This window comes from Triticum aestivum, chromosome 5B (genome assembly GCF_018294505.1).
Source record: "Triticum aestivum cultivar Chinese Spring chromosome 5B, IWGSC CS RefSeq v2.1, whole genome shotgun sequence".
Taxonomy (NCBI): Eukaryota; Viridiplantae; Streptophyta; class Magnoliopsida; order Poales; family Poaceae; genus Triticum; species Triticum aestivum.
The window spans coordinates 621134892-621206980 of NC_057807.1; the positions used below are offsets into that span (position 1 = coordinate 621134892).

The window sequence follows — 72089 nt, forward strand, 5'->3', positions numbered from 1 at the left end:
AATTAAAAGATAAAAACACATCTAAACAGAAGGTAGATGCAAAATTTATTACTAAACAGGAACAAAAACAAAAACACAAAGAAAATTGGGTTGCCTCCCAACTAGCGCTATCGTTTAACGCCCCTAGCTAGGCATAAAGGCGAAGATAGATCTAAGTAGTGCCATCATTAGCACTTGATTCATACGTAGCTCGCATGATAGATTCATGAGGTAATTTGACTTTCTTTCTTGGAAAGTTCTCCATGCCTTTCTTTAATGGAAATTGGAATCTAATATTCCCTTCCTTCACATCAATAATCGCACCAATCGTTCTAAGGAAAGGTCTACCAAGAATAATAGGGCAAGAAAGATTGCAATCTATATCAAGGACGATAAAATCTACCATCACCAAATTTCTATTTGCAATAATGAGAACATCATTAATCATTCCCATTGTCTTTTCAATGGTGGAATCCGCAAGGTGCAAATTTAAAGAGCAATCATCAAGATCGTGGAAACCTAGAATATCACATAAAGTTTTCGGAATCGTGGAAACACTAGCACCCAAATCACACAAAGCAAAACACTCGTGGTCTTTAATTCTAATCTTTATAGTAGGTTCCCACTCATCATTAAGTTTTCTAGGTATAGAAACTTCCAAATTAAGTTTTTCATCATAAGATTGCATCAAGGCATCAACGATATGTTTGGTAAAAGCTTTATTTTGACTATAAGCATGGGGAGAATTAACAACGAAATGATGTGGCAATCTCCTTAGGGGTCGGTGATGGATTCGAGAGTTAGGGTTGCTAAGCGAGGTTGGTGTGGTGTCAACGTGCCCTCGATGTAGAGTTTTGTTCTTCAGCTCTGTCATCATGGCGACGCATCTGACGCCATTGTGCATCTTAGGGTGTTCTAGAGATGTTGCCATTGGACTGTGTTGGCTTTGAGCTCGAAGACGATGGGATCAGGGATGGGAGCATGTCAATTTGGTGGATGTAGACTCTTCTTCTTGGAGGCTTATCATTCGACAAGAGTTGTGGTCAATCTAGCGTCATGTTCTTCTCCCGGTTCATGGGTCGTTTTGGGCCAATGTTGCCGGCCTTCCCCGTAGACCGTTGACTTCTTTGCCGCTTGAGTGGATTCTCCTGCTTAGCCGGTGGCACGGAACTCTAGTGGTGACAACATTTGTGTGCCATTAGCATGCGAGGAATGAAGGAGTGGGAGTATTCCTCAAGGATTAGTCCATTTTTTTCCAGACAAGGTTTTACGTGCGATGGGGTGTTCCATTCCCACGCGTTGTTGCGAAAATTTAAAAAGTAATTTTAGATGAACTATGTATCGACGAAATGACCTAAATCAAAAGTTATTATTTTCATAAGTAATTGTGTGTGAACAAAGACTATGCATGTATGCTGGGCCACTGGATTTACAATAATTAAATTGAGATGCATGTGCTATAAAATAGTGTTAGTGAATGATGATGTGGAGGGTCGTATGTCATGAGAATTGGAGTTAGTGGGATCAACTATTTAGGTATATACTCCCTCCTTCCATCTATATAGGGCCTAATGCGTTTTTCAAGACCGTCTTTGACTATTGATAAAATTTATACTACATGCCATGCATAATGTGAAAATTATATCATTGAAAGCTCCTTTCACATACGAATTTGATGATGTGCTTTGTGTAAGTTGCATGTCATATATTATTGCTCTAACATTTGGTCAAAGTTTGCCTCGCAAAACGCATTAGGCCCTATATAGATGGAAGGAGGGAGTAGGATATAGGAGCCGCAGCTCAATCAGTAAAAAGAAAATTTACTCCCTCCGATCCATATAAATTTTCGCTTAAATGATGTATCTAGCACTGAAATACGTCTTTTTGCTCAAATGAGTGTATCTAGCATTGAAATACGTCAAGATACATCCGTTTGAACGACAAGTAACATGGACCTGAAGGAGTAGCTAAATAATCATAGATAAAATTAATTAGAATGGTTAGCCTTTGCTTTAATTTGCCGTAAGAATTTTGTTTTCCCTGTGATTGTTAAAATCTTCAGGCTACGAAAAATATAATATGGCCAGACCATTTCCATCTCTCCATTCTTACCTTTTGACAACTAGTGTTTTACCATCCACATCCACAAATGGATAAGATTAACGCAAACCCAACTTTACTTTCACGAAAGTGAATATGATGGTTTCTTAGAGTATGTCCAAATCCGGAAGAAAAATGATGGATGTACATTGCTGCTGCAATTTTGTGTGTGTGTGTGTATTCATATATGCTATTATTTTGCAGTGCCTGTGGTGGTTGTGAGTTTCCGATCCTCGTATTTGCAATCGTTGTGACCATTCCATCACGTCACCTGTGTGTTTGATGTTAATTAATTGTAGTATCCTGTACTATTTCTTAGGCTGCTGAGCAGGAAAATGACAATGAGGAGGAGGAGAAAACGCGAGGATAAGGCTAGCCATAGTGGGAGTAACTTAGGTAATAACTTAACACATCCCAAGACAATTTTACAAGTATTGTGGCAAGTATTTAATAAGGAAAGAGGTATGTAACATAGCGTTTTTCGAGGCAAAATGAGTCTATGAGATAATCAATGAAACAATCTATGATACTACTATTATGTTACTTTGCACTATGGAGGTAGTAACTTACACTAGTGTCATATGCATGACACTAGTCTAAGTTACTCCCCACTATGACCAGCCTAAACTATTGCGGCAGTTGCACCAGAGAAGAGCTGACCAGCTGAGGCTAAGCTAATCCGATGGTGATTACGAACGATTTGTAAACCTAATCACCGGCCGGTCCCTCGCCTCGTGCTCCACGCCCCCGCCGCGTTAAGAAGTCGTCGCCTCTGTTCCGCGTCGGAGGAAGACAAAGTCCGGGGCTAACAGGAATCGGCTGAGAAGACCGGTCGTGGTCGATTTCATCCGTTTCATTTTCAAGCCGGTGGTGAAGTACATCCGTCTCGTGATCTTCATGCAAACATTTGTTTTTTTGGATATCATGCAAACATATTTAACACTTTGCATATTTAACACGTGGAGTACACGCCCCCCCCCCCCCCCCGCAAAAAAACGTGGAGTACACGCGTGGGATAATTGACGCGAAGAGACTGATTATATTATGGAATGTAAAACAAATGCAGGGCATTTTCTAGTTTAAATACAGAGGAAATACTGTAGTGTGAAGAGACATACTCCCTCCAATCCATAATGTCGTGCGTGTGGATTTAAAAAAAAGGCAAACCACACGAATTTTGATCAAGTTTTTGAAAAAAAAAAGCATTTACATCTAGAATGACATATCATTAAATTCATTATAAAAAGTAGTTTCATATTTTATATATTTTATTTGTACATATTGATAGAAATTTATAGAGTTTGACTTTAAAAAAATTATACGCACTATATTATATGAAAGAGAAAGACCTATTATATTAACTTCCTCAATGATGTCATCTTCATGTGAAGATCATTGCAGAGCTGTGCAAAATGAAGCACTCTGGTTCTATATGATCATCAAATTTTTGACCGCAAGGGCCACCTCCAACGCGACCTCTTTTTTACACTTTAGCACAAAATGAAGTGGATCTGAATCCCCCCCCCCCCCCCCCCCCCAATAAAGCGACCCATTTTCATGACGCCCAGGTTGGGGCACCATGTTTGATAGCACAACACTTTAGGTAGAGATAGTCGTCGCGCCATGGTGCCCTAGGCCAGGGCGTCATGCTATCTAGCATGATGTCCCAACCCAATGTGTCATGCCATCTAGCATGCAAATGGATAACTATGTGAGCCTAGTGGCAAGGGAGCGCAGTGGCGTCTCCAGCAACCAGGGTTCGAGCCACGTCGGGGACGAATTTCTGGTTTCTCACAAGGGATGCTTCTCCTATATCAATAAACCATGGGTGCTAGTGCCCATGAGTTTCATCTTTTTTTTTAATTTTTCCAGGTTCATTTTGTGTTGAAGTTTCAGAAATGGTCAAATTTGTCCACAGTCCGGACGTATTTGTCATCCAACGCAGATCCATATTTATCCATGAACACATCCGCATGTCCAAGTTTTTGCAAACCGGACGCAAAACTGGTGGAGGTTTGCGGACATCAAGACCTCTGCCATGTAGGACTCCGACACCCCCGACCCAGTCAAATCCTCCTCCCGGACCATTTTTCTACCACTCTGCCCCTCCCCATTGCTTTGAATCCGCAACCCTCCTCTTTCGCCGTCGCTATACCTCTTTCGGCCGCCGCCCAGTCATTCTAGACGTCTGCAAACCCCATCCATGCCATGCCCGTCTTGGACTACGCCATCGTTCACCATGAATCCGTCCACAACTCGGTACCCTCTGCCACCTGCCAATGTCGTCCATGGTGGATACCACACCCAGCAGGTGTTTGGTCAAATGCAATTGAGATTTTTTTACTTTCTCGTTGTTTCCTAGAGTATGAATTATTGTGCAATGAATTATTGGCGGGGTACTCGGTGATGGAGAATGAATTATTGTGCAATGCGTGGTTGGTCGTATATGTGGACTTTGTAGGCATGATGCACTTTTAGGCATGATGTATGCATAGTAACGAACAATGACCTTGTAGGCATGGCCTCTGAGGCCACCAACACCTCTGTCAGTCATCCATGTCGTTGTCGTCGCCGCCACCGCTGTCATCGCTTCCGTTTTTTCCACTGCCGCTGTCGCCTCAGTGGCAAAAGGCCCACGAGGCATCACGACATCCATGCTGGACCACCACAATGCAGACGCTGAACCGCATCCTTCACTGCCTTGCACCACTTGTTGTTTGTGGCGTGGCTACGGATGGCGCAAGGTGACTAATGGTGGGCACTTCCTGATCAATTGGGCCAAGGTCTGTTGGACGCTGGTGCTAGGTGGGCTGGGCATCCTCGATTTGCAATGCATAGGTCACTCCAAGTGGGCCCGATAGCTTTGGCTGCACAAAACTGACCCCTCACGCCCCTGACAACGCCACCACATCCCTGTGGCGTCAAGGTGCAATCTATCTTCCGTGCATCCATCTCCTGGGTGCTTGGCGACAACAACTACCGTTTTTGGGAGGATGATTGGTACAATGGATCTTCCATCTCTGAGACCGCTCTACTCCTTCACGAGATGGTTCATTGACGTCGGTGGAAAGCGTGAAACGTTCGTGAGGGCCTGTTGGATCACTCTATCCCGCGGCACTGATCCGGTGTGTGTCCTTGTGGCGCCAACTTAGGATCGCTGCCCTCTCCAGTGAGCCTGACCGCATCTCCTCAGCTGGACATCTGATGGCGCGTATTCTGCAAAGTCGTGCTATCTAGCCCTTTTCTTGGGATTGACCCCCGCCCCCGCCTGGCGTCTCACCTAGAAACTTGGGTGCCCCTCTGTATTAACAACTTCCTCTGCCTCGTGATCCAAGGTTGTTTCTGGATGGTCGATCGGCTCATGCGTCGTGGCCTCCATCATGCTCCGCTCTGCCTCCTTTGTGACAAAGAACCGGAGACGATGCAGCATCTCCTCGCTGATACCATCAAGGATGATGCTCGCACTGGAGTTGAGGGACTGGGGCTCCTTATCAGAGAGACTTAGTGTCTCGCAACCCCCCCCCCCCCCCCCCCTCCCCTATCTTTGTGCATGTTTAGAGCAATCTCACTTACGCCGGCCATCACATTTGTCCTTGTGCGATTCCCTCTGTAATTGCTACTTTCTATTCCTTCTATCAATGCAATGACAAGCAATGTTTGTGTGTATTCGTGAATTTTTTTCTTGAGCTACTGGTTTTCGAAGAAAGTCAATCATCAATAAATTAAATTAAACGACCAAAAGTAAGACGTAGTTTCTGTGCCCGCGTGCGGTTGGGGTTCATGGTGGAGATGGAATCAACCCCACCATTAGTTTACTCGTAGCCGCGTATGTGTATTCCTCTCTGCGAAGCGCCGGCGGCGGCCGCGGTTGCTGCTATATAAACGGACGCGCACCAGCACTTCACTCGTCTCGTCTGGAAAAGTCGAAGTGTTCTCTCTGCTGCTCGTGTGCATCTTAGCCACCTACCTGCCCACACAGCGACGTCGGTTGACTTTCCTGCCTGCCGTCCGTCGCGCTATCTGCATGGCTTTCGCGGTCAAGGCGTCTTCCTCGGCTCTGTCGTTGAGCCACCCCATGCGTCGCGGCACGGTGGCCTCCGTGGCGGTGCCCGCGACGGGGAGGCCCGTGGTCAGAGCAGTCGCCGCGGCGGCGGTGACGTCGCTCGAACAGGCGGTGACCGTGCCCGCGCCCGCGCTTGCTGGGAGGTGCACGTCGCTGTTCGCGGCCGGCAAGCGCGGCCTGTCGGTGGCAGAGGCCATGTCTCGCGTCAGGGCGAATGGCAAAGTAAGTGCGCCGAGTGTACTAAGCTCAGTTCGCAGCATGCATGCACGTCAAATATCGATGCTAATCGACCAATGATTTACTGTTGCGCGCGCGTAGACAGCGTTCATCCCGTACATCACCGCCGGCGACCCCGACCTGGCGACCACGGCGGAGGCGCTCAGGCTCCTCGACTCCCTCGGCGCCGACGTCATCGAGCTTGGCTTGCCCTTTTCGGACCCCTCCGCTGACGGGCCGGTGATCCAGGCCTCCGCGGCGCGGGCGTTGGCCGCTGGCGCAACCACCGACGCCGTGATGTCGATGCTGAAGGAGGTGACGCCGGAGCTGTCCTGCCCCCGTGGTCATCTTCTCTTATCTCAGCCCCATCCTGCGCCGTGGGACGGGGAATTTCGCCGCGGCTGCCAAAGAAGCCGGTGTCAAAGGTAATTAGCAAACTAAATATTTTATCCGACGTTGACAATCAACACAACAGATTTGCTAGTTCGCACTTGTTACATGCATGTACTCCAGGCCTTATCATACCCGATCTTCCATACGACCAGATACATGCTTTCAGGAAAGAAGCCATCAAGAACAATCTAGAGCTGGTACGTGCATCGGTCCATGCACCTGGTATACATCAATGCAATGCTAACAGAACTGAGACTTAAGCCAGTCATTAAACATGATATTTTTCTTCAATAAATGATTGTAGATCCTTCTTACAACACCAGCTACACCATCAGAGAGGATGAAAGAAATCACAAAAGCTTCAGAAGGGTTTGTTTACCTTGTAAGTCACAACACATGCGCAAAATCCTAGCTTCTTATTCCCATTCTGGCTTTGTGGTCAAGATATCATGATTAACATTTCAGTCCCCTAATTAATTGCACTATGCAGGTAAGTGTCGTTGGAGTTACAGGAGCTAGAGCGACCGTAAACCCACGTGTCAAGGATCTTCTTCAGGAGATTAGGCAGGTTTGTAGAAAAGATTTTTAAAACCATAAAATCATCTCTCTTAACCAGGAAAGAAATAGTGTAAATTCCCCCCTTGTTATATTAAAAGTATCATCAGTCACATATATTTTGTAATTGTCCACAGGTCACAGATAAGGCAGTCGCGGTTGGCTTTGGCATATCGACCCCGGAACATGTTAGCCAGGTAGATAACACACCGAAAGATTCACCAAAAAATTTCAATCTTGATTGAAAAATCTCAATAAGATTATTACATTGCTGACCTCCACTTATGAGTGGACACAGATTGCCGAGTGGGGTTCAGATGGAGTGATCATTGGTAGTGCAATGGTGAAACAGTTGGGTGAAGCGAACTCTCCAGGAGAAGGATTAAAGAGGCTAGAAGTATATGCCAAGAGTTTGAAGAATGCACTCCCATGATATGCAATTTAAATGGTTAATTATTTAGGGTGGCAAGCCAGGTGGTCAAAATTTAAATCGGTGAAGGGTAGAAGGTATTTGCAATTTTTGTGTTGCAAAAGGAGATTAGTGTTTACTTTTATAGTTAGTGTTAACTTGGGAGTGTTAGCTTTTGTCCCTTTGTTGTGTTAACTTGGGAGTGTTAATATCAAGTGAATATAATAATTATATTGCCGACCTCCACTCAAGGGTGGACATAGATTGCCGAGTGGGATGTGGATGGAGTGATCATTAGCAGTGTAATGGTGAAACAGTTGGGTGAAGCATCTTCTCCAAGAGAAGAGTTGAAGAGGCTAGAAGACTTTGTGAGTAGCCTGAGGGATGCACTATAATGATTTGTAAGAGCATAGTTCATCCCAAATGGCCAATGGAGTCCGAGCTCCATGGAGCTGTTTCAGAATATGTTATTCTACACGGCAAAAAAATATCGAATTCTTTTATGAACATACATACAAATGTATACTATGTATGCGCAAAATTTCATAACATTATACTCTCACACGTGGTGTACAAAAAAAAGACAAATATGTATTTTCCAAAATGGGGGGACATTTTTTTGGGCCAAAAAATTTCTTTTGTACAGCATACAAATCACAATACTTTCAGACATTTTTTTACACGTTTGTGCGGAAAACATATAGTTTTCGATGGATTTTTCAACCTTTTTTTGGGGGGGGGGGGGGGGGCTCCATGGAGGCCGTCCTCCAAAGATTCACACTCCATATTTCATTCCCGAGATCACCATGATATGTGGAATTAAAGGCAGTGAATTGTTCTTAGTTTGTGGTCAAGCATGAAAGGGTAGAAGCAACATAGTTGCCAGGTACTTCTGTATTGCAAGAACACCAATGGCTAACATGCTGATGACTCGATCACGGCCTGCAACACCACCTACAACCTGCGCTACTACCCCCATGCCACTTTCTCATCGTACGACTACTAACCGGCCGGGCAACCCACCCTATATATATATATGAAGAATATGAGCAAGATAATGTTGTCAGGGATAATGGAGTATTCCTCAACTTGAGAATGCTCATGTGGTATCATTATCTCCATCGGAGCGCAGCTCAGAAGGGACTATTTTGGTTGATATAGGTGATCAACAGTGAGTTTTGGGAAGAGATGCATCCAGACTCCCTGCAAGGTGAAGTGCATCCCCACAATCCTCCTGAAGATATTGCCACACATGTGGCGAATACTCCAAACTTGTTGTTTGACACCAGTACAGTGGAGGTGAAAGACAATGAACAACATTGTTCGCCGTTCAAAAGGCTTCGCAAAGTCCTCGGGCCTCCACACCCTCCCATGGCAAGCATTCTTAAAGAAAATGCCTCTGCCACGGTTCATGAAGAGAACGAGATTGGGCTGCATCAGCCGATGGAGAAGGTCCACGTGCCCCTGAAGCAAATGAGCAGCCACTACACCAGTCAATGCCTCTGTTACTAAAGAATACAGATAGGGATGATGAATAAACTATCAATCCAGCTCAAAGGTCGTGTCCCAGACTCAAGATGGCTGAACCAGACGGACCAGACTCTGAACTGATTTTCTTCATTAGGCCAATTGTTCTGAACCTTGTGTTGTGTCTACCTCGCCTTTGTTATCCTGGCTGAAAAGGGCTGGTTCAACGAGCAATGAGTTGCTCATGCTCTATGGTTCTTCAACTCCGATTAAAATCCATACGATGCCCGCAAATCACTTCAGATGGCTATTGGAAAGACCATCAGCGTCTATACTATTCATGTGTGTTATACAATCAGTACACAGTTTTTTATCATCCATCTCTCCATTGATGCTCGTTGCCTGAATCCATTGAGGCCTCCATGCTATCTGTCACATGTAGCTTCATCCTACTTATAATGCATCTAAGTTCCTATAATGTACTATTTGTGCAATGACTCGGTCTATGTTTCTCGACTCTGCTGACATTCATGATTTCACGTATCTCACCTACCATTAAATTGCAGACATCGATCTCACATGCTAACACAAACCGAAGTTCATATACATGAGACAAAACAAGTAACAAACACACCAGCCAAATGTAGAGAGCCAACAACATAACAACAAAACAAGCCATCCTAATGTACAAAGCCAACATGGCCAACACATAGGAACGCTATCAAGAGGCCCGTGATGGCGGATCCTAACCACTAGTACATATAGAGGATGGAGATTAATATATAGATTCCCATGTATATACCAAACTGTGGCACAACCAAAGTTTCGGGACGAGACGATACCAGGCGCTTGCCGTGCTGCCACCGGTTCCAAACATGACCTCGTCGGATGATGGCACAGCCCAGTCTTGCCCACAACGTTGACTGCCTCCCACTTCCCGCCACCATCTACTTCCTTCGCTGGAGCCAAGCTCTGCGCTGAGCACGAGGTGGCACTTGTAGTTGTTGTCGGCCCAGTCGAGCTCCGCAGCAACAGTGGGTTAGTAGAAAGAGGATTAAAAAATCTGCCCGCTTGACTAGGTCGGCTGCCGTTCCTTCGTTCCATCTCCTTGGGCCTCTGTAAATCTGGATTAGTCGCTCCTTCATGTTTCCTTTCCTCGAGGATCCATCCGCTTGTTGATTTTGAGGCGGCTTGTTTTCAGGCAACTCGCGTACGTATATGAATTGGTGGGCTTAGGTACAAAGAAGCAAGATGGGACTATTTATTTATTTGGAGAACGAACCTCAAGCGCCAAGAGACGGGGAATTCCCTATACGACGCATTCTGCGGCAAGTAGTCGCGGCTTCGCACAGAGCGCGGCTCGCCCTGGGCCGGCCTATTTGAAGTAGTTTCGTTTTGCGAGATAAAAAATCATAAAAACAGTTCACACTAGGGATTGAACCGACCACCTCATGTAGACATACAGGCCGCGCTAGCCACCCCGCCTGGCCCGTGCAAGTGAAAGAATGACAAAGCGAAACCTAAGGCCTTGTACAATGGGAGGTGCTTAGAGAGATGCTTAAAAAAATAAACCGGGTTTTTCTGAAGTACCGGTGCCTATTTCTACAAGAGAGACGCTTAGTTAAGCGTCTATCCTATACAAATAAGCACCGATGCTTAAAAAAACCTGATTTATTTCTCTAAGCACCTTCCTTAAGCACCTCTCATTGTACAAGGCCTAATGAAGAAACAACGGCGACAAAACTTAAAACCAGTTCGCGCAATTTTAAAAAAAGAACCTTTTGTTCCTTCTACTGTTTTTTTGGCTTTCTTCACTGTCCTTTTTTGTTCTTTGTTTTTTTTCGTTTTCTTTATTTTTATTTTTATTTTTAAGCTTTTCGAACAGTTCAAATATTGTTCAGAATTTTGAAAAATGTTCTTCTTGTCAAAATTTGTTCATTTTTTGAAATAATGTTCACATTTTCAAAATTTTGTTCACAATTTCAAAAAATGTTCCTGTTTTCACATTTTTTGTTACAATTCAAAAAGTTGTTCAAAAATTCGAATATGTATTCACATTTTCAAAAACTTGTTCACAATTTCCAAAAATGTTCGGAACTTCAAAAGAATTTCATATCATCAAAAAATGTTCTGGAGTTTTGTTCATGTTCTAAAAAATGTTCGAAATTGTACAATTTTGTTCACATTTTCCAAAATTCTTCGCAATGTGAAAAAATATTCAGAATGTCCAAAGAAAATCATGTTGAAAAATGTTCAGAGTTTAAAAATTTTGTTCACATTTTCATAAAATATGTTCTGAATTTTAATTTTTTTTTTGTGTTTTGCAAAAAAGTTTAGAATTTCATATTTTGTTCATTTTCAAAAGAATTTTCGGAATTTATAAAAAATTTCGTGTTTGCAAAAAAAATTGGAGGTTCAAATTTCGTATGTTTTCCTGAAATTTGTTCAGATTTTCAAATTTTGTTCAGAATTTCAATTTTCTGTTCTCATTTTTCAAATTTTGTTCCATTTTTTTCAAAGATTGTTTCGTGGTTTCAAAAATTTACTCGCATTTTCAAAAGAAATTGGAATTTAATAAATTGTATGTGTTTCTTAATCTCTTTGAGTAATGTTGAGTTAAGCTGCTTGTCTTTTTTATTCATATTTTGGCGCTATCCATGTTTCGCAATCAGTTAGTTAGCTCGGCTGGCAGGGCTGCTCCGTACTCTGCAGCAACTCTGCGGATTGAGTCCTGACTTGCACACATTTTCTTTTCGGAGTTTTTGCGCCGGACCATGCGCTAAGGGTTTGAACCCAATGGTTGGCCCAATCGGGCGAGGTCTGTGCGAACTGGCGACTATTTGCCGCAGAATGCGGCCAATAGGACATCCCAAGAGACTGGACGGAAGTTGTTATTTCGATTTTCCCTGGTTCTAGGCCTTATGTGGCCATGGCCGAAAAAAATTAGATGTTGGAAGGGGGTCAGGCGACGTACGAAAAACTTTGAAAGGCAACGTATGAAAAACTTGTGGATGAACGAAAAACAAACGAAATTACGGTGGTAAAAAACACTTTTTACTTTATTAGTAGGTATATATGAACGCATGTTTTCCTACCTAGCATTCGGAGAAGTATGCATACATGTGTTGTGATCCAAATATTCTTTAAAAAAAACTTCCAATCTATTAATAAGATGTAACGGTTGTATACACATCCACAAAAGTTGTAACGGTTGTATACACATCCACAAAAGTAAAAAAGAAATTCATAACCAGATCCATGGACCATCTAGCAAGCACTGGAGCAAGTTGAAAACATGTCGTCGTCGTTACCCTCCCTAGCCCAAGCTAACAAATCTTATTGTAGTTGGTAGCTTTGAAGTTGTCGTGCCAAGACCCAAAGGCCCGGCCTGCACACCAAAGGAGTAATCATCCGGGAAAAAATAGATTAAAAGGGACGTAACTACAAACACACTAACACACTAACAGTCAAATCCAAAATTAAGATGATGTGCATGACAATCACGACTTCACGAGGATTCTAGAAGCTGAAGTGATCGCGACCTGGTCGGGGGCTGGCTGGTTGCAAGTCGGAGAACACGTGCTCCTTATACAAGGTAGAAGCACAACATACATGTGCCGTGATGTGATGCCATGGACTGATCAGTCAGTCAGTCCTCTGGCTGACGCCACCACTAGGTGTGACGTCAGCAGCACGTGACGCTCGCTCACCGGTGAACGGGAGCCCGACGGTGGACGCTGGACGCATCACATGTAGGAGTATGTGCTGATGTGCACCTTCTCTGCCAAGCGCCAGACACGTTCTCCACGGTGAAACGCGTCGTCCTGCCCTGCCCTGCCAGTGAGTGAGACGCCGTCGGCTATATAAACGCGCGCACACGCATATCAAACCCATCCGCAGTTCAAGCGTGACCCAGCTCCCCACTCCAAGTGCTAGATACAGTGAAGAGTGAACAACTTTTTGAAGAGTGAACAACTATAGTCAAGTGCGTAGCATCCATCCGTTGGGCGACATGGCTTTCGCGCTCAAGGCGTCCCCCTCCATGTCCTCCACGGCTACGTCGCTGAGCCACCCGATGCGCCAACGGCATGCGGCAGCCGTGCCGGTGGCCACGCGGCGGGGCAGGCTTGTGGTCCGGGCGGTCGCGGCGGTGACCGCGCCCGCGCCTGCTGCGAGGCGCGCGTCGCAGTCCGCGGCCGGCGAGCGCGGCCTTTCGGTGGCGGAGGCCATGTCTCGGGTCAAGGCGAATGGCAAGGTACGTGCCCCGAGCCTAGCCATGAAGCTGACTTTGCAGCAGGTACGTACAAGGTCGATGCTGATTGACCAAGGTTAATTAATTTCACTGTTGCGCGTGCGCAGACGGCGTTTATCCCGTACATCACCGCCGCCGACCCCGACCTGGCAACCACGGCGGAGGCGCTCAGGCTCCTCGACTCGCTCGGCCCCGACGTCATCGAGCTCGGCATGCCCTTCTCAGACCCCTCCTTCGACGGGCCGGTGATCCAGGCCTCCGCGGCGCGGGCGTTGGCCGCCGGCGCGACCACGGACGCCGTGATGTCGATGCTCAAGGAGGTGACGCCGGAGCTGTCCTGCCCCGTGGTCATCTTCTCTTATTTCAACCCCATTGTGCGCCGTGGGACGGGGAACTTTGCTGCCGCTGCCAAAGAAGCCGGTGTCAAAGGTAACCAGATCAATTACGAGTAGCTTATTCGGTTTGAACGAAACCAAAACGTTTGAATTAATAAGAATGTGCAGTTGCCATCATGAGTTTTGATCGGATCTGTAGTTTTCTCCAGAAGGAATTTGTATGCTCATTCACATAGAATTTCCCAAAGGAAATCCTCCAAACTAAATGAGCCCTTAGCAAACTAATTATTTCATCCAATGTTTATAATACAAATGGATTTACTAATTCACACTCTTTACATGACTCCAGGTCTTATCATACCTGACCTTCCATACGACGAGATACACGGTTTTAGGAAAGAAACCGCCGAGAACAAACTAGAACTGGTATGTGCATGCCCCCTCAACATTAATGCAATGCTAGCACAACTCAGGTTTAAGTCATTAACCAAGTTATATGTTTTAAACCAATGAATCTAGATTCTCCTTACAACACCAGCTACACCATTAGAGAGGATGAAAGAAATCACAAAAGCTTCAGAAGGGTTTGTTTACCTTGTATGTGCAGAACACATGCGTAAAATCCTAACTTCTTATTCCAATTCTGGATTTGTGATCAATCTCAGAATTAACATTTTATCCCCCTAATTAAATAATTTGTATCATGCAGGTAAGTGTCGTTGGAGTTACAGGAGCCCGGGCAACGGTAAACCCACGTGTCAAGGATCTTCTTCAGGAGATTAGACAGGTTTGTACAAAAGATTTTTAGAACCATCAAATCAAATTAATTAAAGTTAACCAGAAAACAAATAGTGTCAATTTCCCCCTCATTTTGTTGAAAGTATCACCGGTCACATACCTTTTGCAATGGTCCGTAGGTCACTGACAAGGCAGTGGCGGTCGGCTTTGGCATATCAACCCTGGAACATGTTAGCCAGGTAAACAACACATCGGAAGATTCACAAAAAGTTGATAATCTTGAATACAAAATCTCAGCAAGGTAATTTAACATTCCTAACCTCCACTTATAAATGTACACAGATTGCTGGTTGGAGTGCAGATGGAGTGATCATTGGCAGTGCAATGGTGAAACAGTTGGGTGAAGCAAATTCTCCAAAAGAAGGATTAAATAGGCTAGAAGTATATGCCAGAAGTTTGAAGAATGCACTCCCATGATATGCAATTAACATAGTTAATTATTTAGCGTGGCGAGCCATGATGGTGGTCAATGTTTCAATGGGCACACAGAAGCATAGAAGCTATTTGCAATTTTTGTGTCACAAAAAGACAACGGTGTTTACTTTGTAGTTAGTATTTGCATTTGCTTTTGTTACTTCATTGTGCTACCTCGGGAGTGTTAATATCGAGTGAGTCGCACAAACTCTCGATTAAAGTGGAACTTGTAACAATTTACCCCAATTTTTTGATGCATGTCTGGTAGGTATTGCTCACAGGTCACGCGTCATTCTGTAATATATCTGCTCCTATTTCTTACTTGTTCGATGGAATAATCATCAATGGTTTGCAAATTGCCTCTTGTGACATTGATAATAGTACCTTTCATAGTTTCCTATGGACGCTACCATGGTAAACTATGTGCATGTCCCGAACAGCGGATATTTTCTTTTCAATAAATGTCAATTTCATCAATTCAAAATGTAGCATCAAGCGAATAGAAAGCATGATAAGGAGGAACATTTTCTGAAATCACGATATAATTTTGAATTGCCAACATTTATTAATTTGGGAACAAATTCGAAAAAGAGATTTTTTAAACATTTTTGGAGAATGTGAACAATTTATGAATACCACGAACAATTTTTTAATAGTTGAATACATTTTGGAAGCAAGGACATTTTAAAATTTTTAAACACATTTTGAAATCCAAACTCTGAACATTTCTTTGAATTTTTTGAACATATTTTTGAATATGTGAACAAATTTTAAAAAAGGGGACATTTTAAAATTCCAAACATTTTTACATAAAGGCGAACACTTTTTAAATTTGTGTATTGTTTTAGACGGGAGTATTTGTAAAATTTCAAACAAATTTGAAAGGCATACATCTTTTGTAATTTTCTGAATATGTGCACAAATTTTGTAAACGGGGACATTTTCTGAAATTCAGAACAAATTTTAATGCCAAACATTTGCGGTTTGGGCGCTATGGAAACACTCCAATGATGTTTTTTTCAATGGTGGCATCGCCTTCCGCAGGCATAGTGCTCAAGCAGGTGACTGAGGAAGGCTGGGGCTGGAAGACGATAAATCTGTTGCAGAGTTACGTGGGTTTGTACCTTTTTGGGTGGATAGTTTGGCGGGTCGTGAGTAGTAGGCATGAGGAGTGTTGGCGTGTGTGGCCATGGCGTTGATTGCAAAATGACAATGTATCCATCTTGGTGTTACTCTTCTACGAAATTGATACGTCTATCCATGAAAAACTCTAGGACTATTTAGTAACAAATTACACAAATTTTATCAAATCAGACACCTGAACACCAATCCTACAACCAGGTCCCACTACTCATAGACAAAAAGTAGGTGGAGCTCATTTTTAGCGAGAGCTCAACTCTCCGTCTCTCCCAAGCTCACTCTCAGCCCTGGAATCTCACGATGGGCTCGCATCCAGATTTTGTCGTCATGACCAGAGCCGCGTGTGGAAGAGGAACACTCGATAGAGGGGTTGGTGGGTTTGGTGGGGAGAAGGGAGTAGGGGACGGTCGGTGGCCAACGCTAGTGGTTAGAGGAAGGGTTGAGGGAGGAAGGTGGTTTGGTGCCACTGCTGTTGCTGCTAGATCTCGAGGGCGATGGAGGAATGACGCTTCTCATTGCTATTGTTGTTATCGTTTTGTATTGCTAGTTGATTGTTGTTTGTCAGTTTTGTATAGTTGGAGTTGCATAATAGTTTTTATGACGTTAAAAGTTGGATCTGATGGCCAATCTTTAGAAAGATGGTCTAGATTTTAAGCCTATTTTTATTTTTGAATATGTCAAGCCGAGCCGTCCCTCTAGTCACTTAAAGAGAGTGATTATGTGTTTTGTTGTTACTACCTAGTCCTAGAGTTGTGTTTATTAGTTGAAATCCCTTATTTTATAGCTGTTGTTTTGTGTTACCTCAGTTGCAATTTTCTCTTCTTAATATTTGTACTTTACTTAGTTGCCAAAAACATTCAGAACAAATCTTTTGAACAACAGAGGTAATTTTCCCTTCCTAATTTTATACATTACTCAATTGACAAATCTTTTATATAATCATAATGATCAATAGGTTGCTTGCTTTAATCATCTCCGCCATCAGATTTAGGTAGTGCAATACCTTGCACTTATCTTACAAAGTAGTACAATATTGTTACCTTAGATCGAAATGTGAAAATTATACAACCTTATTCCTGGACGTGTCATCCTTTCAATCACCATATACATAATTACATTGATCACAGGTAGATAGCATAATTAAATTCTAAGTACATTGCACAATACGTGTTAGAAGGGAGAGAGAGGATTGGTGAAATAGTTGTTGTATTGCTTGAGCCTCGTGGGCATATATATAGGAGTACAATGATTTACTTGGAGTACAAGACAAGCCAGAACAAATCCTAGTCTATCTCGTCTTCCCTAATAAACATTATACTCAACATCCCCCCCGCAGTCACAATAGTAGTGACGCAGACGGTGAGACTGGAGAAGAATTTGAAGGCAAGCCGACGGACACCCCCCGCACGGTCGTAACGGTCGATGCATCGCGAAGTCGTAGCTGGAGTGAAAACCGACGAGGTTGCCCAAGCATGCGGTAGCTCTTTGTGCTGTTTGTCGATGTAGACGAGAGCGTGGGTGGTGGAACCGTGGTCGAGGTAGCCATGCGAAGAATGCCGTGGTCGATGTCGAGTCGGGGTAGCCGGTGTCGAGGAAGTCGCCGTGGAGCTGCGGGCGTAAGGAGGCGCCGAGTTAGTCGTGGGCGCAGTGGTGTCGAAGTAGTGGTGCGCCAGGAAGGAGATGATGTTGACGACACGTCGCGCCGGGGTTGCCAACCCCGGGGACACATCGTAGACGAAGGCATGCGTCAGTGTCGCCAGCACCGAGCATGCGTAGACGGACGAAGACGAAGTTGACGAAGCGCCGCAACAGGCTTGCCAGGCCCAGGGACACGTCGTGGACGAAGGCATGCGGCGTGTTGCAAGCACCGGGCATGCGTAGACTGGGAACTTCACGAGCTGTACGCCATGTCAAAGAAGTCGGAGAGGCCAGCAGAGAAGGACTCGACGACAGTTGCGACGCCAATCGGCGCGAGGCCAATGTCGCCCGCGGTTATTAGAGTAGATGAAGCGGTTGGGATAGATGACGACGACGCTGGCGACGGGCTGGTGCTGGATGAAGATGAACGGGGTGGACGGGCGGCTGCGGCGGCTAACGGGGTAGCGGAGGCGGCGGCCGAAGAAGAGCGGCGGCGGCGGCCTGACGGCGGCGGCGGCGGCTAGGTTAGGAGTGTGGCGGCGGTGCTCGATGTAGGCGAGGAGCCCTGACAGCGTGACAAAGAACGATGCGGATGATGGTGTTCCCGCGCCAAGGAAGGCGGCGCGACGCATACTACGAGAAGTCAACGCGCAAGCGACGGCGGTGGACCGTGGCCCGCGGCGCTATGGCTCGAAGGGGCGACACAGTGGCGGCGGGCAGGTCAGGGCGACGGCGGAAGACCTCAGGGCGGTCGTAGGGACTGTGGGCCGCGGCGTTACAGCCCGAAGGGGCGGCGCAGCGCCGGAGCGCGGGTCGGTGCAACAGCGGGGACGGCCTCGGGACAGCGGCGTGGACTGCGTGCCACGCTCGCTACGGCCCGACGGGGCGATGCAGCGGCAGCGCGAGGATCGGTGCAGCCATGGGGACGGCCTGGAGCCGACGGCCCCAGGGCGGCGGTGGACCGTGGGCCGTGGCACTACGGCTCGAAGGGGCGACGCAGCGTGACGCGGGTCCGTGCAGCCGGGAGAAGAACCACGGGGGCGGCGGCCCTGCAGCCTAAACGGGCGACACAACGGCAGCCATTTGCTCGATCGGTGGAGGGGCGCGCTGAACTCGGGGATGCTCTTCACGGGGCATGCGGAGTTATGCGCAACCGACGGGCCAGGTCGGTCACACGACGTAGATGAGGGGGGTCGCAGCGGCGGGCGGGTGATGAATACGATCGCGCGCAAGGTCGGGGACGCCGCTCGGTGAAGACGGGGTGATGGCGGAGTCCGAGATGAAGCCAGCGACGACGGGCGGAAGGGCGGCTATGAGTGGCCGCCGCATGGCGAGAGGCCGCCGGGTCGGGTGATGCAGGAGTCCCGGTCGGAGCAGGGTGGTGACGGCCGGCGTAGATCAACGGGCGGGCCGGAGCGCGAACGGCCGCGGTGAAGGGCCGCCGCATGACGCGAGGCCGCCAGGTCGGGGCGACCGGCGCGCAGACGCGCGAGGCCGCCGGGTCGGTGAAGAAGCCGGCCGAACGCGCCGGGGTTGGAGTAGAGGCGCGCGGGGTCGACGGCGACGGTGGAAGACGCAAACCGATCAAGATTAGAACGGAAAACCAAAAAGAAACCGCCGATCAAGATGACCGGCGGGAGAGAGAAAACCCGGAGCAAGGGCTCGGGGAAAAGACTCTCTAGGGCAGCCGATCAACACAACCGGCGGACGAACCCTAGGTATGGGCGGCGCGGCCCCTGGCGGCGGTCATGGAGGCCGACCGCCCTAGGGGCGGCGCGCGGGTGCGGAAACGGCGTCGGCTAAGGTTTAGATCCCGGTAAATGGTACTATGTTAGAAGGAAGAGAGAGGATTTGTGGGAGAGAGAGGATTGGTGAAATAGTTGTTGTATTGCTTGAGCCTCGTGAGCATATATATAGGAGTACAATGATCTATTTGAAGTACAAGACAAGTCAGAACAAATCCTAATCTATCTCGTCTTTCCTAATAGACATTATACTCAACAATACGAATTTAAACTATTCGTATGAAAGCTCGAGCACTTCAGACTCGACCCTGCTCTTGGACGGTCCGTCCTCGTCGTCAAGCCCCTTCTTGTACAGCCCAACATACATCCGTCGGAGGTCGGCCTCGTCCTCGTCCTCATCGGCAAGCCCATTCAAAAGTGCTCAAGCCAAGCCGCCCCCTAGTGACTTAAACATGGGGCCCACACATAATATTTTTCATTAAGTGATTAATCAGAGTAATTATGTGTTTTGTCATCACTACTTGGTCCTAGAGTTGTGGGTATCAGTTGAAATTCTTAATTACTTTAGAAATGTGGTTTTGTGTTATATCTCAACTGCAATTTTTTCTCTTTGTAATATTATTATTACTTTAATCAATTGACAAAAAAATTGAGAACAAATCCTTTGATCACCATAGGCACTCTTTTCTTCAATCATCTCCATGGACATGAGATTTAGGCAGTACAATACCTTACACTTCTCTTACAAAATACAATACCCATTACCTTGGAAATGTGAATAGTATTATACAGCTTATTCCTTCACGTGTCGTCCATGCATGTAATTAGATTGGTAAAAATAGTTTCTTAGTTAGATTAGATTCACCGTCAGGCATCGACCAAATCCAGGACGAGAGGGGTGTTGTCCCCTTTCTCCACGGTGAAGGTCTTGAGCATCTGCTTCCCCGTCGCCGTCGTAACCTCCACGACGTATCTGCCGTGGAAGCCCCTAAACTTGAAGTTCCCATCGCCGTCGACGTTCCCGCGCGTGTCAGTCTTCCACTCCTCCTGGAGATTGAGGAGCGTCTGGCCTGCCTCGTTGACGGTGCCGTCGGCGTCGACAAGCCAGGCGTCCTTGCGCCACATTTTGCCCTGCATGATGCCCCAGAACACGACGCCCTCCACCGCCGGGTGCGCGTACGCCTCCCGGAGCACCACCTCCAGGTCCTGGGCGCGGAGGCCAACGTCGGGCTCGCACACGTCCAGCTCGGTGAACCAGACGGGCACGCCCGTGACGGCGAGCCTGTCGAGGGCGCCGCAGACGACCTCCCCGACGGGGTTGCTGATGTGGCCCTGCAGCCCGATGCCGCGCACCACGGCGCCGCAGCTCTGCAGCCATGTGACCTGCTCGGCGTACTTGTCCGGAGTCGCGTTGGGATCGTTGGCGCACTCCACATTGTAGTCGTTGACGAAGAGCGCGGCCTCCGGGTCCAGGCGAGCGACCTCCTTGAACATGAACGCCGGGACGTCCTCGTCGCCGAGGCGGTCCCGAAAGAAGCGGCCGTGCAGCATCTCGTTGTTGACATCGTAGTGCGGGAACCTGCCGGCGTAGCGGGACACCAGGCTCTGGATGCGGCTTTGGACGGCGGACCTGAGCTGGTCGCGGTCGAGGTTCTTGACCCACTGCTGCACAGCGCCGTCCGCGGACCAGAAGACGCAATGACCACGGGCGCGCTTGCCGAGGCGGTCACAGAAGTCGAGGAGCGCGTCGGCGTCGCGGTAATTGAGCTGCCCTTGCTGCGCCTCCGTGTGGTACCATTTGAGCTCGTTCTCGAAGACGGCCCAGTCCAAGTGGTTGGTGAAGAAGTCGACGAAGGCTGGGTTCTGGATCACCGTCGTGTTGATGCATGTCCCGAATGGGAAGGCGCTATCCATCTGCACGACGCGCACGGACGCCGCTCCCGTCGCCGCGCCCAGCTTGATGACCACGTCCCTCTTGCGCGCCTACATCAAAAGTATGCATGCATTACGTCCGCATCCATTATGCATGCAGTTAATGCCATGCATGCCATGCACCCGGACATGAAAAGATGCATGGTTACGTGGATGCATGCTCACCTTGTCAGTCTTGTCCTTGAGTTGCCTGAAGCGCGCCTTGCGGTCCGTCTGGAAGACACGAAGATCCATGACCTTGACGTCGACGCCGGCGGTGGCACCGTGGACGTAAACCGCGGCGCTGCGCGGCTCCGTCCTGAGCCGGAAGGCGCCCATGATCTCCGTCCACCCGCCCGTCTCAGCGCACACCGCGCCGCACTCCACCATGGTCTCGTTGCCATTGTCGTCCACACCAAGGCTGATGCGCACCGTCCCCCGCGGCGCGCCTGCGCCCAGTCTGATCCACCCGGCCACGCGGTACGTGACCCGAGGCTTCAGGCCGCCCGACGTGATCGGTTGGCGCAGGCCGTCCTTCTCGTCGGCACGCCCCGCCACCAGGATGTACCGGCCGCTGGGCTTGCTGCCACCCACGGTGACGGGGAGCATGGCCGTCTCCTCCTCGTTGTGCATGGACAGTGTCGTCGTGCGTGAGCCGAATGGTGCACAGCCGTCCTCGAGTGTGCTGTTGTGGATCAGGTTCACGTCCTGAATGTGAACCATGCATGCAAATGAATGAGCGAGACCGTGTGATGCAACTGGTGCTACCACTACTAAAGTACGGTACATACCTGAGTGCTTCCCATCTTACGCGAGTGGGAGTGAGAGACGATTGACTTGTCAAGAGGATCAGTGTGCAGAAAATTTGCAGCCGCCTCAAGTGCTCTCTCTGTTGTGGTCTGCAGTGGGAGTGAGGAGATGGATCGCAGTGGCTGCGGTATTTAAAGGGAAAATTTGGCGGCGGCCGTCGATGTCGAGATGGATATGGTTTACTAGTCGTTACTATAGATAGAGTATCACAATACAAAGAGTAACCGCGAAGAAAAGAAAGGGTTCCCAGCCAACTTGCAGCCGCCTCACTTGCATGTTAGCTGCGACGATAATGTAAGTAATTCGTTTAGTTAAGCGTAGAGCGTTGTAATGCATGGCTTCAAGATACAAAAAGGGCCAAAAGCGTTGTAATTAACCCGGGATAGCCACACACACACACACACACACACACACACACACACACACACACACACACACACAGACACACACACAGAGACAGACAGTATCCAGTGGTCACATACGGAGTATCTATCATGAATCCAGGCCTCATTCATTCATGCACGCAGCTTATTGCCTCGGCCGCTTTTTCTAGCTTTACGCCGTTGGCTTGCGGCTTCCTTCCGTTTCCTCCGCGCGCGTGAAACAAACCCACCATGCACGCTTGTAATTGGACGACGGCTGCAAGTTGTAGTTGCAGAGAGCGAAAGATACTACCACGGGAGAGGCAAGTTTTTTTTTCCTTAAGGTTTGAGCCCTCGACCATACCCCATGACCGAGGAAGAGTAAATGGCAGACGCCTTTGACGGCCAGCTGCTTTCTCAACTGGTTGTCGTGCTAATGGAACTGGGATCGGATGATGTGGGATCAGGGTCCATTCTATATATGCGACCAACAAACACTGTCCTCCCGCAAGTTCAAGTCTCATTCCTCAAAAACAAACAAACAAACAAACAAAACGCGCAAGGAGGCGAAACTTTCTCCATCCTGAGCTCCCCACGAGACATGTTTCGGATATGAGAGAGTTTTGTCGTTCGCAAAATAAAAATAAAAATGAGAGAGTTTTGTCATGACAGGCAAGTTTTGGATAGGACTAGGCTAATTAAGCATGAAGACATCGCCAATTGTGTGAGTGAACAGAGATGTTATTGGTGCTTACATTGCAAGCATTGCATGTCGTTAGTACGAAGCTATACTCCTGAATAAAGCACTTTACTTTAGCGTGATCGGTACTTAAGACTAGAGAACAAAAGGACTTTTCCACATTTTGTCAACTACACTTGTTTCATACCTTAGCCCTTTCTATAGATGCCATGGATCCTCTGATAGCAACAATTATAGGACTTCAGTTATCGGGCTGAATTAAGCACTCTTCTTTGACCTATCTTGGAGTTTAAGTGTATAATCTTGAGGGGCCGCTCCTTCCTCACCTGGTTGGCGCGAGATTTGGATCCATTCTATGCAACCTAACTGTGTCTTTCCACAAGTCTAAGTCTCATTCCTCAAAAAGAAGCAAAAACCGCCCAAGATGGTGAAACTTTCTCCAGCAATCCTATGTTTCCCCATTCAAGACATGATTTGAAATAGGAGAGGCCTCACTGACTTGGCTAAGCATAAACACATTGCCCATTTTGTTGGTGAACATGGGTTGAATTTTGTTGCCATCACCAAAGGGGGTAGATATGATTTTCTGGTGCATGTCCTCGACCACATTTCAGCCGGGGGGGGGGGGGGGGACTTCACCCGCCACTGTCTACATCCATGAGGGATGTCTGGTGGGATCTTGCTTGGAGTTCTGACTTTGAAGATGGGTTTGTTATCCCTGTAGGTTGGAGAGTTTCATATGAAATTACATCTTCTAAACATAGCTGACAAAGCTATGTGGAGTTAGGTGACAGTATGGAGCTGCCCAAGACAAGTATAAACCCGCTTTTTTCATGAATTGGTTAATCTTGCAAAGGATAACCCATACCCCATGTATCATTGGGGTGATTTCAATATCCTACGATACTAGCAAGAGAAAAAACACCGACCGGTTTGACATACTTTGGACTTTCTTGTTCAATCATGTTATGATAGTTTGGACCTCAAGAGGCTAAGTTGCCTGGTCATCAATTTACTTGGGACATAAACTGTGTGATGCCAACATATGAGAAACTTGAATGCCTGCTCATGGACATCGAATGGGAAGAAAAGTTCCTTATAGCTACCATGCTTGCCCTCGAGAGTACTGAGATATCGTTGGACCACACCACAATAATTCTTGACTCAAATTCTGCAACCGACTTGTCTGCACACCGCCCATTCAAGTTTAAACTAGGATTGGTACAACGTGATGGCTTTGCGGAAGTTGTCAAGAACGTTTGAGAAAGGCATGTTCTTGGTGAAACTCCCATCCAAAGATGGAACTCTAAGGTTCGCTCTATGTGACAATTCCTAACTGGATGGGCGAAACACACCAGCGGGATTAAAAAACAACACACCTTTCCACTATCACTAGTGACCTAAAAAGATACCTAGGAAACATATTGTTTCCTCTAACGAGATTGAGCTTAAGAGCCAGTCCAATTAGTAGTTAGTGTGTATACTATGAGACCAAGAAGTTAAATGGTAGCAAAGATCCAAGGCTCGGTTCATTCTTGAAGGGGACACTAGTGCAGAAACCCTTATAGGTGTAGGTAATTAGTGGCGCGTGGGTAAAAATAAACGCCACGGGTATTTTGTGAAAATACCAATGGCATGTGGGTTGCGATGCTTCTGATAGCATCTCACTAGTGGTGAATGCAACAGAACACACACCGCTATTAAGATGGAGCCAACATCCGTACTAGGCAAATCTTAGAAGCTGTGATATTTTCTCGGGGACGAGCAAAGCTCTAAGTTTGGGAGAGTTGATGAGTCCAATTTTTTGCATCATAATTTACTTCTTGTTTTGCATTTAGGCGTAGGATTTTAAGGATTTTGTCGCCTTTGTGCACCCTTTTTGTTGATTCTTTTTGGATCAAAATGAAGTAGGCATTAAAGAAAAAACATCATTTATGGTAAAAATCACACTAATTGGCATGATAATAACCTACGATATGACGCAACAACCAAATGGGAGAAGTAGCAGTTGGACACGCGCTTCCAAAAGCAAAAACAATGCCTTGAGCGCAAGCGCTCATACCAAGTAGCACATTCTCCCCCCAGGTCAACTACTTCATCCTCGTGCCTTCGTATCGTTGAGAAGAGATACGGAGAAACAAGAACATGCACCTGACCAATAACCCTATCCTTAGGAAGGGATCCGGAGGGGGAATTGACAGAAGGACTCTATCACACCATCAAGACGATGAAGGAGAATCTGGCATTAACCACTGTCACCATCCTCACTCCAAAATTCGGCCAGTTCTTTTGGTGACTTTTTTGGTCTTCTAGAATAAGCTTCCTCCTACCCAGCTTATTCTAGAAGCACAACCAAAAATATTTATTTAGAAGCCTATTAGTCAAGTCTTAATTAGTAAGCCTATTAGTCAAGTCTTAATTAGTAAGCCTATTTATGGTGGTTGAGCTTCTAAAATAAGCTAAGTAGAGGGCAGCTTATTCCAGCTTATTCTAGAAGCCAACAAAAGAACTGGCCCTTCATCTCTTTGTAATACTCAAACCCTAGGTGGATTCCAATGTGTATTACATTTATCATGCATCTATGATTATCCCTATGATGCGTGTTGTATCTATGTGTGAGTAAACATCCCTAGTTCTCGGGAATATGGAGGAACCCTTGTATGTTTAGGTGTTGAACATCGATAGGATACAATATGTTCTTTTGCACGTTTATGTTAATGTTCTTCACAATGTTGTGTGAAGTCGACCACTCAATATATTGCCTTTCAGATGTGAAGAATATTATTGTCATTGTGATGGTGGCTTGTGGAAGTACTGAGGTGACGATAACTGCTTCCATCCTCCCCTGAGTAGTTGATAGGGGAATAATAGAGACCGCCCATTAGTCGCATCCACAGGGACCCTTAACCATCGTTGTGTGGACCTAGATGTGGGAAGGGATGGTGGTGACGTGTGTGGTATGTATCTATGCATGTATGCTGATACGTCCACTTCGCATCATGTTTTCTTACTGTTATATATAATGTTTTTATCCATAATAATGCTTTTTGGAGTAATTCTAATGCTTTTTCTCTCATAATATGCAAGGTATACACAAAGAGGGAGAATTCAGGCAGTTGGAAATATGGACCTGGAAAAGCTACGCCAGGCTACCTATTCTGCACAACTCCAAACAAGCTAAAACTTCACCGAGATTTTTTATGGAATATTTGAGGAATATTGGAGCAAATAACTACTAAAGGGGGCCCACCAAGTGGGCACAACCCACCTGGGCGCGCCAGGGAGCCAAGGCACGCCCTGGTGGGTTGTGGTCACCCCGGCCCACCTCCGGTTCCCATCTTCTGGTATATAGGTCATTCTGACCTAGAAAAAATAAGGAGAGGACTTTCGGGACGGAGCGCCGCTGTCTCGAGGCGGAACTTGGGCAGGAGCACTTTTGCCCTCCGGCGAAGCGGTTCCGCCGGGGTAACTTCCTTCCCGGAGGGGGAAATCATCACCAACAACTCTCCCGTCTTGGGGAGGGCAATCTCCATCAACATCTTCAACAACACCATCTCATCTCAAACGCTAGTTCATCTCTTGTGTTCAATCTTGTTACCGGAACTATAGATTGGTGCTTGTGGGTGACTAGTAGTGTTGATTACATCTTGTAGTTGATTACTATATGGTTTATTAGGTGGAAGATTATATGTCCAGATCCAATATGCTATTTAATACCCCTCTGATCATGAGAATGATTATTATTTGTGAGTAGTTACTTTTTTTTCTTGAGTTCACGGGAGAAATCATGTTGCAAGTAATCATGAGAACTTGATATGTGCTCGATATTTTGATAGTATGTATGTTGTGATTCCCTTAGTGCTGTCATGTGAACGTCGACTACATGACACTTCACCATATTTGGGCCTAAGGGAATGCATTATGGAGTAGCAATTAGATGATGGGTTGCGATTGTGACAGAAGCTTAAACCCCAGTTTATGCGCTATTCCGTAAGGGACCGATTGGATCCTAAAAGTTTAATGCTATGGTTAGAATTTATTCTTAATACTTTTCTCCTAGTTGTGGATGCTTGCGGGAGGGTTAATCATAAGTAGGAGGTTTGTTCAAGTAAGAACAGAACCTAAGCACCGATCCATCCACATATCAAATTATCAAAGTACCGAACACGAATTAAACCAACATGACGAAAGTGACTAGATGAAACTCCCGTGTACCCTCAAGAACACTTTGCTTATCATAAGAGACTGCTTTGGCCTGTCCTTTGCCTCAAAAGGATTGGGCTACCTTGCTGCACTTTTTTTACTACTATCATTACTTGTTCGTTATAAATTATCTTGCTATCAGACTACTCCGCTACTTACAATTTCAGCACTTGCAGACATTACCTTGCTGAAAACTACTTATCATTTCCTTCTGCTCCTCGTTGGGTTCGGCACTCTTACTTATCGAAAAGAGATACAATTGATCTCCTATAATTGTGGGTCATCAAGGCTATTTTCTAGCACCGTTGCCGGGGAGTGAAGCGCCTTTGGTAAGGAAACATTTATATAGTATGCTAAAATTTGTTGTCACTTGTTACTATGGAAAACAATCCTTTGAGGGGTTTGTTCGGGGAATCTTCACCTCGACCGGAACCACAATTAGCTACCCGTCAACCTACTGCACCTACTGAAAATATTGAATATGAAATTCCTTCGGGTATGATAGAACAACTGCTAGCTAATCCTTATGTAGGAGATGGAACCAAACATCCTAATATGCACTTGATATATGTAGAACAAAATTTTCGATTGTTTAAGCTTGCAGGTTTACCCAGGGATGAAGTTATGAAGAAGGTTTTCTATTTATCTTTTAAGGGAAAAGCATTGGCATGGTATAGGCTATGCGATGATATTGGATCTTGGAATTAGAATCGTTTGTAATTGGAGTTCCATCTAATAATTTATCCTATGCATCTAGTTCATCGTGATCGGAATTATATATATAATTTTTGGCCTCGTGAAGGAGAAAGTATCGCTCTAGCTTGGGGGGGGGGGCTTAAGTCAATGTTATATTCATGCCCCTATCATGAGCTCTCAAGAGAAATTATTATCCAGAACTTTTATGCTCGGCTTTCTCGTAATGATCAAACCATGCTTGATACTTCTTGTGTTGATTCTTTTATGAAGAAGACTATTGAATTCCGATGGGATCTTTTGGAAAGAATTAAACACAACTCTGAAGATTGGGAAATCGACGACGGTAAAGAGTCAGGTATTAAACTTAAGTATGATTGTGTTAAATCTTTTATGGATACCGATGCTTTTCAAAAGTTTAGCACTAAATATGGACTTGACTCTGAGATAGTAGCCTCCTTTTGGGAATCATTTTCTACTCATGTGGAACTCCCTAAAGAAAAGTGGTTTAAATATCACCCACCTATTAAAGAAGAAATTAAAGAACAGGTTCCAGTTAAATAAGAAACTATACTTTATAATGTTGATCCAATTGTTCCTTCTGCTTATATTGAGGAACCACCTTTCCCTGTTAGGATAAAGGAACATGCTAAAGTTTCAACTGTGGTTAACAAAAGCTATATTAGAACACCTAAACCCGATGAACAAATTAAAGTAGAACCTAGTATTGCTATGGTTAAAGATCTCTTAGAAGAAGATATGGATGGGCATGTTATTTACTTCTGTGAAGAAGCTGCTAGAATTGCCAAACCTGATAAAAGGGGCAAACGTAGACCTGTTGTTGGCATGCCTGTCATCTCTGTTAAAATAGGAGATCACTGTTATCATGGTTTATGTGACATAGGTACTAGTGTGAGTGCTATTCCTTACACCTTATATCATGAAATTATGAATGACATCGCACCCACATAGATAGAAAACATATATGTTACTATTAAACTTGCTAATGGAGACACTATATCACCAATTGCGATTGTTAGACATGTTGATGTCTTGTGTGGGAAAATAAAATACCCTACTGATTTTCTTGTTCTTGGTTCTCCACAAGATGACTTTTGTCCCATTATTTTTGGTAGACCTTTCTTGAACACCGTTAATGCTAGAATAGAATGTGAGAAACAAACTATCGGTGTTAGTTTTGGTGATGAGTCTCATGAGTTTAATTTTTCCAAGTTTAGTAGAAAGCATCATGAAAAAGAATTGCCTAGTAAAGATGAATTAATTGGTCTTGCTTCTATTGTTGTGCCTCCTACTGATCCACTAGAACAATACTTGCTAGACCATGAAAATGATTTTCATATGCATGAAAGAAATGGAATAGATAAGATTTTCTTTGAAAAATGTCCTCTGCTTAAACACAGTTTGCCTATTGAAACTCTAGGAGGTCCTCCTCCACCTAAAGGTGATCCTGTGTTTGAATTAAAACAATTTTATACACTTTGAAATATGCTTATCTTGATGAAAAGAAGATATGTCCTGTTATTATCAGTGCTAACCTTTTAGAACATGAAGAAGAAAGATTATTGGAAGTTCTGAGGAAGCACCGAGTTGCTATTGGACATACTCTTGATGATTTAAAGGGCATTAGTCCCACTCTATGTCAGCACAAAATTAATATGGAACCTGATGCTAAACCTGTTGTTGATTACCAACGTCGGTTGAATCTGAAAATGAAAGAAGTGGTAGGAATGGAAATATTAGAACTTCTGGAAGCAGGTATAATCTATCCTATAGCTGATAGTAGATGGGTAAGTCATGTTCATTGTGTCCCTAAGAAAGGAGGTGTAACTGTTGTTCCTAATGATAAAAATGAACTTATTCCACAAAGAATTGGTACAGGCTATAGAATGGTAACTGATTTTAGAAAATTAAACAGAGTAACTATAAAAGATCATTACCCTATGCCTTTTATTAATCAAATGCTCGAAAGACTATCTAAGCACACACACTTTTGCTTCCTTGATGGATATTCTGGCTTTTCACAAATACTTTTTTCTCAACTTGATCAAGAAAAGACCACTTTTACTTGTCCCTTTGGAACCTATGCTTATAGACGTATGCTTTCAGTTTATGTAATGCACCTGCTACCTTTCAAAAATGTATGACTGCTATATTCTCTAACCTTTGTGAAAAGATTGTTGAGGTTTTCATGGACGATTTCTCTGTTTATGGGAAGTCTTTTGATGATTGTTTAAGCAATCTTGATCGAGTTTTGCAGAGATGTGAACAAACAAATCTTGTCTTGAAGTGGTAAAAGTGCCACTTTATGGTTAATGAAGGCATCATCTTGGGTCATAAAATTTCTAAAAGAGGTATTGAAGTGGACAAAGCTAAGGTTGATGCAATTGAGAAAATGCCATGTCCTAAAGATATAAAAGGTATTTGTAGTTTCTTAGGTCATGCTGCTTTCTATAGGAGATTTATCAAAGACTTTCCTAAAATTTCTAGGCCTCTCACGAGTCTTTAAAAAAAGGACATTCCTTTTGTTTTTGATGATGATTGTTTTGAAGCCTTTGAAACACTCAAGAAAGCCTTAATTTCTGCACCTATTGTTCAATCACCTGATTGGAACTTGCATTTTGAAATTATGTGTGATGCTAGTGATTATGCTGTTGGTGCTGTTCTAGGACAAAGAGTTGATAAGAAACTGAATGTTATTCATTATGCTAGTAAGACTCTAGACAATGCTCAATAAAAAATGTTACTATTGAAAAAGAATTCTTAGCAGTGGTGTTTGCTTTTGATAAATTTAGACCTTATATTGTCGATTCCAAAGTAATTGTTCACACCGATCATGCTGCTATTAAATATCTTATGGAAAAGAAAGATGCTAAACCTAGACTTATTCAATGGGTTCTCTTGTTACAAGAATTTGATTTACATATCATTGATAGAAAAGGAGCTGAGAACCCCGTAGCTGATAATTTATCTAGGCTTGAAAATGTGCCTGATGACCCACTACCTATTGATGATAGTTTTCTTGATGACCATTTAGCTGCAAAAATGTTGCTCACAGTACTCCTTGGTATGCTGATTATGCTAATTATATTGTTGCTAAATATTTACCACCTAGCTTTACTTACCAACAAAAGAAAAATATCTTGTATGATTTAAGACATTACTTTTGGGATGACCCACATCTTTATAAAGAAGGATTCACTATAAGAAATATGTCAACTTGTGACCTTGACTATTGGTCACTGAAAGGTCATTGTTTTTCATTTGCAACCTTTTTGTGACCAAAAACAGAAGGTCAAAAGCTGGCAGTCGTAAACTGAAATTAACGACCTTCTCTGTGAGAAGGTCGTAGACGTTTACGACCAAAACAGAAGGTCGTTGAACCCATGACCTTTTGTTTTGGTCACTGGCTGTCTGCCCAGGCCACATCGGATCCGACATGGCAATCTGACGTGGCAAAATTATGACCAATTGAAAAGGTCACTGACAAGATTCAACCCAGTCCGATTAGGTGTTTTAGATGGGCCGAGCCCAACAATTCAGCCTTTATATTTTTTTTTCTGTCAATATTTGATCGGTTTCATGGGCCAGGCCCAACAATCTGGCCTTTTTATATTCAGAGTTCAGCCTTTTTATATTCTGGGTGATGGCCTTTTAGTAGTCAATTTCTTATTATTTTCACCCTTCTCTAACGAGTTTTTTCCATTAAATAAACAGCTCCAAACCAACTTAGTTTGGGCCATGGTCTATTCAGGCCCAGCACTATTTTCTGCCATATTCAACCCATATGTAGTAGCATGTACACAATTTTCATATTCTTCACGTCATTTAAAGCAGCATGTACATAGGGAATACAACATTCAATTACACAGGAATACATCATCTACACAATTTGCCTTAACTTACTACTACATAACATTGTTCAACTCGTATTAGCACATCTGATACTATCCTAATGGTAAGAACCAAGTAGTACAAACTTCATTGCTCCCTACAAAAACATAACATTATGTTAATAGATCAATCAAGGAGGAAAGGGAAAAAACAGGCTGAAATCATCGCGCACAAATAACAACATAATACATTAATGTATAATGTAATAAAATATATGTATAATCAAGGAAATTTCCAGCCAAAATGCGTACATGAATCACAGTAGGACTAGCAAAAGCGGATTAATTATCAGCAACATGCATGCCATGTACAAAACTGAAGAAGATTTTTACCAAAACAGAAGGGATGAAGGACTTGAGCAACCATGTGATGTGCATGCATTTGGTACAAGGAAAGCTCTACTGCTGATTCCACCCTCTTCCCTAGTTATTGGGTATGAAAGAGTTGTGAAGGCTGCTGCTTGTAAGGTCCAGCAGGCAAATTCAATAAAAGGGTGGTGGGTTTACACCAACAATGTCCTTGTTTAAGTTATTTGATGTTCATATTAACCTATCAGTCTTCTGTTAGTCTTTTCCACACAGATTATACGCAGCTGAGTGAGAAATCAGATTATGTGGACACACCATATATAACCTGATGAGAGCAGATGCTACCTCTCACACTGGTTTTTCATTCCATTTGATATTGCTGAATTTTTATAGCTTTCTCAGAGTAGTACAATTTTTCATTCTGTGGCCCTAAATAAAAATCTTGCGAGAAAAATAGAAATATATTGTGATGGTATAAGTTGGTTGTGTTGCCATCATGGAGTGTAAGTAAGAACATGGCACATAGTCGAAAACAGCCAGCAGAGACCTGAACCAGTCAGGAATTCATGGCAGCAGGCAAGCAAATCAATTTGGCAAATAGTGCAATTCCAAGTGAATTTAGTCAAGCATGTAAGTGAATTCAGAGCAGTAGCACTAGGGACTAGGGATTGACATCAATAGCACTAGATTCAGTCAAGCATGAAAGTGAATCTAGAGCAGCAGCAAAATCAGGGAACATGAGAGAGGTAGAGGGAGGCTCAACCATGAATTGCTGCTGCCCCATGGTTGGGTATGTAATTGTCGCCGCTCCTCCTTGTGGATGCCGAGGTCGGAGACGCCGAATCCGTGCGGGCATCCATCTCCCATCCGCACGAGCTGAAGCAAACCGTAGTAGGTAGTCCATCAGAACCTTCTTCCTCTTTGGTCGCACCAGCGGCGTCTGCAGATCCGCCATGGCCGGAGGCTGACTTCTGAAATGAAAAAGAGCACAATGAGATGTTAGCTGAGCCATGATGATATAGTAGTAACAGGGAAGCATACCAGGGATAAACTGTACACAGGAAAGGCGATAAATAACAAAAGCAGCAGTAACATATTCTCATGACAACCAGGACATAACCATCCAATTCCATTTTACCATGTACTATACAGTTTAAAAGTGAAGCATATCAAGAAGAAATTGTACACAAGCAAGGCTGAAAAGAACAGAACATTAGCATAGTCATGGCCCCCAAAGACAAATATTGACCAAGGGGTGTATCAGTAAGACTCGTCCATCCCAATTCCATTCCGAATTTTTAATTGTCATACAATGGTAAGAAATTAAGCGAAAATGGTGCAGCAACATGGATGAGCATATCCTATTACACAAACAGATGCTATCACGGACAATGCAATGCATGTGCCAGGCCATTGGACATCATAACATGAGTAATGTTAGTTGAACCATGGTGGTATAAGGCAACAGGGAAGCATATACTACATAACAAAAGCAGAGTAGCCTTTTTCTTGTGGTTGCCAATACGCATCCATCCCTATTATATTTCTAATCGCCACATGATGTTAGGTGAAAATCTAACATGGAGCATATTCTTTACACAAACTGGGTCAACATGTAGACATTATCATTCACATGCAGAGCAACCTATGTATTTCAATTTCAAATCAAGCTAAACAGTTTAAATATTAAGCCATCAGCAATACAAAAATCGCCAAGAGGTGTGTCACTGATGGTAGAGTCAGTACAAGAAAGTAGGCTGGTAACACAATAAAAAGCCACACATAAAACTGTTATGCCCTCGACAACTACATAGAAGAAAGCAAAAGTAACCAGAACAATGTCAGTGTGGTGATCAAGTATATAAACACTACTACTAGCTAATTATATAAGGGCACTGCTCACAATGAAGAGCAAATTATTTTTATGGGGAGGAAAGGCTTCCAGCTTCACCACCCCCAGGATATGCATTCAAACAAGAATTTATTAGTGATGAAGAAAAAAAAGAGTGGCTCCCCTACTTTTTGCTGGAACTGCAGTAGCCTAGCTTAGCTTCAAATAAGAATAACTTTGTAAGACATGTATGTCTGCCATAAGAAAGCAAGCAGATCCAGTAGCTACTTAAACAACTAACTTTGTAAATTTCTAATGCTTAATAACAGTAAGTGATACTCTAGTAAGAAAGTCAGGCCTCGTAAAAATCAAGGACAAAACTGGCAGATGCAGAGGTTGTTGCATAGTATTTTCCATAAATGATGCTCACGCGGCCATCTTAATTACTCATACTAGTGCATTGCCATCTGAAACACTTATTAAGAACACCAGAATGAAGTGTTCACTAAGCTACCTCTGAAGCTCGCATTAAACCAAGGACCAAACATGTTTGCTCTGGTTGAAGTGAAATGAACTAAACTAAACACGGCAGAAAAATTGAAAAACAAATGATAACACGAGGGGGCCAGGTTCTTGTTCTCGCTCACCATTGACGGTAGCACTTGATGCACATGTCGTGGTTGCAGTTGCGTAGCATGACCCTGTTTGGGAACGTAGCAAAAATTCAAAATTTTCAATGCATCACTAAGATCAATCTATGGAGAGACTAGCAATGAGAGAGAGAGAGGGAGTGCATCTTCATACCCTTGAAGATCGCTAAGCGGAAGCATTACAAGAACACGGTCGGTGGAGTCGTTCACAAAGCGATTCAGATCGCGGCCGAATCCGATCTAAGCACCGAACAACGGTGCCTCCGCATTCAACACACGTACAGCCCGGGGACGTCTCCTCCTTCTTGATCCATCAAGGGGAGAGGAGAAGTTGAGGGAGAACTCCGACAGCCCGACAACATGGTGGTGATGGAGCTCGTGGTTCTCCGTCAGGGCTTCGCCAAGCACGAGGGGGAGGAGGTGTTGGAGGAGGGAGAGGGCTACGCCAGGGGAAGGGTGCGGCTGCCCTCTCTCTCCCTCACTATATATAGGGGGAAGGGAGGAGGGGGAGGCGCCCTAGGGTTCCCTAGGGGAGGGGCGGCGGCCACAGGGGAAACCCTAGATGGGCTTGGGCGCCCCCACCCCCTAGGAAAGTTGCCCCCCAAGCCGGGAGGGGCGGCTGCCCTAGGGGTGGTGCCCCCACATCTCCTGGTTACGTGAGATGTGGTGGGAGGGGCTCTCAACCCCTTAGTGGGCTGATGTGCCCTCTCCCCTTGGCCCATAAGGCCCCCAAACGCTTGCCGGGGCCTCCGAAACCCCTTTCGGACATGCTAGTCATCACCTGGTACCCCCAGAACAATTCCGGACTCCAATACCCTTCGTCCAATATACCGATATTCACCTCCAGACCATTCCTAAGCTCCTTGTCATGTCCGGGATCTCATCCGGGACTCTGAACAACCTTCGGTAACCACATACTATTTCCCATAACAACTCTAGCGTCACCGAACCTTAAGTGTGTAGACCATACGGGTTCGGGAACCATGCAGACATGACCGAGACGTTCTCCGATCAATAACCAACAGCGGGATCTGGATACCCATGTTGGATCCCACATGTTACACGATGATCTCATCGGATGAACCACGATATCAAGGATTCGAGGAATCCCGTATGCAATTCCCTTTGTAAATTGGTATGTTACTTGCCCAAGATTTGATCGTCGGTATCCCAATACCTCGTTCAATCTCGTTACCAGCAAGTCACTTTACTCGTTCCATAATGCATGATCCCGTGACTAACTACTTAGTCACATTGAGCTCATTATGATGATGCATTACCGAGTGGGCCCAGAGATACCTCTCCGTCTCACGGAGTGACAAATCCCAGTCTGGATTCGTGCCAACCCAATAGACACTTTCGGAGATACCCGTAGTGCACCTTTATAGCCACCCAGTTACGCTGTGACATTTGGTACACCCAAAGCACTCCTACGGTATCAGGGAGTTACACAATCTCATGGTCTAAGGAAATGATACTTGACATTAGAAAAGCTTTAGCAAACGAATTACACGATCTTGTGCTATGCTTAGGATTGGATATCGTCCATCACATCATTCTCCTAATGATGTAATCCCGTTATCAATGACATCCAATGTCCATGGTCAGGAAACCATGACCATCTGTTGATCAACGAGCTAGTCAACTAGAGGCTTACTAGGGACATGTTGTGGTCTATGTATTCACACATCTATTACGGTTTCTAGTTAATACAATTATAGCATGAACAATAGACAATTATCATGAACAAGGAAATACAATAATAACCATTTTATTATTGCCTCTAGGGCATATTTCCAATAGTCTCCCACTTGCACTAGAGTCAATAATCTAGTTCACATCACTATGTGATTGTAATGAATTCAACACCCATGGGCTTTGATCATATCTCGCTTGTGAGAGAGGTTATTAGTCAACGGGTCTGAATCTTTCAGATCCGTGTGTGCTTTACAAATCTCTATGTCATCTCCTAGATGCAGCTACCACGCTCTATTTGGAGCTATTCCAAATAACTGTTCTACTATACGATTCCGGTTTACTACTCAGAATAATCCGGATTAGTGTCAAAGTTCGCATTGGCGTAACCCTTTACGACGAGCTCTTTTACCACCTCCATAATCGAGAAAATTCCTTAGTCAACTAGTTACTAAGGATATGTTTAACCGCTATCTTGTTATCCATTCCTGGATCATTCTTGTACCCCTTTACTGACTCATGGCAAGGCACACTTCAGGTGCGGTACACAACATAGCATACTGTAGAGCCTATGTCTAAAGCATAGGGGACGACCTTCGTCCATTCTCTCTCTTCTGCCGAGGTCATGTCTCTATTTTGAACTTCTTCAAAATCTTGTCACGGCATGTATTCATTTGAAAGTATTATTAAGCGTTTTTGATCTATCCTTATAGATCTTGATGCTCAATGTTCAAGTAGCTTAATCCAGGTTTTCCATTGAAAAACACCTTTTCAAATACCCTATATGCTTTCTAGAAATTCTATATCATTTCTGATCAACAATACGACAACAACATATACTCATCAGAAATTCTATAGTGCTCCCACTCACTTCTTTGGAAATACAAGTTTCTCATAAACTTTGTATAAACCCAAAATCTTTGATCATCTCATCAAAGCGTATATTCCAACTCCGAGATGCTTACTCCAGTCCTTAGAAGGATTGCTGGAGCTTTGCATACTTGTTAGCATCTTTCAGGATTGTCAAAACCTTCTGGTTGTATCACATACAACCTTTCCTCAAGAAAATCGTCGAGGAAACAATGGTTTTTGACATCCTATCTGCAAGATTTCATAAATAATGCAGTAACTGCTAATACAATTCCAACAGACTCTTAGCATCGCTACGAATGAGAAAGTCTCATCGCAGTCAACTCCTTGAACTTGTCGGAAAACATCTTAACGACAAGTCGAGCTTTCTTAATGGTGATACTTACCATCATTGTCCGTCTTCCTTTTAAAATCGATCTGTGCTCAACAGCCTTGCGACCATTGAGTAGTTCTTCCAAAGTCTATACTTTGTTTTCATACATGGATCCTCTCTCGGATTTTATGGCCTCGAGCCATTCGTCGGAATCCAGGCCCATCATCGCTTCTCCATAGATCATGGGTTCATTGTTGTCTAGCAACATGACCTCCAAGACAAGATTACGTACCACTCTGAAGCAGTACGCATCTTTGTCAACCTACGAGGTTTGGTAGTGACTTGATCCGAAGTTTCATGATCACTATCATAAGCTTCTAGTTCAATTGGTGTAGGTGCCACAGGAACAACTTCCCGTTCCCTGCTACACACTAGTTGAAGTGATGGTTCAACAACCTCATCAAGTCTCCACCATCCTCCCACTCAATTCTTTCAAGAGAAACCTTTCCTCGAGAAAGGACCCATTTCTAGAAACAATCACTTTTGCTTCCGGATCTGAAATAGGAGGTATACCCAACTATTTTGGGTGTCCTATGAAGATGTATTTATCCGCTTTGGGTTCGAGCTTATCAGGATGAAAATTTTCACATAAGCGTCACAGCCCCAAACTTTCAAGAAATGACAGCTTAGGTTTCTCTAAACCATAGTTCATACGGTGTCATCTCAACGGAATTATGTGGTGCCCTATTTAAAGTGAATGCGGTAGTCTCTAATGCCTAACCCATGAATGATACTGGTAATTCGATAAGAGACATCATGGTATGCCCCATATCCAATAGGGTGCATCTATGATGTTCGGACACACCATCACACTATGGTGTTCCAGGCGGTGTTAGTTGTGAAACAATTTCTGTTGGCGAACGTTGCAGAAAATAAAAAAATTTCCTACGGTTTCACCAAGATCCTTCTATGAGTTCATCTAAGCAACGAGTGAAAGGAGAGACGCATCTACATACCACTTCGTAGATCATGAGCGGAAGCGTTCAAAAGAACGGGGTTGAGGTAGTCGTTCTCGTCGTGATCCTATCACCGGAGATCCTAGCGCCGAACGGACAGCACTTCCGCGTTCAACACACGTACGGTCAGCGTGACGTATCCTCCGTCTTGATCCAGGAAGGGGGAAGGAGAGGTTGATGAAGATCCAGCAGCACGACGGCGTGGTGGTGGATGCAGCAGGACTCCGGCAGGGCTTCGCCAAGCAACTGTGGGAGGAGGAAGAGGTGTAGCAGGGGGAGGGAGGCGCCAAGACTCAGGGTGCAGCTGTCCTCCCTCCCCCTCCTTTATATAGGCCCCCAAGGGGGGCGCCGGCCCTGGAGATTGAATCTCCCAAGGGGGGGGGGCGGCGGCCAGGGGGGTGGAGTGCCCCCCAAGGCAAGTCGTGTGCCCCCCACCCTAGGGTTTCCAACCCTAGGCGCAGGGGGGCCCAAGGGGGGGGGGTGCACCAGCCGACTAGGGGCTGGTTCCCCTCCCACTTCAGCCCACGGGGCCCTCCGGGATAGGTGGCCCCACCCGGTGGACCCCCGGGACCCTTCCGGTTGTCCCGGTCCAATACCGGGTGACCCCGAAACTTTCCCGATGGCCGAAACAACACTTCCTATATATAATTATCTACCTCCGGACCATTCCGGAACTCCTCGTGACGTCCGGGATCTCATCTGGGACTCTGAACAACATTCAGTTTGCTGCATACTCATATTCATACAACCCTAGTGTCACCGAACCTTAAGTGTGTAGACCCTACGGGTTCGGTAGACATGCAGACATGACCGAGACGGCTCTCCGGTCAATAACCAATAGCGGGATCTGGATACCCATGTTGGCTCCCACATGCTCGTCGATGATCTCATCGGATGAACCACGATGTCGAGGATTCAATCAATCCCGTATACTATTCCCTTTGTCAGACGGTATGTTACTTGCCCGAGATTCGATCATCGGTATCCCAATACCTCGTTCAATCTCGTTGCCGGCAAGTCACTTTACTCATACTGTAATGCATGATCCCGTGACCAGACACTTGGTCACTTTGAGCTCATTATGATGATGCACTACCGAGTGGGCCCAGTGATACCTCTTCGTAATACGGAGTGACAAATCCCAGTCTCGATCCGTGTCAACCCAACAAACACTTTCTGAGATACCTGTAGTGCACCTTTATAGTCACCCAGTTATCTTGTGACGTTTGGTACACCCAAAGCACTCCTACGGTATCCGGGAGTTACACGATCTCATGGTCTAAGGAAAAGATACTTGACATTGGAAAAGCTCTAGCAAAACGAACTACACGATCTTGTGCTATGCTTAGGATTGGGTCTTGTCCATCACATCATTCTCCTAATGATGTGATCCCGTTATCAACGACATCTAATGTCCATAGTCAGGAAACCATGACTATCTGTTGATCAACGAGCTAGTCAACTAGAGGCTTACTAGGGACATATTATGGTCTATGTATTCACACGTGTATTACGATTTCCGGATAATACAATTATAGCATGAATAAAGACAATTATCATGAACAAGGAAATATAATAATAATCCTTTTATTATTGCCTCTAGGGCATATTTCCAACAGTCTCCCACTTGCACTAGAGTCAATAATCTAGTTACATTGTGATGAATCGAACACCCATAGAGTTATGGTGTTGATCATGTTTTGCTCGCAAAAGAGGTTTAGTCAACGGATCTGCGACATTTAGATCCGCATGTACTTTGCAAATATCTATGTCTCCATCTTAAACATTTTCACGGATGGAGTTGAAATGACGCTTGATGTGCCTGGTCTTCTTGTGAAACCTGGGCTCCTTGGCAAGGGCAATAGCTCCAGTGTTGTCACAGAAGAGTTTGATCGGCCCCAATGCATTGGGTATGACTCCTAGGTCGGTGATGAACTCCTTCACCCAAATTGCTTCATGCACTGCCTCCAAGGCTGCCATGTACTCCGCTTCACATGTAGATCCCGCCACGACACTCTGCTTGCAGCTGCACCAGCTTACTGCTCCACCATTCAACATATACACATATCCGGTTTGTGACTTAGAGTCATCCAGATCTGTGTCGAAGCTAGCGTCGACGTAACCCTTTACGGCGAGCTCTTCGTCACCTCCATAAATGAGAAACATGTCCTTTGTCCTTTTCAGGTACTCCAGGATATTCTTGACCGCTGTCCAGTGTTCCTTGCCAGGATTACTTTGGTACCTTCCTACCAAAGTTACGGCAAGGTTTACATCAGGTCTGGTACACAGCATGGCATACATAATAGATCCTATGGCTGAAGCATAGGGGATGACACTCATCTCTTCTTTATCTTTTGCCGTGGTCGGGCATTGAGCCGAGCTCAATCTCACACCTTGCAATACAGGCAAGAACCCTTTCTTGGATTGATCCATTTTCAACTTCTTCAAAATCTTATCAAGGTATGTGCTTTGTGAAAGACCTATGAGGCGTCTCGATCTATCCCTATAGATCTTGATGCCTAATATGTAAGCAGCTTCTCCAAGGTCCTTCATTGAAAAACACTTGTTCAAGTAGGCCTTAATGCTGTCCAAAAGTTCTATATCATTTCCCATCAAGAGTATGTCATCTACATATAATATGAGAAATGCTACAGAGCTCCCACTCACTTTCTTGTAAACGCAGGCTTCTCCATAAGTCTGCATAAACCCAAACGCTTTGATCATCTCATCAAAGCGAATGTTCCAACTCCGAGATGTTTGCACCAGCCCATAAATGGATCGCTGGAGCTTGCATACTTTGTTAGCGTTCTTAGGATCGACAAAACCCTCCGGCTGCATCATATACAGTTCTTCCTTAAGATGCCCGTTAAGGAATGCCGTTTTGATGTCCATCTGCCATATCCCATAATCATAGTATGCGGCAATTGCTAACATGATTCAGACGGACTTCAGCTTCGCTACGGGAGAGAAAGTCTCATCGTAGTCAACCCCTTGAACTTGCCGATAACCCTTAGCGACAAGTCGAACTTTATAGATAGTAATATTACCATCCGCGTCCGTCTTCTTCTTAAAGATCCATTTGTTTTCTATCGCTCGCCGACCATCGCGCAAGTCTGTCAAAGTCCATGCTTTGTTTTCATACATGGATTCTATCTTGGATTGCATGGCTTCAAGCCATTTGTTGGAATCTGGGCCCGCCATCGCTTCTTCATAGTTCGAAGGTTTACCGTTGTCTAACAACATGATTTCCAGGACAGGGTTGCCATACCACTCTGGTGTGGAATGTATCCTTGTGGACCTACGAAGTTCAGTAGCAACTTGATCCGAAGTACCTTGATCATCATCATTAATTTCCTCTCCAGTTGGTGTAGGCACCACAGGAATATTTTCCTGAGCTGCACTACTTTCCGGTTCAAGAGGTAGTACTTCATCGAGTTCTACTTTCCTCCCACTTACTTCTTTCGAGAGAAACTCTTTTTCCAGAAAGGATCCATTCTTGGCAACAAAGATCTTTCCCTCAGATCTTAAGTAGAAGGTATACCCAATGGTTTCCTTAGGGTATCCTATGAAGACGCATTTTTCCCACTTGGGTTCGAGCTTTTCAGGTTGAAGTTTCTTGACATAAGCATCACATCCCCAAAATTTTAGAAACGACAGCTTAGGTTTCTTCCCAAACTATAATTCATACGGTGTCGTCTCAACGGATTTAGACGGTGCCCTATTTAAATTGAATGTAGCTGTCTCTAGAGCGTATCACAAAAATGAGAGCGGTAAATCGGTAAGAGACATCATAGACCGCACCATATCCAATAGGGTGCGATTACGACGTTCGGACACACCGTTACGCTGAGGTGTTCCAGGCGGCGTGAGTTGTGAAACGATTCCACATTTCCTTAAGTGCATACCAAATTCTTGACTTAAATATTCTCCTCCACGATCTGATTGTAGGAACTTTATCTTTCGGTCGCGTTGATTCTCTACCTCATTCTGAAATTCCTTGAACTTTTCAAAGGTCTCAGACTCGTGTTTCATCAAGTAGACATACCCATATCTACTCAAGTCATCAGTGAGAGTGAGAACATAACGATATCCTCCGCGAGCCTCAACACTCATTGGACCACACACATCGGTATGTATGATTTCCAATAAGTTGGTTGCTCGCTCCATTGTTCCGGAGAACGGAGACTTGGTCATTTTGCCCATGAGGCATGGTTCGCATGTGTAAAATGATTCATAATCGAGAGACTCTAAAAGTCCATCAGCATGGAGCTTCTTCATGGTCTTGACACCAATGTGACCAAGGCGGCAGTGCCACAAGTATGTGGGACTATCGTTATCAACTTTACATCTTTTGGTATTCACACTATGAATATGTGTAACATTACGTTCGAGATTCATTAAGAATAAACCATTGACCATCGGGGCATGACCATAAAACATATCTCTCAAATAAATAGAACAACCATTATTCTCGGATTTAAATGAGTAGCCATCTCGTATTAAACGAGATCCAGATACAATGTTCATGCTCAAACTTGGCACTAAATAACAATTATTGAGGTTCATAACTAATCCCATGGGTAAATGTAGAGGTAGCGTGCTGACGGCAATCACATCGACCTTGGAACCATTCCCGACGCGCATCGTCACCTCGTCCTTCGCCAGTCTCCGCTTATTCCGCAGCTCCTGCTGTGAGTTACAAATGTGAGCAACGGCACTGGTTTCAAATACCTAGGAGTTACTACGAGTACTGGTAAGGTACACATCATTTACATGTATATCACATATACCTTTAGTTTGCCGGCCTTCTTGTCCGCTAAGTATTTGGGGCAGTTCCGCTTCCAGTGACCCTTCCCTTTGCAATAAAAGCACTCAGTCTCAGGCTTGGGTCCATTCTTTGACTTCTTCCCGGCAACTGGCTTACCGGGCGCGGCAACATCTTTGCCGTCCTTCTTGAAGTTCTTCTTACCCTTGCCCTTCTTGAACTTAGTGGTCTTATTGACCATCAACACTTGATGTTCTTTCTTGATTTCAGCCTCTGCTGACTTCAGCATTGAAAATACTTCAGGAATGGTCTTCACCATCCCCTGCATATTGTAGTTCATCACAAAGCTCTTGTAGCTCGGTGGGAGCGACTGACGGATTCTGTCAATGACTGCCTCGTCCGGGAGGTTGATCTCCAGCTGAGACAGGCGGTTGTGCAACCCAGACATTTTGAGTATGTGCTCACTGACAGAACTGTTTTCCTCCATCTTACAACTATAGAACTTGTCGGAGACTTCATATCTCTCGACCCGGGCATGAGCTTGAAAAACTATTTTCAGCTCCTCGAACATCTCATATGCTCCGTGTTGCTCAAAACGCTTTTGGAGCCCCGGTTCTAAGTTGTGAAGCATGCCGCACTGAACGAGGGAGTAATCATCAGCACGTGACTGTCAAGCGTTCATAATGTCTTGGTTCTCTGGGATGGGTGCTTCACCTAGCGGTCCTTCTAGGACATATGCTTTCTTGGCTACTATGAGGATGATCCTCAGGTTCCGGACCCAGTCCGAATAGTTGCTGCCATCATCTTTCAGCTTGGTTTTCTCTAGGAACGCGTTGAAGTTCATGTTGACATGAGCGTTGGCCATTTGATCTACAAGACATATTTTGCAAAAGTTTTAGACTAAGTTCATGATAATTAAGTTCATCTAATCAAATTATTTAATGAACTCCCACTCAGATTAGACATCCCTTTAGTCATCTAAGTGTTACACGATCCGAGTCGACTAGGCCGTGTCCGATCATCACGTGAGACGGACTAGTCATCATCGGTGAACATCTCCATGTTTATCGTATCTTCCATACGACTCATGTTCGACCTTTCGGTCTCTTGTGTTCCGAGGCCATGTCTGTACATGCTAGGCTCGTCAAGTTAACCCTAAGTGTTTTGCATGTGTAAAACTGTCTTACACCCGTTGTATGTGAACGTAAGGATCTATCACACCCGATCATCACGTGGTGCTTCGAAACGACGAACTTTAGCAACGGTGCACAGTTAGGGGGAACACTTTCTTGAAATTATTATAAGGGATCATCTTATTTACTACCGCTGTTCTAAGTAAACAAGATGCATAATCATAATAAACATCACATGCAATTATATAGTAGTGACATGATATGGCCAATATCATATAGCTCCTTTGATCTCCATCTTCGGGGCTCCATGATCATCTTCGTCACCAGCATGACACCATGATCTCCATCATCATGATCTCCATCATTGTGTCTTCATGAAGTTGTCACGCCAACGACTACTTCTACTTCTATGGCTAACGCGTTTAGCAATAAAGTAAAGTAATTTACATGGCGTTCTTCAATGACACGCAGGTCATACAAAAAATAACGACAACTCCTATGGCTCCTGCCGGTTGTCATACTCATTGACATGCAAGTCGTGATTCCTATTACAAGAACATGATCTCATACATCACAATATATCATTCATCATTCATCACAACTTCTCGCCATATCACATCACAAGACAATTGCTGCAAAAACAAGTTAGACGTCCTCTAATTGTTGTTGCATCTTTTACGTGGCTGCAATTGGGTTCTAGCAAGAACGTTTTCTTACCTACGAATAACCACAACGTGATTTTGTCAACTTCTATTTACCCTTCATAAGGACCCTTTTCATCGAATCCGCTCCAACTAAAGTAGGAGAGACAGACACCCGCTAGCCACCTTATGCAACTAGTGCATGTCAGTCGGTGGAACCTGTCTAACGTAAGCGTACGTGTAAGGTCGGTCCGGGCCGCTTCATCCCACAATACCGCTGAAGCAAGGAAGGACTAGTAGCGGTAAGCAAGTTGACAAGATCTACGCCCACAACAAATTTGTGTTCTACTCGTGCAATAGAGAACTATGCATAGACCTAGCTCATGATGCCACTGTTGGGGAACGTTGCAGAAAATAAAAAAATTCCTACGGTTTCACCAAGAACCATCTATGAGTTCATCTAAGCAACGAGTGAAAGGAGAGATGCATCTACATACCACTTTGTAGATCGCGAGCGGAAGCGTTCAAAAGAACGGGGTTGAGGTAGTCGTTCTCATCGTGATCCTATCACCGGAGATCCTAGCACCGAACGGACGGCACCTCCACGTTCAACACACGTACAGTCAGCGTGACGTCTCCTCCGTCTTGATCCAGCAAGGGGGAAGGAGAGGTTGATGAAGATCCAGCAGCACGACGACGTGGTGGTGGATGCAGCAGGACTCGGGCAGGGCTTCGCCAAGCAACTGTGGGAGGAGGAAGAGGTGTAGCAGGGGGAGGGAGGCGCCAAGACTCAGGTTGTGGCTGCCCTCCCTCCCCCCTCCTTTATATAGGCCCCCAAGGGGGGGCGCCGCCCCTGGAGATTGAATCTCCCAAGGGGGGGCGGCGGCCAGGGGGGGTGGAGTGCCCCCAAGGCAAGTCGTGTGCCCCCCACCCTAGGCGCAGGGGGGCCCAAGGGGGGGGGGCGCACCAGCCCACTAGGGGCTGGTTCCCCTCCCACTTCAGCCCACGGGGCCCTCCGGGATAGGTGGCCCCACCCGATGGACCCCCGGGACCCTTCCGGTGGTCCCGGTCCAATACCGGGTGACCCCGAAACTTTCCCGATGGCCGAAACAGCACTTCCTATATATGATTCTCTACCTCCGGACCATTCCGGAACTCCTCGTGACGTCCGGGATCTCATCTGGGACTCCGAACAACATTCGGTTTGCTGCATACTCATATTCATACAACCCTAGTGTCACCGAACCTTAAGTGTGTAGACCCTACGGGTTCGGTAGACATGCAGACATGACCGAGACGGCTCTCCGGTCAATAAGCAATAGCGGGATCTGGATACCCATGTTGGCTCCCACATGCTCGTCGATGATCTCATCGGATGAACCACGATGTCGAGGATTCAATCAATCCCGTATACTATTCCCTTTGTCAGACGGTATGTTACTTGCCCGAGATTCGATCATCGGTATCCCAATACCTCGTTCAATCTCGTTGCCGGCAAGTCACTTTACTCGTACCGTAATGCATGATCCCGTGACCAGACACTTGGTCACTTTGAGCTCATTATGATGATGCACTACCGAGTGGGCCCAGTGATACCTCTCCGTAATACGGAGTGACAAATCCCAGTCTCGATCCGTGTCAACCCAACAAACACTTTCAGAGATACCTGTAGTGCACCTTTATAGTCACCTAGTTATGTTGTGACGTTTGGTACACCCAAAGCACTCCTACGGTATCCGGGAGTTAAACGATCTCATGGTCTAAGGAAAAGATACTTGACTTTGGAAAAGCTCTAGCAAAACGAACTACACGATCTTGTGCTATGCTTAGGATTGGGTCTTGTCCATCACATCATTCTTATAATGATGTGATCCCGTTATCAACGACATCTAATGTCCATAGCCAGGAAACCATGACTATCTATTGATCAACGAGCTCGTCAACTAGAGGCTTACTAGGGACATATTATGGTCTATGTATTCACACGTGTATTACGATTTCCGGATAATACAATTATAGCATGAATAAAGACAATTATCATGAACAAGGAAATATCTCTAGGGCATATTTCCAACAGTCTCCCACTTGCACTAGAGTCAATAATCTAGTTACATTGTGATGAATCGAACACCCATAGAGTTCTGGTGTTGATCATGTTTTGCTCGCGAAAGAGGTTTAGTCAATGGATCTGCGACATTCAGATCCGTATGTACTTTGCAAATATCTATGTCTCCATCTTGAACATTTTCACGGATGGAGTTGAAACGACACTTGATGTGCCTGGTATTCTTGTGAAACCTGGGCTCCTTGGCAAGGGCAATAGCTCCAATGTTGTCACAGAAGAGTTTGATCGGCCCCGACGCATTGGGTATGACTCCTAGGTCGGTGACGAACTCCTTCACCCAAATTGCTTCATGCGCTGCCTCTGAGGCTGCCATGTACTCCTCTTCACATGTAGATCCCGCCACGATGCTCTGCTTGCAGCTGCACCGGCTTACTGCCCCACCATTCAACATATACACATATCCGGTTTGTGACTTAGAGTCATCCAGATCTGTGTCGAAGCTAGCGTCGACGTAACCCTTTACGGCGAGCTCTTCGTCACCTCCATAAACGAGAAACATGTCCTTTGTCCTTTTCAGGTACTTGAGGATATTCTTGACCACTGTCCAGTGTTCCTTGCCGGGATTACTTTGGTACCTTCCTACCAAACTTATGGCAAGGTTTACATTAGGTCTGGTACACAACATGGCATACATAATAGATCCTATGGCTGAAGCATAGGGGATGACACTCATCTCTTCTTTATCTTTTGCCGTGGTCGGGCATTGAGCCGAGCTCAATCTCACACCTTGCAATACAGGCAAGAACCCTTTCTTGGATTGATCCATTTTGAACTTCTTCAAAATCTTATCAAGGTATGTGCTTTGTGAAAGACCTATGAGGCGTCTCGATCTATCCCTATAGATCTTGATGCCTAATATGTAAGCAGCTTCTCCAAGGTCCTTCATTGAAAAACACTTGTTCAAGTAGGCCTTAATGCTGTCCAAAAGTTCTATATCATTTCCCATCAAGAGTATGTCATCTACATATAATATGAGAAATGCTACAGAGCTCCCACTCACTTTCTTGTAAACGCAGGCTTCTCCATAAGTCTGCATAAACCCAAACGCTTTGATCATCTCATCAAAGAGAATGTTCCAACTCCGAGATGTTTGCACCAGCCCATAAATGGATCGCTGGAGCTTGCATACTTTGTTAGCGTTCTTAGGATCGACAAAACCCTCCGGCTGCATCATATACAGTTCTTCCTTAAGATGCCCGTTAAGGAATGCCGTTTTGATGTCCATCTGCCATATCCCATAATCATAGTATGCGGCAATTTCTAACATGATTCAGACGGACTTCAGCTTCGCTACGGGAGAGAAAGTCTCATCGTAGTCAACCCCTTGAACTTGCCGATAACCCTTAGCGACAAGTCGAGCTTTATAGATAGTAATATTACCATCCGCGTCCGTCTTCTTCTTAAAGATCCATTTGTTTTCTATCGCTCGCCGACCATCGGGCAAGTCTGTCAAAGTCCATGCTTTGTTTTCATACATGGATTCTATCTTGGATTGCATGGCTTCAAGCCATTTGTTGGAATCTGGGCCCGCCATCGCTTCTTCATAGTTCGAAGGTTTACCGTTGTCTAACAACATGATTTCCAGGACAGGGTTGCCATACCACTCTGGTGTGGAATGTATCCTTGTGGACCTACGAAGTTCAGTAGCAACTTGATCCGAAGTACCTTGATCATCATCATTAATTTCCTCTCCAGTTGGTGTAGGCACCACAGGAATATTTTCCTGAGCTGCACTACTTTCCGGTTCAAGAGGTAGTACTTCATCGAGTTCTACTTTCCTCCCACTTACTTCTTTCGAGAGAAACTCTTTTTCCAGAAAGGATCCATTCTTGGCAACAAAGATCTTTCCCTCAGATCTTAAGTAGAAGGTATACCCAATGGTTTCCTTAGGGTATCCTATGAAGACGCATTTTTCCGACTTGGGTTCGAGCTTTTCAGGTTGAAGTTTCTTGACATAAGCATCGCATCCCCAAACTTTTAGAAACGACAGCTTAGGTTTCTTCCCAAACTATAATTCATACGGTGTCGTCTCAACGGATTTAGACGGTGCCCTATTTAAATTGAATGTAGCTGTCTCTAGAGCGTATCCCAAAAATGAGAGCGGCAAATCGGTAAGAGACATCATAGACCGCACCATATCCAATAGGGTGCGATTACGACGTTCGGACACACCGTTACGCTGAGGTGTTCCAGGCGGCGTGAGTTGTGAAACGATTCCACATTTCCTTAAGTGCGTACCAAATTCGTGACTTAAATATTCTCCTCCATGATCTGATCATAGGAACTTTATCTTTCGGTCGCGTTGATTCTCTACCTCATTCTAAAATTCCTTGAACTTTTCAAAGGTCTCATACTTGTGTTTCATCAAGTAGACATACCCATATCTACTCAAGTCATCAGTGAGAGTGAGAACATAACGATATCCTCCGCGAGCCTCAACACTCATTGGACCACACACATCGGTATGTATGATTTCCAATAAGTTGGTTGCTCGCTCCATTGTTCCAGAGGACAGAGTCTTGGTCATTTTGCCCATGAGGCATGGTTCGCATGTGTCAAATGATTCATAATCGAGAGACTCTAAAAGTCCATCAGCATGGAGCTTCTTCATGCGCTTGACACCAATGTGACCAAGCGGCAGTGCCACAAGTATGTGGGACTATCGTTATCAACTTTACATCTTTTGGTATTCACACTATGAATATGTGTAACATTACGTTCGAGATTCATTAAGAATAAACCATTGACCATCGGGGCATGACCATAAAACATATCTCTCATATAAATAGAACAACCATTATTCTCGGATTTAAATGAGTAGCCATCTCGTATTAAACGAGATCCAGATACAATGATCATGCTCAAACTTGGCACTAAATAACGATTATTGAGGTTCATAACTAATCCCGTGGGTAAATGTAGAGGTAGCGTGCCGACGGCGATCACATCGACCTTGGAACCATTCCCGACGCGCATCGTCACCTCGTCCTTCGCCAGTCTCCGCTTATTCCGCAGCTCCTGCTGTGAGTTACAAATGTGAGCAACGACACCGGTATCAAATACCCGGGAGTTACTATGAGTACTGGTAAGGTACACATCAATTACATGTATATCACATATACCTTTAGTGTTGCCGGCCTTCTTGTCCGCTAAGTATTTGGGGCAGTTCCGCTTCCAGTGACCCTTCACAATTACATGGTAGAGGGAGCATGCGATGCTTGATCACATCAACCTTGGAAACACTTCCAACACATATCGTCATCTCACCTTTAGCTAGTATCCGTTTATTCCGTAGCCATTTATTTTGAGTTACCAACACTTAGCAACCGAACCGGTATCTATTACCCTGGTGCTACTAGGAGTACTAGTAAAGTACACATTAATATAATGTATATCCAATATACTTCTGTCGACCTTGCCAGCCTTCTCTACCAAGTATCTAGGGTAGTTCTGCTTCAGTGACCGTTCCTCTCATTTCAGAAGCACTTAGTCTCGGGTTTGGGTTCAACCTTGGGTTTCTTCACTAGAGCAGCAACTGATTTGCTGTTTCATGAAGTATCCCTTATTGTCCTTGCTCTTCTTGAAACTAATGGTTTTACTAACCATCAACAATTGATGCTCCTACTTGACTTCTACATTCATGGTGTCAAACATCGCGAATAGCTCAAGGATCATCATATCTATCCCTGATATGTTATAGTTCATCACGAAGCTCTAGTAGCTTGGTGGCAGTGACTTTTGGAGAACCATCACTATCTCATTTGGAAGATAACTCCCACTCGATTCAAGTGATTGTTGTACTAAGACAATCTGAGTACATGCTCAACAATTGAGCTTTTCTCCCTTAGTTTGTAGGCTAAGAAACTCGTCGGAGGTCTCATACCTCTTGACATGGGCACGAGCCTGAAATCCCAATTTCAGCCCTTTGAACATCTCGTATGTTCTACGACGTTTCAAAAATGTCTTCAGTGCCTCAATTCTAAACCGTTTAACATTGCACACTGAACTATCATGTGTCATCAAAACGTGTATGTCAGATGTTCACAACATCCACAAACGACGTTCGAGGTTCAGCACACCGAGCGGTGCATTAAGGACATAAGCCTTCTGCGCAGCAATGAGGACAATCCTCAGTTTACGGACCCAGTCCGCATAATTGCTACTATCAACTTTCAACTATATTTTCTCTAGGAACATATCTAAAACAGTAGAACTAAAGCGCGAGCTTACGACATAATTTGTAAAGACCTTTTTGACTATGTTCATGATAATTAAGTTCATCTAATCACATTATTTGATGAACTCCCACTCAGATAGACATCCCTCTAGTCATCTAAGTGATACATGATCCGAGTCAACTAGGCCGTGTCCGATCATCACGTGAGACGGACTAGTCATCATCGGTGAACATCTTCATGTTGATCGTATCTACTATACGACTCATCTTCGACCTTTCGGTCTCTTGTGTTCCGAGGCCATGTCTGTACATGCTAGGCTCGTCAAGTCAACCTAAATGTTTTGCATGTGTAAATCTGGCTTACACCCGTTGTATGTGAACGTTAGAATCTATCGCACCCGATCATCACGTGGTGCTTCAAAGCAACGATCTTTCACAATGGTGCACGGTTAGGGGGAACACTTTCTTGAAATTATTATGACGGATCATCTTATTTACTACCGTCGTTCTAAGCAAATAAGATGCATAAACATGATAAACATCACATGCAATCAAAAAGTGACATGATATGGCCAATATCATTTTGCTCCTTTTGATCTCCATCTTCGGGGCTCCATGATCATCATCGTCACCGGCATGACACCATGATCTCCATCATCATGATCTCCATCATCGTGTCTCCATGAAGTTGTCTCGCCAACTATTACTTCTACTACTATGGCTAACGGTTTAGCAATAAAGTAAAGTAATTACATGGCGTTGTTCAATGACACGCAGGTCTTACAATAAATTAAGACAAGTCCTATGGCTCCTGCCGGTTGTCATACTCATCGACATGCAAGTCGTGATTCCTATTACAAGAACATGATCAATCTCATACATCACATATCATTCATCACATTCTTTTGGCCATATCTCATCACATAGCATACCCTGCAAAAACAAGTAAGACGTCCTCTAATTGTTGTTTGCATGTTTTACGTGGCTGCTATGGGTTTCTAGCAAGAACATTTCTTACCTACGCAAAAGCCACAACGTGATATGCCAATTGCTATTTACCCTTCACAAGGACCCTTTTCATCGAATCCGATCCAACTAAAGTGGGAGAGACCGGCACCCGCTAGCCACCTTTATGCAACAAGTGCATGTTAGTCGGTGGAACCTGTCTCACGTAAGTGTACGTGTAAGGTCGGTCCGGGCCGCTTCATCCCACAATACCGTCGAAACAAGATAGGACTAGTAATGGTAAGCATATTGAACAAAATCAACGCCCACAACAAAATGTGTTCTAGTCGTGCATAGAATCTGCGCAAAAGACCTAGCTCATGATGCCACTGTTGGGGAACGTAGCAGAAATTCAAAATTTTCTTCGCATCACCAAGATCAATCTATGGAGAGACTAGCAAGGAGAGAGAGGGAGTGCATCTTCATACCTGTCGGCGTTCTGGGAACAGGGGTCCCCAGACTTGCCCGCCTGCGGCCTGTGGCGTGGCTCAAGGGGCGGCCCAACATGGCCCATCTCCATTAGCACGAGCTCAAGACCCTCGCGAGGGGCCAAGCCTCGCGGGGCAGACGACAGGAAGCCTCCTCAGGCACGCCCTCGTCAGGCTGGCTCGCGAGGAGGCGGAATGATCAAGGTGGGGTACCTCACGAGGTGCCCATGACGCAAGCCATGATGACCAAGGGCGCCAGGCGGGCGCCAGGCCGCGCAGTGTCCTCCCTTTCCTCTTTGGTGCAAAGGGAGCAAGCGCAGGCGAGAGCATCAAGCAAAGGCATCCATTTCGGTGCAACAAGACCAAGACCAGCAGAACGGAAGGATGGAGGTCATCGTGGAGCCCAAGTCGGCGTCACCACCAGAGCCTTTGGCAGGCGAAGACCAACTTTAGTCAGGATAAGTGTACTGGATGTTCCCCTTCAAAATGGCCAATTGTTGGCGCCCTTCCCGCTCAATATTTGGGAAGAGGCCCAGGGCCTTTGACTATAAATAGGACTAGCCACCACAAGATAGAGGCAAAGGGGATCCTCACCAGGAAACTAGTAGAAATAGCGACTGAACTCCCTTTAGTGGTTCATCGCACCAGCCTAGAACAGACCCTCGCGAGGCTGTTCTCCCTTGTATTGTTCATCATCAGCCCAAGAGGCAATCCACCACACCACACACTAGAGTAGGGTATTACACCACAATGGTGGCCTGAACCAGTATAAACTCTGTGTCTCTTGTGTTGTTCCTTTGATTTCTTAGATCATAGCGAGGCGGTGAGGTGCAGGTAGGCAGAGGGCGAAATCCCCGCGCGCACCCCAGTGTTCGAATCTAGAGGGTCTGCCGGAACCCGAAATCCAACATTTGGCGCGCCAGGTAGGGGTGCACCGGAATCCACCTTCTGCCGCTTCGCGTCCCATCGCATCATCATCATCATGTCCGGCGACCAGGCAGGCAACCCCGATCCCTGGGCGGCCTGGCCCGCCCATGCAGAACCGCTCGCTCCGGGCAACCCCACGTCCCGGGCAGCTCGCGGTCTGTAGGGCGCTGCGGGCCGCGCAGATAGGCAGCGACAGCTCTCACGACGCGGCAGGCGCGGTTGGCGGCGAGGGCCTCCCACCACGTCGCGGCCATGGCGCCGTACACCCGACGGGAGCAGGCGAACTCGAGGGCCGCGCTCACCGTGGCCCGAGAGCTGCTGCAGTGCAGACTGCTGGAAGGTGGCGACGACGTGCTGCTGGGCTTCGCTGCCTCGGGGGCTCCGCCCTTCTGCACCCAACTCCCACCTCAGGTCTAGGGTGGCCCGCACGGGGGCTCCGTGCACTCCCGTGTGGCCCCAAGCGGAATCCAAGGCCACCCCAATGCCGGCCAGGCCGTCAGCCCTAGGCCGGCAGCGGCGCTACCTCTACCCCCGGGCATCGAAGAAGGACTCGCCACAACCCGCAGCCCCGGTGGGACGCCGCGCTATCACCCCAAGGCGGGCACATCAAGCAGAACTACGTGGCACGCAGAGCGCTACGGCGCGGCCTTCAGGGTGGCGACCCCAGAAGAGTACATGCCCCACATGATGGACCAAGGGCGCACACATGAGGACGAACAAGGCTCGCTCCTCGGCCCAAGCTGGGGGGACGAGACGCCATAAGCTGAACTCTTCCAGGAGCCCCGAGGAGGCCCCGTCGGCTATGCTGGAAACAATGAGTATCAGGTACCACTAATTCCTCAGGAGCAGGCATACGCCAACCATGGATCGCATGAGGTGCAGGTCACGACAAGGGGTGGCTGCCCCACTTCCGCAGCTTCCTACCCCTCAGGAGGAGGGCGCCGGGGGCTGCAGGAGAGGGGCCAAGATCCAACATCACCACTGCGGCGTTCGGAGCAAGGTGTCCTCAGGAGGTAGGCCCTTTGCTGGGGAGGTGCCCCAGAGCCTGCCCCTGGCAGAGGACCTGTGGTCGTCGGGGGAACCGCTGGCGACCGCTCTACCCCATCGGCGGCGTCCTGGTTTTCGGTCATCGTCGGTGGCACTAGAGTGCGGTGCAAGGTGGGGCCCTCGTCTGGCGATATGAAGCAAGGCCTATACCTGTGAAGAAGGCCCAGTGCCTGTGAAGCTCACCGCCCCGTGACACTCTCACGTAATAATGAGTTTGGCTGTACACGCCCCGGAGGCTCAGAGGTGCCGGCCTCAGACCCTGGGGCTCCCTTCCACGCCCAGTGGCAGCACTTAGCTCCACACTGGTGAGAAGACGTCCAAGACTAGACTAGGTGCCGGACGCGGCCTTTTTTCTGCTTTCGTTGCTTTTCGCCCTTGGTTGCCGTTTTCCCCCATTGAATTTAAGTTGAATTTGAGCTCAAGGATTTGCGTGTGTTCGGGGAAGGGGTGTTTAGTCTCGTTCGAGCAATCTCTCGCGTTCTGGTTACCACTTCGCCTCAGCTGCCTCCCCTCGCGAGCCCCTCGCGAGCCGGGCCAGGCCTAGCTTGCGTGCAACCCAGACTGCCGTCGCCGCGCCCTCTCCGAAGGTTTTCATTGCAGGTTTTATGGGCTCGTTCAGAAGACGCTCGAGGCACCACAGCCCTCCGCAGGCTGACTCGAGGCCCATGCGGGTCGAAGGTAAACAAGCGAACCAGCTCGTCACAAATTCAGCCGCTTGGCGCTTGCGTATGAGTGATATTGCATCTACTGATACGCTAAATACGAGTTTTTACATGAGGGGCTCCCCCTCCCAAAATGCTCTTACAACCTTCAGGGCAAGGCCCGAACTCTGTCTGTGCAGGGTAAGGAAGCAGGGACAACACGCGGTCAGTCGGATAAATCCCCCAATGCATCCTCAGGGGCTCCTCCTGAATCATCGCTGGCGTCGCTGGCCTCGCGATCGCCCTCCGCATCACCGACAGCGGTGCCAGGGCCGTTCAACACGTCACCTTCATCAGCAGCCACAACCGCGTTGTCGTTATCAGAAGCGAAGGCCCTGACAAGGGCATCCACGTTGTCTTCCACCCAGCACGCCAGGTCGCCCCGGACGGCCTGGGGTACTGGAGCGATGGCGGCGTCAAAGTCGAAGTTGGGGAACATGTTCTGAAGGTGGCTGAAGACAAGAGAAGGCACGCCCGAGTAGGGCGCGGCTCCTCTCCTCCACCAGCCTGTTGGCTCCGACCGAGCGTGCCTCTAGCTGCATCACCACATTGGTGAAGAACTGAAGATTGCCAGCATAGTTGACTGCGTGGGGCTGGACAACAGCCGCCTCGCAGATGTTACCCAAGGTCGCGTTGTCTCTCTCCCAGAGCCTGGCGAGCATGGGGCTATGCTCGTGCTCCCGAATCCGCCGCTAGCATATCTCGTCCTCGTTCTGCCGCGCAACGGCCTCAGCCTCATCCACCCGCTGGCGGAGAAGAAGCGCCTTGGCACGGGAGGTAGTCAGCTCCTCCTGCGCTACGTCAAGGGCGGCCCGGGAAGCGTCGGCCCGCCGCGTCACTTCCTCCAGCTTGACCCTCAGGGCGGTGGTCCTACCTTTAGCCTCTACCCGGATCAACCCCAGCCTCTCCTCAAACTCGCGCTCAAGGTTCAAGCGGGCCGTCGCCACCCCGCAATCGACCTCTGCTATGGCTCGGGCCTCGTGCGCAGCGATGTCATCCTCCGCCTGCGTCACCAAGCGCTCTCTTGTCTCCAGATGTTCAAGATCACGTGCGCGCTCAGCAGCTTCCAGCGTCAGTGCCTCCTCACGCCTCAGCAGCTCTGCCTGGTCGACCGAAGCCACCTTCATCGACGCAAGGGCCGTCTCCCGCAGCTCCACTTGCTGCTCCAGGGAGTGGCACCGGGCCAAGAGTTCCCGCGCCCGCTCCTCCTACGCCTCGCGGCGTCGGTCAGCCTCTCAGGCCTCCTCTACGACCCGAGAACAGGCCTCCCGAGAGGCCGCCAGCAACGCCTCGGCCTCCTCATTGTCGAGGTCACGCTGGTGGCGCGCAAGGGCAACGACCGCCTCCAGCTTGCGCCTCTCTTCAGCCAGGCGCAGGCCCTCAGCCTCAAGGCACGCGTCTTCATCATCAAGCTCTTCACCAAGCGGGCTCACCGCGTCAGCCGCCCTCCGGAGAAACCCTTGGTGAAGAACTTGACGCCTCCGAGCGCGCTCGAGCACGTCTTCTGCGTCATCATCCGCCCCAAGTAAGCACCGGGGCCATGAATCAGCACTCCCCCTCTGGGCAGGGGGCTGGGGGCTGGCGCCCTCATGATGGCCGGGCACACCTCGCCAGAAGCCCGACCAGGAGCCGCCCCCTTCCCAAGTGAAGAGAGCAGGGCCGACCTCAGCCAATCGCCATCCATGATCAGACTCGAGGCCCAAGGTAGGCTAGCTATGTCCCGAGGAGGCTCGCGAAGGAGGGTCGCGAGGCGCGCAGGGCCGTGATGCACCACAGGATGGCTCACCTCTCCGGCCAGCCTCATCGAGAGGGCTCTGCCGGAACTCGGAGCACTCGAAGGCGGTGGAGAGGGCGGAGCCTGGGGGGATGGCTCCTCAGCCATCTCCGCGAGCTCGGCAGGAAGGGCCCTACAGAGCAAGGATCAACCAAAGCAACGGGAGGATCAGGAGCTGGGAAAGGGGAATGCTTACTCATCAATGGCGAAATACTTCTGGCGCTTCAGCAAGCGGTAAGCGTAATCGTCAGCCAAGGCCTCCCTTTTCCTCCGGAGAACCTCGAAGTCCATGCAGAAGCGACCCAGGAGTTGAGCGCAGGGGTCACCCTACGACGAGGAAGAAGCATCAAGATGCCCAGCGTCTGGTGCGTCGTCCTGATGCACGCCGCTGGCCGCCTCACCAAGAAGGATAGCTGGGGCCCCAGGGGCCTCAACCATAGGCGCCATGGGCAGCGGCTCAGCACCTCCAGCCGCAGCAGTACGAGCCTCAGGAGCTGCCCCCTCAGGAGTGCCGCTTGGCATCGTCACTCCGGCGGGGGCCCCCTCAACCTCCGACGGCCCATGCCTCCCTGCTCCACCACTCGAGGAAGGACCGCCGTGGGCGACTGGGAGGGTAGTCACCATCACTGGGTTCTCGCGAGGACCCCTGAGGCCGGTGGGGCGCAACCCCCATTCGTCGAAGCCGGGCATCTGCTTCACAAAGTCGCCCCTGTTCGAGCAAAGGTACAGCAAAGCCCCCCCATGCCGGATGCTGCCGGCGGCAGGGTCCCCAGTCAAGACCAAGAGCACCTTCCTCAGTGCTTCGAGCGTCAGGTCCTCCTCCTGGAGCCTCATGTGATCTTCACGCCCGCTGAAGGACCACATCCGCCAAGAGTGGTGCTGGAGAGGAGCAATGCGGCATAGCAGGAACTCCTTCACCACCTTGGGCGCCGTCACACCAAGCGCCCTCAAGAACGCGAAGCGATGCCAGACGAAGATGAGCTGGGGGATCGTGAGCGTCTCCTGGCACCAGCCTGAATTGGGGACAGCGGGCGACTTTGGATCTGAAAGCAGGGGCTAGGCACCCCTACATCCACGTACAACCACCGCTCGCGGAACCCAGGCGCGGACGGAGGAAGGCTGAAATCAATCCCTGAAGCCGCTGTTTCTGGTGCGGCAATGAAGCTCACGCACCCTGAGCGTTGGGTGGGATCGACGAGGCGCAGAGAGAAGAAGTGGCGCAACAAGGCAACCGAAGGAGGGATGCCCATCATCGCCTCACAGACAAAGGCGAAGATGGCAAGAAGAGTAATGGATTCAGGACCCAAATGCATCATATGGATCTGGTAATGGGAAAGCACAGCGTTGAAGAAATCGAAGAAGGGGGGAACCAATCCCGCCCACAGGGCGTCGGCAAAGTACCGGACCTCGGTGACCACCCTGTCGATTGAGAAGCGGGATGCGGGACAGGCTGTCATCCTCCCGCACTCATTGAAGATGGTGGCCAGAGCAGAGCAGAGCTGACCTTGCCCAAGCCTTCTCGGTTGAGTATGATCGACCGATCGACGGCGGGGGCCGCCTGCGACGGAGAGCGAGGCGGAGGCACCGGTTTCTTCCCTTTTCCCTTCTTCGTCGGAGCCATGGCGATGGGAAGAGGGAGGATTCGAGATTGGATTGGAAGCAAAGACTGGAGCTCGAGGGGAGGAAGAGCAGGGGACGGTCGAGCGGCGAAAAGAGGAAAGACTGTGTGAAACCATGGGTCCGCCTAGCTGGGTGCAAAATGAGGGGGCGTGGGGAAGCAGGGCCACCCACGTCCATTCAGCCGCCACGCGGCGCCCGAGGCCGCAAGCTATTAGGGCCCAATGCGCTTCACACTTGCCCCTTCGCCTCTTTGCTCAGCCAAGTCCGGGCGCGCCTCAGGCCCGGGGGCTACTATCGGTGTTCTGGGAACGGGGGTCCCCAGACTTGCCCGCCTGCGGCCTGCGGCGTGGCTCAAGGGGCGGCCCAGCATGGCCCATCTCCATCAGCACGAGCTCAAGACCCTCGCGAGGGGCCAAGCCTCGAGGGGCGGACGAGAGGAAGCCTCCTCAGGCACGGCCTCGTCAGGCTGGCTTGCGAGGAGGCGGAGAGATCAAGGTGGGGTACCTCACGAGGTGCCCATGACGCAAGCCATGACGACTAACGGCGCCAGGCCGCGTAGTGTCCTCCCTTTCCTCTTTGGTGCAAAGGGAGCAAGCGCAGGCGAGAGCATCAAGCAAAGGCATCCATTTCGGTGCAACAAGACCAAGACCAGCAGAACGGCGGGATGGAGGTCATCATGGAGCCCAAGCCGGCGTCACCACCAGAGCCTTTGGCAGGCGAAGACCATATTTAGTCAGGATAAGTGTATTGGATGTGCCCCTTCAAAATGGCCAATTGTTGGCGCCCTTCCCGCTCAATATTTGGGAAGAGGCCCAGGGCCTTTGCCTATAAATAGGACTAGCCACCACAAGATAGAGGCAAAGGGGATCCTCACCAGGAAACCAGTAGAAAGAGCGACTGAACTCCCTTTAGCGGTTCATCGCACCAGCCTAGAACAGACCCTTGCGAGGCTGTTCTCCCTTGTATTGTTCATCATCAGCCCAAGAGGCAATCCACCACACCACACACTGGAGTAGGGTATTACACCACAATGGTGGCCTGAACCAGTATAAACTCTATGTCTCTTGTGTTGTTCCTTTGATTGCTTAGATCATATCGAGGCGGTGAGGTGCAGGTAGGCAGAGGGCGAAATCCCCGCGCGCACCCCAGTGTTCGAATCTAGAGGGTCTGCCGGAACCCGAAATCCGACATTTGGCGCACTAGGTAGGGGTGCACCGGAATCCACCTTCTGCCGCTTCGCGCCCCGTCGCATCGTCATCATCATGTCCGGCGACCAAGCAGGCAACCCCGATCCCTGGGCGGCCTGGCCCGCCCAAGCAGAACTGCTCGCTTCGGGCAACCCCACGTCTCGTGCAGCGACAGTTCTCACGACGCGGCAGGTGCGGTCGGCGGCGAGGGCCTCCCACCACGCTGCGGCCACGGTGCCGTACACCCGACGGGAGCAGGCGAACTCGAGGGCCGCGCTCACCGTGCCCCGAGAGCTGCTGCAGTGCAGGCTGCTGGAAGGCAGCGACGACGTGCTGCTAGAGCGGGTGGTAGAGCTCCTGGGCTTTGCCGCCTCGGGGGCTCCCCCCTTCTGCACCCAACTCCCACCTCAGGTCCAGGGTGGCCCGCACGGGGGCTCCGTGCACTCCCGTGCGGCCCCAAGTGGACTCCAAGGCCACCCCAACGCCGGCCAGGCCGTCAGCCCCGGGCCAGCAGCGGCGCTGCCTCTACCCCCGGCCATCGAAGAAGGACTCGCCACAACCTGCGGCCCTGGTGGGCCGCCGCGCTATCACCCCCAGGCGGGCACATCAAGCAGAACTGCGTGGCACGCAGAGCGCTAAGGCGCGGCCTTCAGGGTGGCGACCCTAGAAGAGTACATGCCCCACATGATGGACCAAGGGCGCACACATGAGAACAAACAAGGCTCGCTCCTCGGCCCAAGCTGGGGGGACGAGACGCCAGAAGTTGAACTCTTCCAGGAGCCCCGAGGAGGCCCTGTCGGCTATGCTGGAAACAACGAGTATCAGGTACCACTAATTCCTTAGGAGAAGGCATACGCCAACCATGGATCGCAGGAGGTGCAGGTAACGACAACGGGCGGCTGTCCCACCCCCGCAGCTTCGTACCCCTCAGGAGGAGGGCGCCGGGGGCTGCAGGAGAGGGGCCAAGATCCAACATCACCACCGCGGCATTCAGAGCAAGGCATCCTCAGGAGGTAGGCCCTCTGCTGGGGAGGTGCCCCAGAGCCTGCCCTTGGCAGAGGACCTGTGGTCGTTGGGGGAACCACTGGCGACCGCTCTACCCCATCGGCAGCGTCCTGGTTTCCGGTCGTCGTTGGTGGCACTAGAGTGCGGTGCAAGGCGGGGCCCTCGTCTGGCGATATGAAGCAAGGCCGGTACATGTGAAGAAGGCCCTGTGCCTGTGAAGCTCGCCGCCCCGTGACACTCTCACGTAATAATGAGTGGGGCTGTACACGCCCCGGAGTCTCAGAGGTGCCGGCCTCAGGCCCTGGGGCTCCCTCCCACGCCCAGTGGCAGCACTTAGCTCCGCGCTGGTGAGAAGACGTCCAAGACTAGACTAGGTGCCGGACGTGGCCTTTTTTCTGCTTTCGTTGCTTTTCCCCCTTGGTTTCCGTTTTCCCCCGTTGAATTTAAGTTGAATTTGAGCTCAAGGATTTGCGTGTGTTCGGGGAAGGGGTGTTTAGTCTCGTTCGAGCAATCTCTCTTGTTCTGGTTACCACTTCGCCTCAGCTGCCTCCCCTCGCGAGCCCCTCGCGAGCCGGGCCAGGCCTAGCTTGCGTGCAGCCCAGACTGCCGTCGCCGCGCCCTCTCTGGAGGTTTTCATTGCAGGTTTTATGGGCTCGTTCAGAAGACGCTCGAGACACCACAGCCCTCCGCAGGCTGACTCGAGGCCCACGCGGGTCGAAGGTAAACAAGCCAACCAGCTCGTCACGAAATCAGCCACTTGGCGCAGGCGTACGAGTGATATTGCATCTACTGATACGCTAAATACGAGTTTCTACATGAGGGGCTCCCCCTCCCAAAATGCTCTTACAACCTTCAGGCCAAGGCCCAAACTCTGTCTGTGCAGGGTAAGGAAGCAGGGACAACACGCGGCCAGTCGGATAAATCCCCCAATGCATCCTCAGGGGCGCCTCCTGAATCATCGCTGTCATTGCTGGCCTCGCCATCGACCTCCGCATCACCGGCAGCGGCGCCAAGGCCGTTCACCACGTCACCTTCATCAGCAGCCACAACCGCGTTGTCATTATCAGAAGCGAAGTCCCTGACAAGAGCATCCACGTTGTATTCCACCCAGCGCGCCAGGTCGCCCCGGATGGCCTGGGGTACTGGAGCGATGGCGGCGTCAAAGTCGAAGTTGGGGAATATGTTCTGAAGGTGGCTGAAGACACGAGAGAAGGCGTGCCAGAGCAGGGCGCGGCTCCTCTCCTCCACCAGCCTGTTGGATCCTACCGAGCGCGCCTCCAGCTGCGTCACCACATTGGTGAAGAACTGAAGATTGCCAGCATAGTTGACTGCATGGGGCTGGATAACAGCCGCCTCGCAGATGTTACCCAAGGCCGCGTTGGCTCTCTCCCGGAACCTGGCAAGCATGGGGCCGTGCTCGTGCTCCAGAATCCGCCGCTGGCGTATCTCGTCCTCGTTCTGCCGCGCAACGGCCTCAGCCTCGTCCACCCGCTGGCGGAAAAGAAGCGCCTCGGCATCATAGGTAGTTAGCTCCTCCAGCGCTACGTCAAGGGCGGCCCGGGAAGCGTCGGCCTGCCGCGTCACTTCCTCCAGCTTGGCCCTCAGGGCGGCGGTCCTGCCTTCAGCCTCGACCCGGATCAACCCCAGCCTCTCCTCAAACTCGTGCTCAAGGTTCAAGCGGGCCATCGCCACCCCGCGATCGACCTTTGCTATGGCTCGGGCCTCGCGTGCAGCGACGTCATCCCCCGCCTGCGTCACCAAGCGCTCTCTTGTCTCCAGACGTTCAAGATCACGTGCGCGCTCAGCAACTTCCAGCGTCAGTGCCTCGTCACGCCTCAGGAGCTCTGCCTGGTCGACCGAAGCCACCTTCATCGACGCAAGGGCCGTCTCCCGCAGCTCCACTTGCTGCTCCAGGGAGTGGCACCGGACCAAGAGTTCCCGCGCCCGCTCCTCCGACGCCTCGCGCTGTCGATCAGCCTCTCGGGCCTCCTCGACGGCCCGGGAACAGGCCTCCCGAGAGGCCGCCAGCAACGCCTCGGCCTCCTCATTGTTGAGGTCACGCTGGTGGCGCGCAAGGGCAACGGCCGCCTCCAGCTTGCGCCTCTCTTCAGCCAGGCGTAGGCCCTCAGCCTCAAGGTGCGCGTCTTCATCATCAAGCTTTTCACCAAGCTGGCTCACCGCGTCAGCCACCCTCCGGAGAAACCCTTGGCGAAGAACTCGACGCCTTCGGGCGCGCTCGAGCACGTCTTCTGCGTCATCATCCGCCCCAAGTAAGCACCGGGGGCCACGAATCAGCACTCCCCTCTGGGCAGGGGGCTGGGGGCTGGCGCCGTCATGATGGCTGGGCACGCCTCGCCAGAAGCCCGACCAGGAGCCGGCCCCTCCCTAAGTCAAGAGCGCAGGGCCGATCTCAGCCAATCGCCATCCATGATCAGACTCGAGGCCCAAGGCAGGCTAGCTATGCCCCGAGGAGGCTCGCGAAGGAGGGTCATGAGGCGCGCAGGGCCGCGATGCACCACATGATGGCTCACCTCTTCGGCCGGCCTCACCGAGAGGGCTCTGCCGGAACTCGGTGCGCTCGAAGGCGGTGGAGAGGGCAGATCCTGGGGGGATGGCTCCTCAGCCATCTTCGCGAGCTCGGCAGGAAGGGCCCTGCAGAGCAAGGATCAGCCAAAGCAACGGGAGGATCAGGAGCTGGGAAAGGGGAAGGCTTACTCATCAATGGCGAAATACTTCTGGCGCTTCAGCAGGCGCTAAGGGTAATCGTCACCCAAGGCCTCCCTTTTCCTCTAGAGAGCCTCAAAGTCCACGCAGAAGCGACCCAGGAGTTGAGTGCAGGGGTCAGTCTGCGATGAGGAAGAAGCATCAAGATGCCCAGCGTCGTCCTGATGCACGCCGCTGGCTGCCCCACCAAGAAGGATAGCTGGGCCCCAGGGGCCTCAACCACAGGCGCCGTGGGCAGCGGCTCAGTACCTCCAGCCGCAGCAGTACGGGCCTCAGGAGCTGCCCCCTCAGGAGTGCCGCTTGGCGTCGTCACTCCAGCGAGGGCCCCCTCAGCCTCCGGCGGCCCATGCCTCCCTGCTCTGCCACTCGAGGAAGGACCGCTGTGGGCGACTGGGAGGGCAGTCACAATCATTGGGTTCTCGCGAGGACCCCTGAGGCCGGTGGGGCGCAACCCCCATTCTTTGAAGCCGGGCATCTGCTTCACGAAGTCGCCTCTGTTCGAGCAAAGGTACATCAAAGCCCCCCATGCCGGACGCTGCCGGGGGAAGGGTCCCCAGTCAAGACCAAGAGCACCTTCCTTAGTGCTTCAGGCGTCAGGTCCTCTTCCTGGAGCCTCATGCAATCTTCACGCCCGCTGAAGGACCACATCCGGCAGGAGTGGTGCTGGAGAGGAGCAATGTGGCATAGCAGGAACTCCTTCACCACCTTGGGCACCGTCACACCAAGCGCCCTCAAGAACGCGAAGCGATGCCAGACGAAGATGAGCCGGGGGCTCGTGAGCGTCTCCTGGCCCCAGCCTGAATTGGGGACACCAGCGACTTTGGCTCCGAAAGCAGGGGGCTAGGAACTCCTACATCCACGTACAGCCACCGCTCGTGGAATCCAGACGCGAACGGAGGAAGGCTGAAATCAATCCCTGATGTCGCTATTTCTAGTGCGGCAATGAAGCTCATGCACCCTGAGCATTGGGTGGGATCGACAAGGCGCAGATAGAAGAAGTAGCGCAGCAAGCAACCGAAGGAGGGATGCCCATCATCGCCTCATAGACAAAGGCGAAGGCAGCAAGAAGAGTAATGGATTCAGAACCCAAATGCATCATATGGATCTGGTAATGGGAAAGCACAACGTTGAAGAAATCGGAGAAGGGGGGAACCAATCCCGCCCACAGGGCGTCGGCAAAGTACCGGACCTCGGTGACCACCCTGTCGATGGAGAAGCAGGATGCGGGCCAGGCTATCATCCTCCCGCACGCGTTGAAGATGGTGGCCAGAGCAGAGCTGGCCTTGCCCAAGCCTTCTCGGTTGAGTATGATCGATCGATCGACGGCGGGGGCCGCCGGCGACGGCGAGTGAGGCGGAGGCACCGGTTTCTTCCGTTTTCCCTTCTTCATCGGAGCCATGGCAACGGGAAGAGGGAGGATTTGAGATTGGATTGAAAGCAGAGACTGCAGCTCGAGGGGAGGAAGAGCAGGGGACGGTCAAACGGCGAAAAGAGGAAAGACTGTGTGCAACCACGGGTCCGCCTAGCTAGGCGCAAAATGAGGGGGGCGTGGGTAAGCAGAGCCACCCACGTCCATTCAGCCACCATGCGGCTCCCGAGGCCATAGGCTGTTAGGGCCCGCGGCGCTTCGCACTTGCCCCTTCGCCTCTCTGCTCAGCCAAGTCCATGCGCGCCTCGGGCCGAGGGCTACTGTCGGTGTTCTGGGAACGGGGGTCCCTAGACTTGCCCGCCTGCGGCCTGCGGCATGGCTCAAGGGGCGGCCCAGCATGGCCCATCTCCATCAGCACGAGCTCAAGACCCTCACAAGGGGCCAAGCCTCGCAGGGCAGACGACAGGAAACCTCCTCAGGCACGGCCTCGTTAGGCTGGCTCGCGAGGAGGCGGAGAGATCAAGGCGGGGTACCTCACGAGGTGCCCATGACGCAAGCCATGACGACCAAGGGCGCCAGGCGGGCGCCAGGCCGCGCAGTGTCCTCCCTTTCCTCTTTGGTGCAAAGGGAGCAAGCGCAGGTGAGAGCATCAAGCAAAGGCATCCATTTCGGTGCAACAAGACCAAGACCAGCAGAACGGCGGGATGGAGGTCATCGTTGAGCCCAAGCCGGCGTCACCACCAGAGCCTTTGGCAGGCGAAGACCAACTTTAGTCAGGATAAGTGTATTGGATGTTCCCCTTCAAAATGGCCAATTGATGGCGCCCTTCCCGCTCAATATTTGGGAAGAGGCCCAGGGCCTTTGCCTATAAATAGGACTAGCCACCACAAGATAGAGGCAAAGGGGATCCTCACCAGGAAACCGGTAGAAAGAGCGACTGAACTCCCTTTAGCGGTTCATCTCACCAGCCTAGAACAGACCCTCGCGAGGTTGTTCTCCCTTGTATGGTTCATCATCAGCCCAAGAGGCAATCCACCACACCACACACTGGAGTAGGGTATTACACCACAATGGTGGCCTGAACCAGTATAAACTCTGTGTCTCTTGTGTTGTTCCTTTGATTGTTTAGATCATAGCGAGGCGATGAGGTGCAGGTAGGCAGAGGGAAAAATCCCAACGCGCACCCCAGTGTTCGAATCTAGAGGGTCTGCCGGAACCCGAAATCCGACAATACCCTTGAAGATCGCTAAGCGGAAGCGTTACAAGAACGCGGTCGGTGGAGTCGTTCACGAAGCGATTCAGATCGCGGGACGAATCCGATCTAAGAACCGAACAATGGTGCCTCCGTGTTCAACAAACGTATAGCCCTGGGACGTCTGCTCCTTCTTGATTCAGCAAGGGGAGAGGAGAAGTTGAGGGAGAACTCTGACAACACGACGGCATGGTGGTGATGGAGCTCATGGTTCTCCGGTAGGGCTTCACCAAGCACTACGGAGGCGGAGGAGGTGTTGGAGGAGGGAGAGGGTTATGCCAGGGGAAGGGTGTGGCTGCCCTCTCTCTGCCTCACTATATATAGGGGGAAGGGAGGAGGGGGAGGCGCCCTAGGGTTCCCTAGGGGAGGGGCAGCGGCCACAGGGGAAACCCTAGATGGGTTTGGGCACCCCCACCCCCTAGGAAACTTGCCCCCCAAGCCGGGAGGGGCGGTTGCCCTAGGGGTGGCGCCCCCACATCTTCTGGTTACGTGAGATGTGGTGGGAGGGTCGCTCAGCCCCTTAGTGGGCTGATGTTCCCTCTCCCCTTGGCCCATAAGGCCCCCAAACGCTTGCCGGGGCCTCCGAAACCCCTTTCGGACACGCTGGTCATCACCTGGTACCCCCGGAACAATTCCGGACTCCAATACCCTTTGTCCAATATACCAATCTTCACCTCCGGAACATTCCAGAGATCCTCGTCATGTCCGGGATCTCATCCGTGACTCCGAACAACCTTCGGTAACCACATACTATTTTCCATAACAACTCTAGCATCACCGAACCTTAAGTGTGTAGACCCTACGGGTTCGGGAACCATGCAGACATGACCGAGACGTTCTTCGGTCAATAACCAACAGCGGGATCTGGATACCCATGTTGGCTCCCACATGTTCCACGATGATCTCATCGGATGAACCACGATGTCAAGGATTCAAGCAATCCCGTATGCAATTCCCTTTGTCAATTGGTATGTTACTTGCCTGAGATTCGATCGTCGGTATCCCAATACCTCATTCAATCTCATTACCGGCAAGTCACTTTACTCGTTCCATAATGCATGATCCCGTGACTAACTACTTAGTCACACTGAGCTCATTATGATGATGCATTACCGAGTGGGCCCAGAGATACCTCTCTGTCTCACGGAGTGACAAATCCCAGTCTCGATTCTTGCCAACCCAACAGACACTTTCAGAGATACCCGTAGTACACCTTTATAGACACCCAGTTACGTTGTGACGTTTGGTACACCCAAAGCACTCCTACGGTATCAGGGAGTTACACAATCTCATGGTCTAAGGAAATCATACTTGACATTAGAAAAGCTTTAGCAAACGAACTACACGATCTTGTGCTATGCTTAGGATTGGGTCTCGTCCATCACATCATTCTCCTAATGATGTGATCCCGTTATCAATGACATCCAATGTCCATGGTCAGGAAACCATGACCATCTGTTGATCAACGAGCTAGTCAACTAGAGGCTTACTAGGGACATGTTGTGGTCTATGTATTCACACATGTATTACGGTTTCCAGTTAATACAATTATAGCATGAACAATAGACAATTATCATGAACAAGGAAATACAATAATAACCATTTTATTATTGCCTCTAGGGCATATTTCCAACAGACCCTGCTTTTGAGCTCCATGCAGATCCCGCACTCCTCCTCTATCTCGGCGTCGATCTCGGAGACGGGCCTCTTACTGTCCTCTGGCTCGTCTCTCCTCCTGTACCTCTCCAAGCACGCCGCCCTCTGCCTCCGGTCATTGGAGTCGCTCATCCCGTGCTCCAGTTGCATGGGGGAGGGAATATCATGGCTGCAGACGGACAGAGGATGGGAATTAGTAATATCACAGGTCGAATCTCCTAGCCGACACACTAACAGCGTGAACATCTGTTGTTCTTGTCAGTTGTTTACAGAGTGTTTACCGACTCTAGAGGCAAAAATGGCAAGCATCATGTGTACAACACTAGCAGCAAAATCCCAGAAACAAACCTATCTCAGAATGCAAACTTGATCCAAATCCATGCCAAACTGAATCTACCAAGCCTGACAACATCAACATGACTCTATTGTTTCCAGCTATTGCAAGGCACGCCAGAAAACTTCCTTTAATTTTATTATGAGTTCTAAGGACTTAAAAGATACAGTAACAAATTCTTGGTTTAAAGCCTCAGTTAATATGAAGTTCAGAAACTGCCGAAATAAGATAAACAAAGCAGTTTACAGTAAATCAATCTTTACAGCAAAGACATCAGTTTGCCTGCCAATTTCGCGACTAAATTCACGAATGTTTCAGTTTGCCAGTTAACCACTAGAATCCATTCATTTAGCCAGGAGATCATGCAACCTCAAGGTTCTACACACACACACACATACACACACACACACACACACACACACACAAAGTTCCTATCGCCTTCAGGCTTCAGACTATTATCCATCACAGACCAAACAGAGCCAAAAACAACCCTATCAGCCAAGCACATAAAGAAACTACGAACTCCTCACATCTCCACATCAAATCAAGTAGAGCGAGTGAAAAATGTTACAAAGTTGGGCATCAAAGCAAGAACCAGTGAGGGGCGATGCAGGGCTCCGGTGACGCGGTCAACAGGCAGGAGAGGCCGGATCTGCCAGGTGGGGGAGGGGGTCCACGCGACGAGGCTGGTCAGAGGCTTCAGTGGCCAGAGGAAGCGGGTCCGAGCGGCGAGATCCTGGACAGACTGTCCATGGTGTTGGCTGTCATAACAAGAAAAGGACAGAGAGAGTGGGAGGTTAGTGAGGGAAGAGAAGAAAGGGAGCACGGGAAAACGAGAAGGCAAGGGAGAGGCTTGGCTCACTGGCCTGGGATTATTGTCGCCGACGGGCACGCGTGGTGGAGCTGTTGGTCCTGTGGAGCTGCGATGAAGACGGAGGGAGACGAGAATGAGTGGAGGCACGCACGGGAGGAGCTTGTGAGGGTGCCATGGGTCTTGTGCATGCTCGAGCAGCGAGCTCCTCTCGCTCGGACGCGGGCGTAGAAGATGGAGCTCGGGCTCCTGGTCGCTGCTCGGGAGGCGTGAAGCAGAGGAGGTCAGTGCCTCATGGGCTGTGTGGGGACGAGGAGGCATTGGGGTGCGCTGCTGGGGAAGGAGCATGGGCGGCAAGAGTGCTTCTACGGGCCTCGTTCCCGATGAGATCGAGCAGGGATGGATGGTTGGATCGATGGAGGCCGGTGGTTGCAAGTGGCCTTGTTCCCGACAAGATCGAGTGGGGATGTGGCCATGGACATGCGGTTTGGTTGGGTGGGGGAAGGGAAGGGGTGAGAGGAGTAGGGCGTGCCGGAGGCCATGGACGATGGCCAGCTCCGCCGAAGGGAGGTGCCAACAGCGATTTGGAAGGGAGGAGGCAGCTCTCTCTCTCCATCGGGCGAGACAGCCAGGAGATGGATGGATGTGGGAAAGAAAGTAGGCGGGAGGGGGGGTGGATGAAAAATGACAAGCTAGGGTTTTGGGGTTGGTGTGGAAGGGTTGAGGACATCCGTTGGATCCACGAGCATCCGACGGCGTATGATGCACGATCCACGTGAAACGTCTACGGACCAATCAGAATGCAGTATGACGCTATGACCATCTAAATTGGTCATAGTTGCCTGAAAATAATGTGTTAAAATCATGTCAGCTATTTTATGACCTGAGAAATCCAAAAAGAAAATAGAAAACCTTCTCATTGTGTCACCAAAATGTGAACGAGTTTTCAGAAAAAATAACAAACATGAAAAAAGATAAATATCTTCAAAAAGGAGTAGTGAGAAATGAGTTTTTTTTGGCAAAAAAACATTTTCCATTTTGTGAGTGCCCAAAATGAGTTTTTTTTGTGAAGGACCTACCAAATATTTGTTTCAAAATTGTACCAAATCAATTTTCTAGAATACTAGGACATATTTAATGCACAATTGACCAAATGGTTAGGTGTAAAAAGTTTTGATCCACCTCTAGTAAAAAAGACAAATTTCCGCCGATTTAGATGGAAACGGGTCAAATTTGAACTGCAGTTGCCTTGTAGTGTGGTCTTTATTTTTTCCAAAAACCATTTCTAGGTACATAAGTATCTATTTAATCATAGAAACACAAAAAGTTTTCCAAGATTCAACCAGTAGCTAGGAACGGTCATTCCCGCCGATTTGACCGCATTTTGAAACAGGCATAAAAAAATCAAAAAAATCAAAAAATTACAAAACCTTCACATTGTGTCATTATATGTGGCCAAGTTAGCAGCAAAAATTATAAACTTTAAATACGGCCATTATTTTAAAGAAGTGTTCTCAGAAACGAGCTATCATGCGTGAAGATTCATGGCTTTCAAGCCAAATGATCAATCTTATGGCCACATTCATGGCATAGTTTGTTCAAATGATCTCATATTGTGCAAAAGGGTGCATCTTGGAATTCCAAACAATGTTGCCTAGGGAGTTTTCATTTTCTTTGCACGGAAAATTCATTTTCCATTTTCTGAATGCCCCAAATGAGGTTTTTTTGTGAAGGACCTACCATTTATTTGTTGCAAAATTGGACCAAATCAGTTTTATAAAATACTAGGCCATATTTAATGCACAATTGACAAAATGGTTGGGTGTCAAAATTTTTGATCCACCTCTGGTGAAAAAGACAAATTCCCGCCGATTAAGTAGGAAGCGGGTCAAATTTGAACTGCAACTGCCTCATAGTTTGCTCTTTATTTTTTCCAAAAATCATTTCTAGGTATATAAGTATCTATTTAATCAGAGAAACATCAAAAGTTTTCCAAGATTCAACCACTAGCTAGGAACGGTCAAGCCCGCCGTTTTGACCGCATTTTGAAACGGGCATAAAAAATTCAAAAAAAAACAAAAAACTGGAAAGCCATCGCATTGTGTATCATTATATGTGACCAAGTTTCTAGGAAAAATAATAAACTTGTAATATGACCATTATTTTAAAAAGTGTTCTAAAAAATGAGCTATCATGCGTGAAGATTCATGCCTTTCAAGCCAAATGATCAATCTTATGGCCACATTCATGACATAGTTTGTTCAAATGATCTCATATTGTGCACAAGGGTGCATCTTGGAATTCCAAACAATGTTGCCTAAGGGATTTTTCATTTTCTTTGCACAGAATGTTCATTTTCCATTTTCTGAGTGCCCCAAATGAGGTTTTTTGTGAAGGACCTACCATATATTTGTTGCAAAATTGGACCAAATCAATTTTATAAAATACTAGGACATATTTAATTCATAATTGACAAAATGATTGGGTGTCAAAAGTTTTGATCCACCTCTGGTGAAAAAGACAAATTCCCGCCGATTCAGTAGGAAGCGGGTCAAATTTGAACTACAGCTGCCTCATAGTTTGCTCTTTATTTTTTCCAAAAATCATTTCTAGGTACATAAGTATCTATT

The 72089-nt window shown here is 48.2% G+C and overlaps 2 protein-coding genes and 1 pseudogene across 2 annotated transcripts; 2 read left to right on the forward strand and 1 right to left on the reverse strand.

Annotated features, from left to right (window-relative positions):
• Nucleotides 1-6088: 6088 nt before the first annotated feature.
• On the forward strand, nt 6089-8218 carry LOC123113688 (tryptophan synthase alpha chain-like; annotated as a pseudogene).
• A 4873-nt stretch (nt 8219-13091) lies between these two features.
• Nucleotides 13092-15285, forward strand: LOC123113689 (tryptophan synthase alpha chain). The gene is made up of 7 exons (XM_044534993.1): nt 13092-13437; nt 13542-13863; nt 14119-14195; nt 14289-14366; nt 14479-14556; nt 14687-14746; nt 14850-15285. Exons 1-7 carry the CDS (start codon nt 13195-13197, stop codon nt 14982-14984), a joined length of 993 nt encoding a protein of 330 aa, XP_044390928.1. The 5' UTR covers nt 13092-13194; the 3' UTR covers nt 14985-15285.
• Nucleotides 15286-20271: 4986 nt separating this feature from the next.
• On the reverse strand, nt 20272-22110 carry LOC123117222 (endo-1,4-beta-xylanase 1-like). The gene is made up of 2 exons (XM_044538035.1): nt 21602-22110; nt 20272-21487 (listed from the first exon to the last, which is right to left on the reverse strand). Exons 1-2 carry the CDS (start codon nt 22046-22048, stop codon nt 20372-20374), a joined length of 1563 nt encoding a protein of 520 aa, XP_044393970.1. The 5' UTR covers nt 22049-22110; the 3' UTR covers nt 20272-20371.
• Between the last annotated feature and the right edge of the window lie 49979 nt (nt 22111-72089).

Coding starts and splice junctions, on each gene's coding strand:
- LOC123117222 (XM_044538035.1), bottom strand. CDS start 22,048: ATGCACAACGAGGAGGAGACGGCCATGCTCCCCGTCACCGTGGGTGGC. Junction 21,488..21,601: donor TCAAGGACAAGACTGACAAG/GTGAGCATGCAT, acceptor CTTTTGATGTAG/GCGCGCAAGAGGGACGTGGT.
- LOC123113689 (XM_044534993.1), top strand. CDS start 13,195: ATGGCTTTCGCGCTCAAGGCGTCCCCCTCCATGTCCTCCACGGCTACG. Junction 13,438..13,541: donor GGGTCAAGGCGAATGGCAAG/GTACGTGCCCCG, acceptor GCGCGTGCGCAG/ACGGCGTTTATCCCGTACAT. Junction 14,557..14,686: donor TTCTTCAGGAGATTAGACAG/GTTTGTACAAAA, acceptor AATGGTCCGTAG/GTCACTGACAAGGCAGTGGC.